The sequence below is a fragment of the Physcomitrium patens genome, chromosome 11 (assembly GCF_059467195.1).
Source record: "Physcomitrium patens ecotype Gransden chromosome 11, ASM5946719v1, whole genome shotgun sequence".
NCBI lineage: Eukaryota > Viridiplantae > Streptophyta > Bryopsida > Funariales > Funariaceae > Physcomitrium > Physcomitrium patens.
The window spans coordinates 7,904,302-7,965,249 of NC_143420.1; the positions used below are offsets into that span (position 1 = coordinate 7,904,302).

At 37.9% G+C, this 60,948-nt stretch overlaps 5 protein-coding genes across 8 annotated transcripts; 2 read left to right on the top strand and 3 right to left on the bottom strand.

Annotated features, from left to right (window-relative positions):
* The first annotated feature begins 331 nt into the window (after positions 1 to 331).
* On the top strand, positions 332 to 9,468 carry LOC149988139 (uncharacterized). The gene is made up of 13 exons (XM_090254231.1): positions 332 to 791; positions 1,374 to 1,447; positions 1,537 to 2,716; positions 3,061 to 4,157; positions 4,570 to 4,688; positions 4,822 to 5,147; positions 5,486 to 5,594; positions 5,890 to 5,993; positions 6,338 to 6,528; positions 6,947 to 7,514; positions 7,651 to 8,014; positions 8,347 to 8,580; positions 8,870 to 9,468. The coding sequence occupies exons 1-13, from the start codon at positions 645 to 647 to the stop codon at positions 8,935 to 8,937; spliced, it is 4,581 nt and encodes a 1,526-aa protein (XP_090110357.1). The 5' UTR covers positions 332 to 644; the 3' UTR covers positions 8,938 to 9,468.
* An 18,418-nt stretch (positions 9,469 to 27,886) lies between these two features.
* LOC112288450 (uncharacterized) lies at positions 27,887 to 37,022 on the bottom strand. The gene is made up of 13 exons (XM_024532617.3): positions 36,564 to 37,022; positions 35,908 to 35,981; positions 34,639 to 35,818; positions 33,198 to 34,294; positions 32,667 to 32,785; positions 32,208 to 32,533; positions 31,761 to 31,869; positions 31,362 to 31,465; positions 30,827 to 31,017; positions 29,841 to 30,408; positions 29,341 to 29,704; positions 28,775 to 29,008; positions 27,887 to 28,485 (listed from the first exon to the last, which is right to left on the bottom strand). The coding sequence occupies exons 1-13, from the start codon at positions 36,708 to 36,710 to the stop codon at positions 28,418 to 28,420; spliced, it is 4,581 nt and encodes a 1,526-aa protein (XP_024388385.1). The 5' UTR covers positions 36,711 to 37,022; the 3' UTR covers positions 27,887 to 28,417.
* A 9,458-nt stretch (positions 37,023 to 46,480) lies between these two features.
* Positions 46,481 to 48,823, top strand: LOC112288630 (membrin-11). The gene is made up of 3 exons (XM_024533029.3): positions 46,481 to 46,656; positions 46,900 to 47,806; positions 48,181 to 48,823. The coding sequence occupies exons 2-3, from the start codon at positions 47,345 to 47,347 to the stop codon at positions 48,463 to 48,465; spliced, it is 747 nt and encodes a 248-aa protein (XP_024388797.1). The 5' UTR covers positions 46,481 to 46,656; positions 46,900 to 47,344; the 3' UTR covers positions 48,466 to 48,823.
* Positions 48,824 to 49,089: 266 nt separating this feature from the next.
* Positions 49,090 to 54,738, bottom strand: LOC112288628 (chaperone protein dnaJ 15). Of its 4 annotated transcripts, none has more exons than XM_024533026.3 (12): positions 54,598 to 54,738; positions 54,203 to 54,381; positions 53,254 to 53,377; positions 52,875 to 52,957; positions 52,414 to 52,525; positions 52,030 to 52,134; positions 51,721 to 51,771; positions 50,837 to 50,926; positions 50,489 to 50,597; positions 50,197 to 50,345; positions 49,934 to 49,987; positions 49,090 to 49,825 (listed from the first exon to the last, which is right to left on the bottom strand). In XM_024533026.3, the coding sequence occupies exons 2-12, from the start codon at positions 54,343 to 54,345 to the stop codon at positions 49,583 to 49,585; spliced, it is 1,263 nt and encodes a 420-aa protein (XP_024388794.1). In that variant the 5' UTR covers positions 54,346 to 54,381; positions 54,598 to 54,738; the 3' UTR covers positions 49,090 to 49,582. The 4 variants fall into 4 exon arrangements, with proteins under 4 accessions (XP_024388794.1, XP_024388795.1, XP_024388796.1 ...); XM_024533027.3 differs by having other exon boundaries at positions 54,595 to 54,736; XM_024533028.3 differs by having other exon boundaries at positions 49,090 to 49,736; positions 54,555 to 54,696.
* Positions 54,739 to 58,825: 4,087 nt separating this feature from the next.
* On the bottom strand, positions 58,826 to 60,738 carry LOC112288396 (expansin-A14). Its single transcript, XM_024532519.3, has 2 exons — positions 60,584 to 60,738; positions 58,826 to 60,186 (listed from the first exon to the last, which is right to left on the bottom strand). Exon 2 carries the CDS (start codon positions 60,174 to 60,176, stop codon positions 59,388 to 59,390), a length of 789 nt encoding a protein of 262 aa, XP_024388287.1. The 5' UTR covers positions 60,177 to 60,186; positions 60,584 to 60,738; the 3' UTR covers positions 58,826 to 59,387.
* Between the last annotated feature and the right edge of the window lie 210 nt (positions 60,739 to 60,948).

A 60,948-nucleotide genomic window follows, 5' to 3' on the forward strand; every position in this document is an offset into this window, starting at 1 on the left:
TCCCGCCTTCATTGCGTTCCCAATTTCGTTGCATTTGGTCATCGTTTGCTTCTGTTGCGCGAAGAGCTTAAGACCGCGTGTTGGGAAAAAAAAGGTCTTGACGTTGGTGTTTCGCGGGTCAGGAGGAGGTCTCGGGTGCGCGCAAGGAGAATTTGGGCCATTTGAGCGAGGCGCAGGAACGTGAGTGATTGAGGTTGGAATTATCGTGTTCTGTTTCGGAGCCGGGCTGGTATGTAGGAAATGGCGGGGTGTGGTCCCTTGCGGTTCGAGTTTTTCCAGCAGGGATATTGGGAGGAGGAGGGCGGGGCGAGGTTCGGTGCGGGAGGTGGTTCGGAGTGGCTGCACGTTCGGGCGATTCGAAAGTTTTTTCTTCCACCTCGCAGTTCCGAGGAGCGCAGATAGGTGTAGGGCGAGAGATTGTGAGGGGCGGGGCGTGAGTTCCGATGCAATGCTTGGCTCGGTATCCGCGAGGGCGAATCGACTGTGCATCTGGATGAGCAAGCACGATGCGGTGTTGATTCCTGGTGACGATTAGGGACAAAGGTTTGAAATCACGGTTAGGGTTTTGTGGTGCAACTATTGAGGGAAGGTCGCGAGGGCGTACCTCGGAGAGAGGAGCAGGCTTGCAGATGTGACCCCGGGTTATGGCGAAGAAGAAAGGAGGAGCCGGGAGGGCTGCCAAAGCAGGAGGAGCTGCTGCCGGGGGTTCTGCGGAGGTTCCGCCTCGGGAGTTCAACGAGGGAGACCTCGTGCTGGCTAAAGTCAAGGGTTGGCCAGCATGGCCCGCGCAGGTACGCCATCACGAATCCGTGAGAGCATTGCCAGAGTCTCGTGCAGAGGTTTGAGTGATGTGCGAGCGGCGAAGCTAGTTTCGAAAGGAGGAAGAAAGGCTGTCCCAGAAATTGGCCAGGAAGCCCGATAAAATATCGGCTCTTTCCAACTCTCGCTTCTTGTTTCGATCGGTGGGAGCACTATCATTGTCGTCCTAGCCATTAGCGCTAGGCTTTACGGTCGCGTTCGAGGATCGTAGCTGGCGGGTGGAGTCATGTATTTCATGGAAAATTGGGCTTGCCGCTGGATTGGCGTATTCTGGGAAGTTGGAATTTTCGGTGCTGCAAAACTGAGCGACGCGGGCTTGTGTGTGTGTGTGTGTGCCTGTGCCCAATGGGTAGTCTTTTCTCGTAGTTCGGCTAGTGATGGGATTCTGCTCTGCAGGCAGAGGTCTCATGTTTCCCGCAGGAGGTTTGTGTGGGGCGAGGCATTCAGCCCTTTTCTCACATGGATTCCCTGTTTGGGTTTGGTAGTTTTCTTACCTCGTTTGCTGGAGCAGTAGCTTGTGATTTTGACCTCGTTTTTTAATTGCACGTTGACAGATTGGAAAATTGGAGACGCAAGGGAAACATGCTGGAAAGTATTATGTGACCTACTTTGGGCCAGGGCAGCAAATGTGAGTGTTTCGTCCGTGCCCTGATCGCATGTTAATTCTTACATTCCTTGCGGCTGTAGATATACTAAGTAGTGGTCGTTCCGTGGCAGTGGTTGGTGCCTACCGGTTGAGCTGTCAGAGTTTGATGCGGATCAGAGAGAAGCCTCTATTCAGAAGTCACTGAAGAAAACTGCAGACAAGAAGTTTATTTCCGCCGTGAAGGAAATATGTGCTCTGCAAGATGAGCGGGTAGGGGACACGCCCAAGGACTCCGCAGAAGAGAATGGAGAGTTGGTCGAGGACGACAGTACTCGGGATAGTGGCCTGGATGGTCGAGAAGAGGGCACGGTGGAAAAGGAGGTTAAGCAGGAAGTTTTTTCCATGCCCGTCGTGACATTGAATCAGCAAGACGAGTCCGTGTATTTCAATGAGGGGAATCCTGAAGAGGATGCCGACGATGGCGATGGCGAAAAGAATTGGAGCGAAAGACCAGAATACAATGGTAGCGGTCTACAGATGGGAAAAGACTCGGACGGAGGAGGACAGGAGCAAGAAGCGAGTCACGATGGTGCAGTAGGGGAAGGGTTGAAGTCGTTCGCAGAAGTTGAAAAGCCCGATTCGGAGGCAAATGGAGGGAGAAGGCGCGCTTTCGGAAATGCGTTGATGAGAATCAATCAGACTTCCGACAAAGATGTAGAGGAAAAGGTTGAGATTCCAGAAAACGACACGCAGGTGCTCACTTATCAGTACGGGAGGAAGAAGAATCGGAACAAGACTAACATGGATGAATCCCCTGGTGTTGTGAATGGCGCGGCGTCAAATCCTGGGCAAGAGATCGTGGAGGACTCCGCTGCTGTGCATGCTGTAACCAGCGAGTTTTCGAAGAAGATCAAACCTAAAGTGGGCAGACCCTCCAAAGCCAGTCAACAATCTAAAATGGGACAAGACAGCAAGTCGACTACTCAAGCGGTTAGAAAGCTAAGCGCTGCTGAGAAGAGGTCAGAGTTGGGAAAAGGTAGTGGGGGAGGTGGACGTGACGGAGGCGGGAAACCTGGCAAGGATGATGACAGTGCTTTAAAAAGGGTGTCATCTGACAATGGGCACAATAGGAAGGAATCTGATTCCAAGAAGAAAGATGTGTACAGCTCTAGTGTAAAGGGAGAAGTTTTGGGTGGGGAGAAACGTGAACGCAAGTTGGAGGGGAAGAAGGATGTGAAGGGGCTGGCGTCGGAGGTGGATAGATTGAAGAAAGGGCCAAAGAAATCGCAAATTTTGACGAAGAGTTCGGAGGTGGGTCTTAAGTTGATGTGCCTTGTAGTTTTCATTTCGTGTCTTCATTTCTTGTTTGGACTTTAGAGTGATGGTATATTATGGACCTAGGTTTGTGTTAGTGGCTTTGAATAAGCAGTGCTCAATCATCTAAGTAGAACTTGAAATATGATGATGCCTCAGCGCTGGTACTATCCAATTGTCCTTGAGTAATGCCCCTTGGTGCCCCCGCCATGTGATCGTCATAGAAGCATAATGCGTAGTTCGAGAGGTGCTGTATTCTACAACATTGGAGTAAATAGATGGAGTGGGTGTTGCACATGGGAATGCCGAATTTGAGTAAATGAGTGTTTGTGGTTTTCCAGGAAAGCAAGAAGCATTCAGGCACACCGAAGCAGCGGGGCGAGCACGTGAAAGGCAGTGTCGATGATTTGGAGAAGAAAGTTCCAACCTCCTCCCCAGGTTCTTTTGGAGGATCAAAGGTTAAAAGTGAAGTTGTAGGTGAAGCATCTCTAAAACGTAGAAGGCTGTCTGATGGAGAGGTCGAAGGGGAGGAAGGAAGTGCGGGAGGGGAGAAGGGTGATGACGGAGTTAGTCCCAAAGTGGATGCGGTTGAGAAAAGCCTTCCCTTGTTGAAGAGGCCCAAGATGCTCGCATCAGAAGGCAAGTCGTGGGAAGGAAAGCAGAAACATGTGTCCGTTGGGCGTTCAGGTGTGGACGGAAACAACGCCGAGAACGATTCGCCCAGGGATGGCAAGTCCAGAGAAAGGGGGACCAGCCTACCCCCGAAAGCAGACAAGGATCGGATGAGAAAAGCAGCTCTGGATGGCGAGGCTGCTCTCCCTCCTTCAAAAAGAAGGCATCGAGCTTATGCAGCGATGAGTGCTTGTGAAGCGGAAGCCGCTACAGCAAGCGCGGCGGAATCTAGGGAGCAAATAGGAAATGGAGTGTCTTCTAACCAAGATGGTAACGATGTGACTGCAGCTGCGTCCTTGGAGACTCTGAGCAAAGAGGGCATACCTGTGTGTGGGCCGCCGATTGGCAGCGTGGCTAGCCCCTTTAAGAATGCCACAGTGACGCCAGACATTTTTGAGTCTACAGATGGAGGGCATAAACAACAGAAAGTAGGAAGCGGGCATGATAACGCTGGTGCTCAAGACAGGATAGAGAGCAAGAAACACATGCTCTTGAAAGACGCACAGGCAACAGATTCACCAAGAAAGCACAGCAGTAGTGAAGACCCTAGCAAGGTGCAAACAGCGAAGTCGGAAGGTAGAGCAAAGAGTTCGAAATCAAAAAGTCCTGGTCCCACGAGATCAAGCTTGGAAGTTGCGACGGAGAAACGCAAGGGACATTTGAGCGGCTCCGAGAGCGGTAAATTGAGTACAAGTATGTTAGGAGGGGCAGAGGCGTTCGGATCTCTTGCAAAACCAAGTTTCGAGGATTCAAGTATAAGAAACGCGTGAGTACCTGAACGTCACTCGCTACGTTGGTGCCGCTGTGGTGATGTGTGCAGTCGGATGTGGGGGGTTACGAGTCTTGCTAAGGGTTTTGAGCATGTGCTTTGTCGTGATCATTTTAGAGAGTGGTGGCTGTTCAACGTGCGTGCTGCACCACAGCCATCATTCGTGAACGTGCCTTAAGCATTGTATGTATGGCCTTACGATTTAAAATTCGTGGAACGAGCAATTTTGTCCTCTAGACCTCTGTTTCCATTTGGTTTTTATGTTACGTCATGAAAGGTCCGTCGGGTCTTCCTCCTAGCATGCGTGCGTGACATGTTGAGTTTGAATCAACGTTACTGATGATGGGAAGCTGAATGGAAATCGTGGATTATGTGCGCGCTTACGGGAGGCATTTGTTGCTGAAATTAGGGTTGCACTTGCTAATGAGAAGAGAAATGCGCTGAAGAGGGAGGGGGATGCATCTGCCTCAATGAAGGTTCTGATTGCGGTGGCTCAAGCTAAGCAGCGAGCTAGGCAGAATTCCACAGGTGGCGTTTTCTGGTTTTTGTGCTTGTTCTGTTCATGTCCTTGCTCCGAAGGTTATGTACTGGAACTGCACCCTGAAGGATGCGTTGTGGTCCTGACGGTTTCACTTACAGAGATGTTTGTGGACTTGTATAGGTGGGTCTGGGTCGTTCGCATTTGCAGAGCTTGACAAGTTCACAAATAGCATGGTGTGCAGTCCCTCTCCTTCACAAAGAAGGGGAAGCTCAGGGCTGACTTCACCAGTTCAACATGGGCAGGGTGGTGTCTTAACTCCTCATGACGGACACAAAAGGCAAGATCTGGACTATATTCGACACGGAGAAACAGCAGTGGATACGGAAGCCACTATAGCACGGGATACTTTTGTGGGTATGTTGGAGACAGTTTCCCGCACAAAGGACAGCATAGGACGCACAACCCGGCAGGCTATGGATTGTGCAAAGCACGGCATTGCTGACCAGGTTAGTTATATGATGGCGGTGTTGCGACGCAGCGTGTGTGATTATTTTGGTTTTGGTTTTGGTTTTTTTGGTTTTTTTGGTTTTTTTTTGGTTTTTTGTATTTTTTGTATTTTTTAATTTTTTTGGTAAGTAGATGGTAAAGTTGGGAATTAGAGGTGAATGGAATGTTGTACCAACATCTTAGCGTGAGGTAGAGCTGAACATAGTGGCTAATGCTGGCGCATTGTCACATAAGATACGTGGATAATCAGCACTATTAGCTGGTTGTATGTTTGGTGGTGTAGATGGAATGAGGTGGCGTTCGGACTTACTTGGGGCAGTGCATGATTTTTTTGTAGATCGTTGAGGTGATAGTACGGAAATTGGAGAATGAGCCCAGCTTTCATCGGCGGGTAGACTACTGGTTTCTTCTAGATTCTGTCACTCAAGTCGCCCATACACAGAAGGGTAAGCTTTCCTTGTTATTTGTCGTTGTATTCCTTGTTGTCGAAAGCAAGGTGTAGTTTTATTATTGAAGGTTTGGGTAAGAATTGTCGGATATGTCCTCGATTTATGCATTCTTTGGGATGTATCTTGTTTGTGGAATCCCCAGGTGGGTGATTTTAGATTGTCGCACCGCATGTTGTAGTTGAGATCATGCGTGGCATATTTGCGATGGAGTAATTTGCATGGATTACATCACTGCAAATGTTAGCTTGTGTTGGTGCTGATGAAATGGGTTTGTGTCTTTTGGACCCATCAGTGGCGGCATACCTTCCGATTGTGCAATCATTCCTTCCTCGAATACTGAATGCAGCTGCTCCACCAGGGGGTGCCGCACGTGAGAATAGAAAACAGTGTTTGAAGGTAAGTGGGGTTTACGGCGACTGTTGGGGCATTCTATTTTCATGGGCGTTTTCTATTGTTGGTGCACGCATACACTCATTTATTTATTTTATTTTATTGGTACGGCAGGGGTCTGTGGGTGGGTGTTACACTGGGAGAGTACTGGGTTTTTCGATTGATAGATTGTTGAGCGGCAGGAGATGAAGCATCACCGGTTCCATATGGACAGTTCAACTTTGGAGTCGTCGTCGTCGTCGTCGTCATTGCTGTCCGTCTCGACACTGTTTTCACAGTAGTGAGTCGACAACCATCTTGTTGGCTGGTATGCTTTTCTCCAAGTAATCGATAGTCGTGGTGTGCTGCAGGTGTTGAACTTGTGGTTGGAAAGGAAGGTGATGCCGGAATCTGTTCTGCGTCATTTTATGACTGAAATAGAGTCGCACAGTGAGGACAAGGGATTGCCTGGAAATGGTCCTCGCCGACTTTCTCGATCTGAGCGTGCAGTGGACGATCCTGTAAGGGACATGGATGGCATGTTGGTGGATGAGTATGGAAGGTATTGCTTCTGTTTCCATTTCATACTGTGCAAACATCTGATAAGGATTTGCATCATTTTGGTGAGCTGATGACTTCAGCACTCTGAACCAAAATGCTGGAGCTGGACGTTGCTGAGATTTTTCACTGCTTTGTGAACCGTGCGATCACTGAGGCATACGAGCTGTTTGTACGCGGAATCGCACTCGAATTTCTGATATACAGTCAGTGCCTGGGGTACTACAGAGGGCATAAGCTTGCGCGGCTTGGTATCACAATCAAGCTTGACTAACCTTGGAATTGTTGTAAATTGTTTGCGCAACGCTTGTACGAGCCAGTTAGGCGTGAGTCGCAACACGTGAATCCAATGTGTAGCTTTTGCGTTGTTGCGAAGTCTTGCAAGTTGAGTGGTTTTTTGATTGGTTGTGTTTGCTGTTCAGCAATGCGTCGTTGAATTTACCGGACGGGTTTTCCATCATTCCTCAGTTGTACGAGGAGGAAGAGGAAGACAGTGAAGATGGCGATAAGAAATTGGAGACGGAGTTTTTGAGCGCCATCAACACAACACGTTCAACCGAAGGAGAGGCACTTGTCGAGAGGCATCCAACTGTGCTGGAAGATGTGGATGGTGAGCTGGAAATGGAGGATGTTTCTCCGACGGCCGACTCAGAAGTTCCAGCTATGAAGTCGCGGGAACAACTCCTAGCAGATCGTTTTGCGGGGGACGCAAGAACAAACTCTGGGCAGCCTCCTCTGCCGTTGGATCCCCCTCCTTCCGTTCCGTCGCCACCTCCTCTGCCGGCTGATCCTCCTCCTTCACCCCCTCCACCCCCCAGATCCCCGCCTCCGCCGCTAATCAGCTCGCAGGCAGCATATCCAAGTAATGGGCAGAGTTCCGCACATTCACAGGATTTAAGTACTCATCAAGCGAGCGATTCACCATCTACACCAACTACACACTCAGGCTTAGCTGGTCATCAAGGTCAAGGGAACTCTGGGTTTTCTCAAGTAAGTGAAATTAGCAGCGGCTTTGTACGCGTTCTCGTAACAGAAGTAGATCCAGTTGAACACGAGTTAATCACCAAGTCTATGTGGCTTTGGAAATTCGCTTTGACATTGCAGATCTGGCGGTGTTTGTTTGCAGGTGGGGTCTAGGACAAATTCTTATCCAAGTGGTCCAGGAAGTCAATCAGGCGCATCGCTGGATTCTCCGATTCCTCCTTTACCTCCTCAGCATTGCAGTTCAGGGTTTGCCCTTGGAACGCGTCTTCCACCCCCTCCGCCTCTTCCTCCGTCGTGTCGTCCTCAGCGGGTGTGGCCAGAATCTTTTGCTTCCCCAGCCGGTGGTTCTGACGTCTCTCCCCGATTAGGCAGGCCCGGGGAGGAACAAGTACGACAGGGAAACCAAGAGGTCTCTGTCAGTGAAAGAGCTGGGGACTTGTCTGGTGGGCAACAAGATGCTGGGCCCTCACAAAGTGGAGGTTGTACAAGCTCTGGACCTTCCGAAGGTGCAGTTGACGCTTCTTTAGAACTGTTTTACCGCTGCGCTGCCGTTTCTGGCGCATGCATCCTAATTTTTCTAATGGTTAATATTGGAGCAGTTGTAGTGCACCTGCAGAAGTTGACTGTGATGATGACAGCTGTTTTCATGTTATTGGAGTTCGATCATTTTGCAGATGCTGTCAGTCGTCGGAAATAGTCACTTGTGTACGCTGTGGGCTGGATTTGGTATCCACGATCAGGGCAGTATGGCGTTGCTTTATATTGCATCTATGCCAGGTGAAGGTAGTCTATTTGGGTGGGCTGAAGTGTGGTCCCACGGTGTTGGATACGTGTGCAGGGGTTCAAGCAGGAGATCAAGCATCTGGAGGCAGCATGTCTGGTTATTCTTCGAATGCTCCGCTTTATTTAAGCCAGGATAATTTATACAGGTCGAATGCGGGTGGTCGACCTGGGCCAGGTGCACAGTTCCCGTACGGTCCTCCTGGAATTCAATCTGCTATGCGTGGTCGATCAGTGGGAGGACATTTCAGTCCATATGCACAGTACCAAACACCTCCCATGAATCCTCCAGGTACGCTTTGAGCGGCTGGCCGGACTCTCTTTTCTGAAGTATCTATGTGCGACAAATCCATATGAAGCAATGAATTACTTTGAATCGGATAGTCGCAGGTGCCTGTACTAGGGCTCTCGTTAGGGCTGGGGCCCTGGTTTTGAACATTCTGAGTTTAACGTAAGATGAATGCAGATGTCGTGAGAAGGGTTTGGGAAATTGTATTTATGTGTACAAATGAGCAGGTTAAGCTTGCTTAAGAGGCTTTTCTCTGGTTGCATGGTCTGATGGGTGCTGCTAGTGTTTACAGGTGGTCAGGGGCCGATGCATGGTTTCAGACCCGGAGGTCCTTCCGTCAGTTCGTGGAGATCAAATTAATTTATTCGCTGGTGAGCAACAGGTAGAGTTTGCCGCATACAAGGTTGGCGTAGGTGTGCCTTTCCACGGTAGAGGAGCCATGACTACCCCAGTTGTTGGCTCCTGTGAAGCAGGTGTGGAAGAAGTGGTTACTGAAGCGCTCTTGTCCGTAGTGGATGCCAAAGCTGACTATACATTTAATGTATAATATCTGGGAGGTTCATGTTTGGTGGTTTGGTGCAACTACTGAATGCCCGAGCATGAACGATGAACCCAGAGTGAAGTGAGAACTTGGCTACTAGTTCATGAATCTCGGAGGAGTTGTAGAAGCTTTGGAGTTCTGACGATGAGGTGGTCCCCTCGTTGGAGGAAAGTGTTTCAGGTGGAGTAGTGTATCAAGGTACTCATTGGATGTTTAGGGAGAAAGCAGCCGTAAAGTAGGACGTTTTTTGTACATTCTCTACTTCCCAATTAGAGCCTGCTGATTGCAGAGATTAGCACTGTGTAGATTTTGTATCTGTATCGAAGAGCCCCGTTCGACTTTGCTTACTATCTTTCTGGGTCGCATTGTATTTCTTTGTTGATCTCTCTTGTTAGGACCGTGGCCGGTTTTTATTAGATATCAATTTGCATGGAGTCCGTCGGTCTCATCCTAGCTGATTTGAGTGTAGAGTTTTCTCTCGATAACCAGCTCTGTGTTGCACTTAAAGCTTGGGCATGCTTGTAGTTTATGTTGCTCGTTTCTTTGGTTGTGATTTTAATTTTACATAGGGGTAAGGTCAAATCGTTTGCGTGCTTGTTGTATTTAGAGTACCGCACCTCTAAAATTGGTTGATGGAAAATATTGATTGCATGTTCTTTTTTGTAACTCAGTTTGCAATAAGTAACAGCAAGAACATGCCATTATTTCAGAAAGACAACCAAGGTGTTGATTTTACATTATTATTGTTGACAATGAGTATTGATCAAGCATGCAATAAATGGATTATTGATGTTTTGGAAAATAATCCATTTATTGCAAATGTTTTGGAAAAAAGAACAAGAATATCAAATAGAAATAGAAGATTTAAAGCACTTCTAACATCAAGATTTTGGATTTTTCAATTCTAAGTCCAAATACTATATAATTGGAGATTGACAAGGACCATGATAAGGATCATAACAAGGACCATGTACATGTAAGGTTGTACAATTGGATTATTAAACATATATTAGCTCTTTTGGTCATTGAACAAAATGACATTGTTATGTAGTTTTTGTTTTTATTTTAAGCTATTGTATTTAATTATAACTCGCAACATAGTCTACAACAATATTATGAATGATTATCATTGTAATTTTGACTTGTTTAATAAACCTTACTTTGACAAAATCAATTTTTAAGACTTGCCTATGATTTATATTTTTTATAATTGGTCTTGTGTTGTGTCATTCTAAAGGTAGAGAATCTTGAATCATCCTATTCTTCATTATGAAGAGAAAAAATTATAGAAACAACAATTATGCATCTTTGTATGTCTATGATATATTCTATTTTGGAGCAATAAAAAGAACAAGATGTTAATATTGTTGTCTTCTTTGGTAGTAGTGAAGTAGTTGAACAATAATTTGATTGCTTATTGTAAGCATTATTGGTAATTTTTAATATAAGGTATGTGAGGAACTTTTGTGCAAAGATGGTAGTGGTTCAAATTGGTTTAGTTTAAATCAATTCATTTATTGTGGCATACTTTTCAAAACTATTTGTAAAGGTTTTGATATTTATCATATTACAAGCATTGCATTGTACAATTGTATATTGTAATAGTTTAAATAATGGTCATTTCCATTGCAAAATTTTGTGCCATGCATTTCTTTAGCTATCAAAAATCCTTCTTGTTAAATTTGAAAAAATCTCATCTTTTTCTATGGATTTGAATACATCAAACTCTCTAGATTGATGATAATGATTATAATAAATAATTGTACAATGCAATGCTCATAACATGATAAGTGCCAAAACCATTACAAATAATTTTGAAAAATATGCTATAATGGTTGAATTGGTTTAAATCAAATCAATTCAAACCATTGTCACCTTTTGTTAAAGACATGAATTACAAAGAATCAAAGGATCAATACACTATTGCATCACTAGAAAAGAATAGATAATCACTCAAAGATGATATGGTATTAAGATTAGAATGGGTATTGTTAAAGACAAAAAGACTAGAGACTTTTTTTGGTCACATTTGGTGAAAGTGATTGATAAAAGGTAGTAGAGGCTAATTTCCTATCTTTATAACAGAGATCATGTTTTGTTACCATATATGTTGGTGAATTCCAAAACCTTGCTTGCAATGTGGATTGGAATAACAAGGTTTTACTTTACATTGTTTAAAGAAGTAATGTAATTACAAAATGAGGACCATAGTTGCCAAAGAAGACAATGTTTTGAAAAACAAGCTTTTTCAATTACAATTGGGATAATGCAACTCAAATCTTATGCAATACATAGTAAAGGTCATATTTTCTTTAGATTCCTCACCTTATTTTATAATAGATATTTTTTAGGACCAAAAAATTGTATAGTCCTTACTTTGTTAGATTTGGAAGTCTTTGCTTGTTTTTTATACTAAAAGAAGTTTGATGTGTCTAAATCTATAAAAATTACCTTAAAAAAATTGATATAATACAAAGTTGGTGCAAAATAAAAGTTGTCTTCAAATCTTGAAATGTTGCTTTATTTTGTTTATTTTGTTTTTATTTTTGTTTTATTTTTTTTTAATTCCATTTTAGTTTGTCTTTACAAGTCAAATTTATACATGGAGCTACAACTTGAAAAAAGTTTTTAATTAAGATTCAATAATAATTGACAAATTTTAAAAAATATTACATATTCTTTTATTACTTTTAGAATATTTTAATCTATGATAGTTTGAATTTTCTTAGGATCCATCATTAGGCCATCATTTGAAATGATATATATTAAGAAGTCAACTTGGGTTGTGTGAAATACTTCTCTATTTTGGCATATAAACTTGCATCTCTAAGTTTTTGAAATATACAACAAACATGAAGCTCATACTCTTTTGTGTTTTTAGAGTAGATCAAAATGTTGTTTAGAAAATAGATGATAAAATCATCTAAAAACTCTTGAAATACGTCATTTATAAGATATTGAAAAGCATTTGATATATTTGTGAGTTCAAAAGACATAACATTATATTAAAAATATCCATACCTCGTTCAAAATGTAATCTTTCATTTATCTTCTTCTTTGATGCGTATTAGGTTGTATGCTCTTTATAAATCTATTTTAATATAGATCTTTATTGATTCAATTGATCAAAAAGTTTTAGAATTAAAGATAAAAGATATCTATTTTTCATGGTAATTTTATTGAATCATCAATAATTTATGTACATCCATAATGAATTGTCTTTTTTTTCATATACAAGATAAGATTTCTTGTTAGAGATTTAGAATGGTGTATGAAATTTTTAGCTATGTTCTTATCAATATATTTCTTAAATACAGCCAATTCATTTTGTGATAAGGTATAGATTGATCTAAATAGCAGGTGAGTTTTTTCTTGAAGTTCAATTGAGCAATCATAAAAAAAATGTTCTAGAAAAATGTCTGCATTCTTCTTCTCAAAAACATCTTGATAATCTTGATATTGGCTTAAATTGCAATTTCAAGGTAATACTCGATAAATGTTTTTTTGGACCAAAAAATTGCATAGGCCTTGATTTGTTAGATTTGGGAATCTTTGCTTGGTTTTTAGATCAAGGCTTTTTAAGAAAATATGAAATACATTTAGTCAAGAAATCTAAGCCTTCAAATGTAGAACTTATAGATGATCATATATTATCTATTAAGAATGTTATTTATTAAATTATTATTTTAAATATAATAAGTAATAGATATAAAAGATTATTAATAATTAATGTCCTTAGAACTCCTTCTTATCCAATTATTTTAGGATTATTGTGGTTAGAGAAGTATATCCTTCAAATAGACTAGATTTCTTATAACCTTGATTTTTTCTATAGTTTAAGTCAAAATTTTGTTATTTAAGTAAAAAGTCTTAAATTCAATGCAATCAAATCCATATTAATAGGTTCAAGTGCTTTTATGTGTGTTGCAAGATAGATATCACATACATATGTATTTATTTACATAAGAAGTATTAGATAAATGACAAATGTAGGTAAATTTGATAATATCTTGTAGTGAAGCTTCTTAAAAGCTTTATAGATGTAGATTTGATTTTAGATGTATTTGTAGTTGATTGGTAGGTTGAAAACTTTGTCAAAAAATTAGCCATGTGGCACATATTTAGGAAGCTTGTCTTGCAAGTTAGATACATGTCTTGTAGGTTGGACACATGTTAAAGGTCTTATAGAACATTGCCACATAACTCTTATTTAGATAATATATATAGGAATAAGAATGAAGTCTTTTTCACTCTAATCAATGTTTTTTTTCTTTTTAGTCTTGTTTCAAGAGTCTTTAGTCTTTTCATCTTTGACAATAGCCAATCTATTTTTAATATTATACTATTTTTAAAGAAAAAAAAAATATTTTTTAATAATACAAGAATATATCAAAGACTTTATTTTTTGTGATCCATGTCTTTGATTTATCAATGTCAATTATAGAAATATTATTTCTATACATATAAAAGAAGTTATCAATGAAGTTCAAAATCTATGTCAAAATATTGTAGAGTTGAGAGAAGCAAATAGATCATACTCAGAATTGAATCTGAGAAGTTTTGCTATTACAAGTATGGGAGAGGCAAAGATTAGTATGCAATGAGTAGAGAGCTTGATCTATCTTCATTGACCTTCAATCTTATGATATTTAAAAGAACTTACTTTATAAAATATTAGCAAATAATTATAATAACTTTATCAAATCATATAATAAATCAAAATAAAATCATATGACTAATCAAAGTATTAAATATCATAAAATAAAAAATTGATCTAACTATGATTTATGAAATAATAAATTTATATAAAATCATATGACAAATCAAAGTATTAAATATTATGAAATAATAAATTTACATAAAATCATATGACAAATCAAAGTATTAAATACTATGAAATAATAAATAGTAGCAATTAATAATTCTATAATATTTTTGATAATCTTAACTTCTTTAAATTGTCTAATATAGCATAAAATTTGAATAAATCTTATAATTTATTGTTATCTTTTTAAAGATCTCCACCATCTTTATAGTGAAATTGATCAATTTTTATATCCATATTCAACATATTTAATTGTTTTCTTATTATATTTGAATATCAACCAATCTCAAAAAATAGCTAGTTTGCTTCTTGTATTATTTTGCATAAAATTTATCTTAGATAAATAAAGACAAATCAAAGGAACATCTATATAAATATTTTCTATTCACTTTCTTAAGATCTTCTCTTTATCCTAAAACTAGAAAAAATTCTAGATATAAGTACCATTTTCTATAGTTTCTTCTTTAAAATATTTGTCAAAATTTCCTTTAACAATGAGGCTCTTTGTAGCATCATTGAGTATATAGATTTGCCTTTTAGCAACTACATTTCATTGCAATTTCATGTGACATATAATTTGCTTCATAATTCTAATTGTATAATATAAATCTTAAAATTTTTAACTCATATAATCTCCTCTACCATCTTTGCACAATTCTATTATCTTATAATTTATTAAATTTTAAGCATAAGCTTTAAAAACTATAAATGCATCAAATGCTTGATTCTTCTTGCAAAAAAAAAAAAGACTAAGAATATTTGGCTAAAGTTGTCAATCAATGTTATGAAGTACAATAAACCTTTGTATCTTGAAATCTCCATATTTATGGATGTCATGACACCTAATTAATTATGAAACATTGTTAGAAGTGGTTCCTATTTCTAATAATATCATCAAATATTGAAAGTCTCTTTTAAAGTTGTAATATCAAATATTTTGTATTTCATGATTTATTTAAATAAGAACATATTATTTTTGAAGGTTTTTATTTCTATTATATTATCTTAAATATTGTGACAATTATAATATCTTATTTTTTTATTTAACAAAAAATAGCTCTTAAGGTGAATCTATTGATTGATGAATCTTTATTTCTTTAGCACCATAAATACATAGAAACTACAAATAAAGATAGAAGGTAGAATGCAATCTTTTTTTAATCTTCTTTCTTTTATAGAAAAGAATTGTTATTCTTCATCTTAATTTTGATAGATTTTATTGATGGAAAGCATCAATATTTTTTGTTATATTTACAAGATTCTTGGTTGGCTTTCATATGCATTCACTAATATCATAATTGTGTCAATATATAAGATATTCTAATCTACTTTGGCAACCTATTTTAGCCATCTTTATAATAAGGATTATATTCTGTTAATATATATATGTTGTTGAATTCTATAATCTTGCTTGCAATATGGATTTGAATGACAAAGCTCTTATCAATCCATTTTAATTTGGATTAAACAATAATATCAAAGATTTATTGTTGACAATATCAAATACAAATTTATTAAAATAATTTTTTACCTAAGCCATTATATGTGATAATTGAGTCTTTGAAAGATGCTTAGGATAAAAATTTAGTTAAATAGATACAAGTCAAGTCATGGTAAAAATCCCTTAGTTTTTTTAAACTTATTCATCAAGGCTAGAATCAATGTAAATTGAAACTATAAATTTCAAACTTATTACTAAGAAATAAAAGACTTGATGCCATCAAAAAGTATTGAGTTTATATTTTAAAAAATCTAAGTATATTATTCAATATTATTCAAAAAAGTAATGCAATCAAAAAAGAAGAAGCATGGTTGCCAAAGAAGGCAATATGTCAAAAAATAAGTTTTTTCACTTACTATAGAGACTTATTAAAGATATGAATCTTAAAAATATAAATCTTCAATACATTCTTATGTCACTTGAAAAGATTAGGAAATCACTCAAAGATAGTAATATATTGAATTAGAATGATAATTGTCTAAGATAAGAAGACTAAAAAGTCTTGAATCAAGACAAAAGATTAAAATATTTCTTATTTGTTGATAAAATCTTTATTTATTTAACAAACTAAGGATCTTGAATCTAATAAAGCAAAGACTTTGTTATTTTTTGATCGTTAAAATATATCTATTATAAAGCAAGGTGATGAATTTGAAGAAAAAATATGATCTTTATTAGGTATTGCATAAGATAAAAATTGCATAGTTTTGTCACAGACCTAAATTTCTATTTTAATTATTACCTATATGATTAAATAAAAGTAGGTAAAAATAGATTAATTTCATAATATCTTTAAGAAAAGCTTCTTACAAGCTTATATATATGCTATTTTGACTTTGTAATTTTTTGATAAACTTTCATCTCTTAGTTTTTATAACACATGAAGAACATAAAGTTTATGTTCTTTTGTGTTCTTAAAATAGCTTAAGATATCTTTTAAATAGAAAACAAAAAAATCATCAAGAAACTCACAAAAGACATCATTCATTAGATGTTGAAAAACAACTAGTACATTTGTGAGTCGAAAAGACATGACATTATATTCAAAATGCCCATACTTGATTAGAAACATAGTTTTTGATTTTTTTTTTGAATGTGTACCAAATTGTATGATTTTTGTAGATCTATTTTGTATAGATCTTTGCTTGATTCAATTGATTAAAAATTCCAAAATCAAAGGTAAAAGATACCTATTATTGATGGTGATCTTGTTAAGTCTTTAATAGTCTATGTACATTTGTAGAGATCTATCTTTTTTCTTCATAAATAAGATAGGAGTCTTGAGTAAAAATTTAAAATAGAATATGAAATTCTTAGCCAAATTTTCATCAATATATTTCTAAAGTACAGCTAATTTTTTTTTGTCATAGGCTATAAATTGGTCCAAATGATAGTTGAGTTTTTTTCTTAAAGATTGATAGAACAATCATAGAAACAATGCTTTGAAAAAAAAAATATATATATATATATATATATATATATATATTTTTTCAAAAATATCTTAATAATCTTAGTATTGACTTAGAGTACTACTTCAAAGCTTTTCTCCATTAATAATAGATGTCGTATATAAAGTAAAATTTGATCTTTTTTTTGCAGCATACATGAAAGTTCTTGCACATATCAATAATGGTTTGGATCTATTAGTCTTATGGATTTTTACTTACCTAGCAAAATCTTAGCTTAAAATATAGAAGAAATCAATGTTATAAGAAATCTAATCTATTTAAGGATTATATTTTTTCTAACCACAATAATCCTAAAATAATTGAGTTAGAAGAAAACTTAGTCACATTAAATATTATTAAATTATTATGAGTTCTAATTGCTACTTCTAAAAGAAACATTTCATATATAATATCTCTAGAAGACAATGAACGACCACATATTATTTCTAAATGCACAAGTTTGATTTTCTTAACTAAAAATATATTTTATTTTTTGACAAAATCTTTCTTTGTAAAATAGGCTGAGGCTGTTGAATCTAATAAGGCTAAGACTTTGTGATTTTTCGGTCCTAAACAAACTTCTATTGTAAAACAAGGTAAGGGATTTGAAGAGAGAATATGACCTTTATTCAGAATTATATAAGATTCCAACCACACAATTCATATTATACTTAAAGAAACTTGTTTTCTGACACATTCTCTTCTTTAGTAACCATACTGTTTATTTTTTAAATGTGTTGCTTCTTTAGACAATATTGAGCAGTGTGCTTGGATTCTCTACAACAAAGTCACAAACCTTTTTCATGACAATAAGTCTTTTCTTATTGAGGAAGAAATTTAAAACATATTATATCAATTTGTATAGACTCCAAGCCAGACAAGTGAGCTTTTGAAAATTTAGAAGGCATTCCTATAGCTTGTCTTGTATTTCTCCAACCAAATCTTTGTTTATGGCATCTTTTAATGTAAATACTTCAAAGAATGAATTCAAATTATAGAATAGTCATGAATTTTTTTCCATCAAAGGTGCAAACTATGAGAAAACACTTCTTAATAGAAGTGTATTTATGTATCCAACTTGAGTAAATCTACTTAAGTATTTGTAAGTATAAAACCTTAAATATAGCTTAACTTGTTGCACTAATCTATAAAATTTTGATTTAATTCTATCAAACTTCTGTGGCATATTAATCCTTACTTTTCTTATAATTATATAAGTGAGATATTATGGATTTGGTTATGAGATTAATTTACTTGCTTTGTTCAACTATACAATTTCTTAGCATAGACTGAGGACTTTTTCTATATATATAGAAATAATACCTCTATGATTCATATTATAAATATATAAGATTTCTATTTTTAGAATATTAATAAGCTTATAAAGATCTATAGTAGTTATAAATCTATTTTCACCTTTGCTAAGAATAGTATTTATAAACTTTTCTTCCATAAATAACTCAAATAAATTCAAAATTTTAAATTAAAAAACAAAAAAAAATTACAACCTCTAATATCAAATAAAAATTTCTACAAAGAAAGATAATATATACTAAATATCAACATATATATACTAAATATATAAATTGATATGTTGCCAAATTATATATACTAAATATATAAATTGATATGTTTCCAAAGCATTGACTGTATGGTTGTACCAATGAAGGCCTATTAATGGACCTTAAGAAAGTTTAAGCTCTAATAGAGTGGATAACTCTATATACAATACAAGATATATAATTTTTTTTTTTAGATTTATTAAACTTTCTTTCGATCCATTAATAGGCCTTACTGGTACAACCATACGGTCAATGCTTTGGCATGTATCAATACTTTTTTTTTGAAGAAATCTTGTCCTTGACAATTTGACAAGAGTACTAACTTATTATTCTTGTCTTGTTTTAGAAGTTAATGAATTATCTAACTTCTATTGTTGCATTTTGAAGGTTGCAAACTATCCATCTTCAAACAATCAAATTAATTTTTTAATAGTGATTTTTTTTCTTAAAAAGATTAAATTATCTTTCTTTGTAGAAATTTTTATTTGATATTAGAGGTTGTAATTTTTTTTTGTTTTTTAATTTAAAATTTTGAATTTATTTGAGTTATTTATGGAAGAAAAGTTTATAAATACTATTCTTAGCAAAGGTGAAAATAGATTTATAACTACTATAGATCTTTATAAGCTTATTAATATTCTAAAAATAGAAATCTTATATATTTATAATATGAATCATAGAGGTATTATTTCTATATATATAGAAAAAGTCCTCAGTCTATGCTAAGAAATTGTATAGTTGAACAAAGCAAGTAAATTAATCTCATAACCAAATCCATAATATCTCACTTATATAATTATAAGAAAAGTAAGGATTAATATGCCACAGAAGTTTGATAGAATTAAATCAAAATTTTATAGATTAGTGCAACAAGTTAAGCTATATTTAAGGTTTTATACTTACAAATACTTAAGTAGATTTACTCAAGTTGGATACATAAATACACTTCTATTAAGAAGTGTTTTCTCATAGTTTGCACCTTTGATGGAAAAAAATTCATGACTATTCTATAATTTGAATTCATTCTTTGAAGTATTTACATTAAAAGATGCCATAAACAAAGATTTGGTTGGAGAAATACAAGACAAGCTATAGGAATGCCTTCTAAATTTTCAAAAGCTCACTTGTCTGGCTTGGAGTCTATACAAATTGATATAATATGTTTTAAATTTCTTCCTCAATAAGAAAAGACTTATTGTCATGAAAAAGGTTTGTGACTTTGTTGTAGAGAATCCAAGCACACTGCTCAATATTGTCTAAAGAAGCAACACATTTAAAAAATAAACAGTATGGTTACTAAAGAAGAGAATGTGTCAGAAAACAAGTTTCTTTAAGTATAATATGAATTGTGTGGTTGGAATCTTATATAATTCTGAATAAAGGTCATATTCTCTCTTCAAATCCCTTACCTTGTTTTACAATAGAAGTTTGTTTAGGACCGAAAAATCACAAAGTCTTAGCCTTATTAGATTCAACAGCCTCAGCCTATTTTACAAAGAAAGATTTTGTCAAAAAATAAAATATATTTTTAGTTAAGAAAATCAAACTTGTGCATTTAGAAATAATATGTGGTCGTTCATTGTCTTCTAGAGATATTATATATGAAATGTTTCTTTTAGAAGTAGCAATTAGAACTCATAATAATTTAATAATATTTAATGTGACTAAGTTTTCTTCTAACTCAATTATTTTAGGATTATTGTGGTTAGAAAAAATATAATCCTTAAATAGATTAGATTTCTTATAACATTGATTTCTTCTATATTTTAAGCTAAGATTTTGCTAGGTAAGTAAAAATCCATAAGACTAATAGATCCAAACCATTATTGATATGTGCAAGAACTTTCATGTATGCTGCAAAAAAAAGATCAAATTTTACTTTATATACGACATCTATTATTAATGGAGAAAAGCTTTGAAGTAGTACTCTAAGTCAATACTAAGATTATTAAGATATTTTTGAAAAAAAATATATATATATATATATATATATATATATATATTTTTTTTCAAAGCATTGTTTCTATGATTGTTCTATCAATCTTTAAGAAAAAAACTCAACTATCATTTGGACCAATTTATAGCCTATGACAAAAAAAAATTAGCTGTACTTTAGAAATATATTGATGAAAATTTGGCTAAGAATTTCATATTCTATTTTAAATTTTTACTCAAGACTCCTATCTTATTTATGAAGAAAAAAGATAGATCTCTACAAATGTACATAGACTATTAAAGACTTAACAAGATCACCATCAATAATAGGTATCTTTTACCTTTGATTTTGGAATTTTTAATCAATTGAATCAAGCAAAGATCTATACAAAATAGATCTACAAAAATCATACAATTTGGTACACATTCAAAAAAAAAATCAAAAACTATGTTTCTAATCAAGTATGGGCATTTTGAATATAATGTCATGTCTTTTCGACTCACAAATGTACTAGTTGTTTTTCAACATCTAATGAATGATGTCTTTTGTGAGTTTCTTGATGATTTTTTTGTTTTCTATTTAAAAGATATCTTAAGCTATTTTAAGAACACAAAAGAACATAAACTTTATGTTCTTCATGTGTTATAAAAACTAAGAGATGAAAGTTTATCAAAAAATTACAAAGTCAAAATAGCATATATATAAGCTTGTAAGAAGCTTTTCTTAAAGATATTATGAAATTAATCTATTTTTACCTACTTTTATTTAATCATATAGGTAATAATTAAAATAGAAATTTAGGTCTGTGACAAAACTATGCAATTTTTATCTTATGCAATACCTAATAAAGATCATATTTTTTCTTCAAATTCATCACCTTGCTTTATAATAGATATATTTTAACGATCAAAAAATAACAAAGTCTTTGCTTTATTAGATTCAAGATCCTTAGTTTGTTAAATAAATAAAGATTTTATCAACAAATAAGAAATATTTTAATCTTTTGTCTTGATTCAAGACTTTTTAGTCTTCTTATCTTAGACAATTATCATTCTAATTCAATATATTACTATCTTTGAGTGATTTCCTAATCTTTTCAAGTGACATAAGAATGTATTGAAGATTTATATTTTTAAGATTCATATCTTTAATAAGTCTCTATAGTAAGTGAAAAAACTTATTTTTTGACATATTGCCTTCTTTGGCAACCATGCTTCTTCTTTTTTGATTGCATTACTTTTTTGAATAATATTGAATAATATACTTAGATTTTTTAAAATATAAACTCAATACTTTTTGATGGCATCAAGTCTTTTATTTCTTAGTAATAAGTTTGAAATTTATAGTTTCAATTTACATTGATTCTAGCCTTGATGAATAAGTTTAAAAAAACTAAGGGATTTTTACCATGACTTGACTTGTATCTATTTAACTAAATTTTTATCCTAAGCATCTTTCAAAGACTCAATTATCACATATAATGGCTTAGGTAAAAAATTATTTTAATAAATTTGTATTTGATATTGTCAACAATAAATCTTTGATATTATTGTTTAATCCAAATTAAAATGGATTGATAAGAGCTTTGTCATTCAAATCCATATTGCAAGCAAGATTATAGAATTCAACAACATATATATATTAACAGAATATAATCCTTATTATAAAGATGGCTAAAATAGGTTGCCAAAGTAGATTAGAATATCTTATATATTGACACAATTATGATATTAGTGAATGCATATGAAAGCCAACCAAGAATCTTGTAAATATAACAAAAAATATTGATGCTTTCCATCAATAAAATCTATCAAAATTAAGATGAAGAATAACAATTCTTTTCTATAAAAGAAAGAAGATTAAAAAAAGATTGCATTCTACCTTCTATCTTTATTTGTAGTTTCTATGTATTTATGGTGCTAAAGAAATAAAGATTCATCAATCAATAGATTCACCTTAAGAGCTATTTTTTGTTAAATAAAAAAATAAGATATTATAATTGTCACAATATTTAAGATAATATAATAGAAATAAAAACCTTCAAAAATAATATGTTCTTATTTAAATAAATCATGAAATACAAAATATTTGATATTACAACTTTAAAAGAGACTTTCAATATTTGATGATATTATTAGAAATAGGAACCACTTCTAACAATGTTTCATAATTAATTAGGTGTCATGACATCCATAAATATGGAGATTTCAAGATACAAAGGTTTATTGTACTTCATAACATTGATTGACAACTTTAGCCAAATATTCTTAGTCTTTTTTTTTTTTGCAAGAAGAATCAAGCATTTGATGCATTTATAGTTTTTAAAGCTTATGCTTAAAATTTAATAAATTATAAGATAATAGAATTGTGCAAAGATGGTAGAGGAGATTATATGAGTTAAAAATTTTAAGATTTATATTATACAATTAGAATTATGAAGCAAATTATATGTCACATGAAATTGCAATGAAATGTAGTTGCTAAAAGGCAAATCTATATACTCAATGATGCTACAAAGAGCCTCATTGTTAAAGGAAATTTTGACAAATATTTTAAAGAAGAAACTATAGAAAATGGTACTTATATCTAGAATTTTTTCTAGTTTTAGGATAAAGAGAAGATCTTAAGAAAGTGAATAGAAAATATTTATATAGATGTTCCTTTGATTTGTCTTTATTTATCTAAGATAAATTTTATGCAAAATAATACAAGAAGCAAACTAGCTATTTTTTGAGATTGGTTGATATTCAAATATAATAAGAAAACAATTAAATATGTTGAATATGGATATAAAAATTGATCAATTTCACTATAAAGATGGTGGAGATCTTTAAAAAGATAACAATAAATTATAAGATTTATTCAAATTTTATGCTATATTAGACAATTTAAAGAAGTTAAGATTATCAAAAATATTATAGAATTATTAATTGCTACTATTTATTATTTCATAGTATTTAATACTTTGATTTGTCATATGATTTTATGTAAATTTATTATTTCATAATATTTAATACTTTGATTTGTCATATGATTTTATATAAATTTATTATTTCATAAATCATAGTTAGATCAATTTTTTATTTTATGATATTTAATACTTTGATTAGTCATATGATTTTATTTTGATTTATTATATGATTTGATAAAGTTATTATAATTATTTGCTAATATTTTATAAAGTAAGTTCTTTTAAATATCATAAGATTGAAGGTCAATGAAGATAGATCAAGCTCTCTACTCATTGCATACTAATCTTTGCCTCTCCCATACTTGTAATAGCAAAACTTCTCAGATTCAATTCTGAGTATGATCTATTTGCTTCTCTCAACTCTACAATATTTTGACATAGATTTTGAACTTCATTGATAACTTCTTTTATATGTATAGAAATAATATTTCTATAATTGACATTGATAAATCAAAGACATGGATCACAAAAAATAAAGTCTTTGATATATTCTTGTATTATTAAAAAATATTTTTTTTTTCTTTAAAAATAGTATAATATTAAAAATAGATTGGCTATTGTCAAAGATGAAAAGACTAAAGACTCTTGAAACAAGACTAAAAAGAAAAAAAACATTGATTAGAGTGAAAAAGACTTCATTCTTATTCCTATATATATTATCTAAATAAGAGTTATGTGGCAATGTTCTATAAGACCTTTAACATGTGTCCAACCTACAAGACATGTATCTAACTTGCAAGACAAGCTTCCTAAATATGTGCCACATGGCTAATTTTTTGACAAAGTTTTCAACCTACCAATCAACTACAAATACATCTAAAATCAAATCTACATCTATAAAGCTTTTAAGAAGCTTCACTACAAGATATTATCAAATTTACCTACATTTGTCATTTATCTAATACTTCTTATGTAAATAAATACATATGTATGTGATATCTATCTTGCAACACACATAAAAGCACTTGAACCTATTAATATGGATTTGATTGCATTGAATTTAAGACTTTTTACTTAAATAACAAAATTTTGACTTAAACTATAGAAAAAATCAAGGTTATAAGAAATCTAGTCTATTTGAAGGATATACTTCTCTAACCACAATAATCCTAAAATAATTGGATAAGAAGGAGTTCTAAGGACATTAATTATTAATAATCTTTTATATCTATTACTTATTATATTTAAAATAATAATTTAATAAATAACATTCTTAATAGATAATATATGATCATCTATAAGTTCTACATTTGAAGGCTTAGATTTCTTGACTAAATGTATTTCATATTTTCTTAAAAAGCCTTGATCTAAAAACCAAGCAAAGATTCCCAAATCTAACAAATCAAGGCCTATGCAATTTTTTGGTCCAAAAAAACATTTATCGAGTATTACCTTGAAATTGCAATTTAAGCCAATATCAAGATTATCAAGATGTTTTTGAGAAGAAGAATGCAGACATTTTTCTAGAACATTTTTTTTATGATTGCTCAATTGAACTTCAAGAAAAAACTCACCTGCTATTTAGATCAATCTATACCTTATCACAAAATGAATTGGCTGTATTTAAGAAATATATTGATAAGAACATAGCTAAAAATTTCATACACCATTCTAAATCTCTAACAAGAAATCTTATCTTGTATATGAAAAAAAAGACAATTCATTATGGATGTACATAAATTATTGATGATTCAATAAAATTACCATGAAAAATAGATATCTTTTATCTTTAATTCTAAAACTTTTTGATCAATTGAATCAATAAAGATCTATATTAAAATAGATTTATAAAGAGCATACAACCTAATACGCATCAAAGAAGAAGATAAATGAAAGATTACATTTTGAACGAGGTATGGATATTTTTAATATAATGTTATGTCTTTTGAACTCACAAATATATCAAATGCTTTTCAATATCTTATAAATGACGTATTTCAAGAGTTTTTAGATGATTTTATCATCTATTTTCTAAACAACATTTTGATCTACTCTAAAAACACAAAAGAGTATGAGCTTCATGTTTGTTGTATATTTCAAAAACTTAGAGATGCAAGTTTATATGCCAAAATAGAGAAGTATTTCACACAACCCAAGTTGACTTCTTAATATATATCATTTCAAATGATGGCCTAATGATGGATCCTAAGAAAATTCAAACTATCATAGATTAAAATATTCTAAAAGTAATAAAAGAATATGTAATATTTTTTAAAATTTGTCAATTATTATTGAATCTTAATTAAAAACTTTTTTCAAGTTGTAGCTCCATGTATAAATTTGACTTGTAAAGACAAACTAAAATGGAATTAAAAAAAAATAAAACAAAAATAAAAACAAAATAAACAAAATAAAGCAACATTTCAAGATTTGAAGACAACTTTTATTTTGCACCAACTTTGTATTATATCAATTTTTTTAAGGTAATTTTTATAGATTTAGACACATCAAACTTCTTTTAGTATAAAAAACAAGCAAAGACTTCCAAATCTAACAAAGTAAGGACTATACAATTTTTTGGTCCTAAAAAATATCTATTATAAAATAAGGTGAGGAATCTAAAGAAAATATGACCTTTACTATGTATTGCATAAGATTTGAGTTGCATTATCCCAATTGTAATTGAAAAAGCTTGTTTTTCAAAACATTGTCTTCTTTGGCAACTATGGTCCTCATTTTGTAATTACATTACTTCTTTAAACAATGTAAAGTAAAACCTTGTTATTCCAATCCACATTGCAAGCAAGGTTTTGGAATTCACCAACATATATGGTAACAAAACATGATCTCTGTTATAAAGATAGGAAATTAGCCTCTACTACCTTTTATCAATCACTTTCACCAAATGTGACCAAAAAAAGTCTCTAGTCTTTTTGTCTTTAACAATACCCATTCTAATCTTAATACCATATCATCTTTGAGTGATTATCTATTCTTTTCTAGTGATGCAATAGTGTATTGATCCTTTGATTCTTTGTAATTCATGTCTTTAACAAAAGGTGACAATGGTTTGAATTGATTTGATTTAAACCAATTCAACCATTATAGCATATTTTTCAAAATTATTTGTAATGGTTTTGGCACTTATCATGTTATGAGCATTGCATTGTACAATTATTTATTATAATCATTATCATCAATCTAGAGAGTTTGATGTATTCAAATCCATAGAAAAAGATGAGATTTTTTCAAATTTAACAAGAAGGATTTTTGATAGCTAAAGAAATGCATGGCACAAAATTTTGCAATGGAAATGACCATTATTTAAACTATTACAATATACAATTGTACAATGCAATGCTTGTAATATGATAAATATCAAAACCTTTACAAATAGTTTTGAAAAGTATGCCACAATAAATGAATTGATTTAAACTAAACCAATTTGAACCACTACCATCTTTGCACAAAAGTTCCTCACATACCTTATATTAAAAATTACCAATAATGCTTACAATAAGCAATCAAATTATTGTTCAACTACTTCACTACTACCAAAGAAGACAACAATATTAACATCTTGTTCTTTTTATTGCTCCAAAATAGAATATATCATAGACATACAAAGATGCATAATTGTTGTTTCTATAATTTTTTCTCTTCATAATGAAGAATAGGATGATTCAAGATTCTCTACCTTTAGAATGACACAACACAAGACCAATTATAAAAAATATAAATCATAGGCAAGTCTTAAAAATTGATTTTGTCAAAGTAAGGTTTATTAAACAAGTCAACATTACAATGATAATCATTCATAATATTGTTGTAGACTATGTTGCGAGTTATAATTAAATACAATAGCTTAAAATAAAAACAAAAACTACATAACAATGTCATTTTGTTCAATGACCAAAAGAGCTAATATATGTTTAATAATCCAATTGTACAACCTTACATGTACATGGTCCTTGTTATGATCCTTATCATGGTCCTTGTCAATCTCCAATTATATAGTATTTGGACTTAGAATTGAAAAATCCAAAATCTTGATGTTAGAAGTGCTTTAAATCTTCTATTTCTATTTGATATTCTTGTTCTTTTTTCCAAAACATTTGCAATAAATGGATTATTTTCCAAAACATCAATAATCCATTTATTGCATGCTTGATCAATACTCATTGTCAACAATAATAATGTAAAATCAACACCTTGGTTGTCTTTCTGAAATAATGGCATGTTCTTGCTGTTACTTATTGCAAACTGAGTTACAAAAAAGAACATGCAATCAATATTTTCCATCAACCAATTTTAGAGGTGCGGTACTCTAAATACAACAAGCACGCAAACGATTTGACCTTACCCCTATGTAAAATTAAAAATCACAACCAAAGAAACGAGCAACATAAACTACAAGCATGCCCAAGCTTTAAGTGCAACACAGAGCTGGTTATCGAGAGAAAACTCTACACTCAAATCAGCTAGGATGAGACCGACGGACTCCATGCAAATTGATATCTAATAAAAACCGGCCACGGTCCTAACAAGAGAGATCAACAAAGAAATACAATGCGACCCAGAAAGATAGTAAGCAAAGTCGAACGGGGCTCTTCGATACAGATACAAAATCTACACAGTGCTAATCTCTGCAATCAGCAGGCTCTAATTGGGAAGTAGAGAATGTACAAAAAACGTCCTACTTTACGGCTGCTTTCTCCCTAAACATCCAATGAGTACCTTGATACACTACTCCACCTGAAACACTTTCCTCCAACGAGGGGACCACCTCATCGTCAGAACTCCAAAGCTTCTACAACTCCTCCGAGATTCATGAACTAGTAGCCAAGTTCTCACTTCACTCTGGGTTCATCGTTCATGCTCGGGCATTCAGTAGTTGCACCAAACCACCAAACATGAACCTCCCAGATATTATACATTAAATGTATAGTCAGCTTTGGCATCCACTACGGACAAGAGCGCTTCAGTAACCACTTCTTCCACACCTGCTTCACAGGAGCCAACAACTGGGGTAGTCATGGCTCCTCTACCGTGGAAAGGCACACCTACGCCAACCTTGTATGCGGCAAACTCTACCTGTTGCTCACCAGCGAATAAATTAATTTGATCTCCACGAACTGACGGAAGGACCTCCGGGTCTGAAACCATGCATCGGCCCCTGACCACCTGTAAACACTAGCAGCACCCATCAGACCATGCAACCAGAGAAAAGCCTCTTAAGCAAGCTTAACCTGCTCATTTGTACACATAAATACAATTTCCCAAACCCTTCTCACGACATCTGCATTCATCTTACGTTAAACTCAGAATGTTCAAAACCAGGGCCCCAGCCCTAACGAGAGCCCTAGTACAGGCACCTGCGACTATCCGATTCAAAGTAATTCATTGCTTCATATGGATTTGTCGCACATAGATACTTCAGAAAAGAGAGTCCGGCCAGCCGCTCAAAGCGTACCTGGAGGATTCATGGGAGGTGTTTGGTACTGTGCATATGGACTGAAATGTCCTCCCACTGATCGACCACGCATAGCAGATTGAATTCCAGGAGGACCGTACGGGAACTGTGCACCTGGCCCAGGTCGACCACCCGCATTCGACCTGTATAAATTATCCTGGCTTAAATAAAGCGGAGCATTCGAAGAATAACCAGACATGCTGCCTCCAGATGCTTGATCTCCTGCTTGAACCCCTGCACACGTATCCAACACCGTGGGACCACACTTCAGCCCACCCAAATAGACTACCTTCACCTGGCATAGATGCAATATAAAGCAACGCCATACTGCCCTGATCGTGGATACCAAATCCAGCCCACAGCGTACACAAGTGACTATTTCCGACGACTGACAGCATCTGCAAAATGATCGAACTCCAATAACATGAAAACAGCTGTCATCATCACAGTCAACTTCTGCAGGTGCACTACAACTGCTCCAATATTAACCATTAGAAAAATTAGGATGCATGCGCCAGAAACGGCAGCGCAGCGGTAAAACAGTTCTAAAGAAGCGTCAACTGCACCTTCGGAAGGTCCAGAGCTTGTACAACCTCCACTTTGTGAGGGCCCAGCATCTTGTTGCCCACCAGACAAGTCCCCAGCTCTTTCACTGACAGAGACCTCTTGGTTTCCCTGTCGTACTTGTTCCTCCCCGGGCCTGCCTAATCGGGGAGAGACGTCAGAACCACCGGCTGGGGAAGCAAAAGATTCTGGCCACACCCGCTGAGGACGACACGACGGAGGAAGAGGCGGAGGGGGTGGAAGACGCGTTCCAAGGGCAAACCCTGAACTGCAATGCTGAGGAGGTAAAGGAGGAATCGGAGAATCCAGCGATGCGCCTGATTGACTTCCTGGACCACTTGGATAAGAATTTGTCCTAGACCCCACCTGCAAACAAACACCGCCAGATCTGCAATGTCAAAGCGAATTTCCAAAGCCACATAGACTTGGTGATTAACTCGTGTTCAACTGGATCTACTTCTGTTACGAGAACGCGTACAAAGCCGCTGCTAATTTCACTTACTTGAGAAAACCCAGAGTTCCCTTGACCTTGATGACCAGCTAAGCCTGAGTGTGTAGTTGGTGTAGATGGTGAATCGCTCGCTTGATGAGTACTTAAATCCTGTGAATGTGCGGAACTCTGCCCATTACTTGGATATGCTGCCTGCGAGCTGATTAGCGGCGGAGGCGGGGATCTGGGGGGTGGAGGGGGTGAAGGAGGAGGATCAGCCGGCAGAGGAGGTGGCGACGGAACGGAAGGAGGGGGATCCAACGGCAGAGGAGGCTGCCCAGAGTTTGTTCTTGCGTCCCCCGCAAAACGATCTGCTAGGAGTTGTTCCCGCGACTTCATAGCTGGAACTTCTGAGTCGGCCGTCGGAGAAACATCCTCCATTTCCAGCTCACCATCCACATCTTCCAGCACAGTTGGATGCCTCTCGACAAGTGCCTCTCCTTCGGTTGAACGTGTTGTGTTGATGGCGCTCAAAAACTCCGTCTCCAATTTCTTATCGCCATCTTCACTGTCTTCCTCTTCCTCCTCGTACAACTGAGGAATGATGGAAAACCCGTCCGGTAAATTCAACGACGCATTGCTGAACAGCAAACACAACCAATCAAAAAACCACTCAACTTGCAAGACTTCGCAACAACGCAAAAGCTACACATTGGATTCACGTGTTGCGACTCACGCCTAACTGGCTCGTACAAGCGTTGCGCAAACAATTTACAACAATTCCAAGGTTAGTCAAGCTTGATTGTGATACCAAGCCGCGCAAGCTTATGCCCTCTGTAGTACCCCAGGCACTGACTGTATATCAGAAATTCGAGTGCGATTCCGCGTACAAACAGCTCGTATGCCTCAGTGATCGCACGGTTCACAAAGCAGTGAAAAATCTCAGCAACGTCCAGCTCCAGCATTTTGGTTCAGAGTGCTGAAGTCATCAGCTCACCAAAATGATGCAAATCCTTATCAGATGTTTGCACAGTATGAAATGGAAACAGAAGCAATACCTTCCATACTCATCCACCAACATGCCATCCATGTCCCTTACAGGATCGTCCACTGCACGCTCAGATCGAGAAAGTCGGCGAGGACCATTTCCAGGCAATCCCTTGTCCTCACTGTGCGACTCTATTTCAGTCATAAAATGACGCAGAACAGATTCCGGCATCACCTTCCTTTCCAACCACAAGTTCAACACCTGCAGCACACCACGACTATCGATTACTTGGAGAAAAGCATACCAGCCAACAAGATGGTTGTCGACTCACTACTGTGAAAACAGTGTCGAGACGGACAGCAATGACGACGACGACGACGACGACTCCAAAGTTGAACTGTCCATATGGAACCGGTGATGCTTCATCTCCTGCCGCTCAACAATCTATCAATCGAAAAACCCAGTACTCTCCCAGTGTAACACCCACCCACAGACCCCTGCCGTACCAATAAAATAAAATAAATAAATGAGTGTATGCGTGCACCAACAATAGAAAACGCCCATGAAAATAGAATGCCCCAACAGTCGCCGTAAACCCCACTTACCTTCAAACACTGTTTTCTATTCTCACGTGCGGCACCCCCTGGTGGAGCAGCTGCATTCAGTATTCGAGGAAGGAATGATTGCACAATCGGAAGGTATGCCGCCACTGATGGGTCCAAAAGACACAAACCCATTTCATCAGCACCAACACAAGCTAACATTTGCAGTGATGTAATCCATGCAAATTACTCCATCGCAAATATGCCACGCATGATCTCAACTACAACATGCGGTGCGACAATCTAAAATCACCCACCTGGGGATTCCACAAACAAGATACATCCCAAAGAATGCATAAATCGAGGACATATCCGACAATTCTTACCCAAACCTTCAATAATAAAACTACACCTTGCTTTCGACAACAAGGAATACAACGACAAATAACAAGGAAAGCTTACCCTTCTGTGTATGGGCGACTTGAGTGACAGAATCTAGAAGAAACCAGTAGTCTACCCGCCGATGAAAGCTGGGCTCATTCTCCAATTTCCGTACTATCACCTCAACGATCTACAAAAAAATCATGCACTGCCCCAAGTAAGTCCGAACGCCACCTCATTCCATCTACACCACCAAACATACAACCAGCTAATAGTGCTGATTATCCACGTATCTTATGTGACAATGCGCCAGCATTAGCCACTATGTTCAGCTCTACCTCACGCTAAGATGTTGGTACAACATTCCATTCACCTCTAATTCCCAACTTTACCATCTACTTACCAAAAAAATTAAAAAATACAAAAAATACAAAAAACCAAAAAAAAACCAAAAAAACCAAAAAAACCAAAACCAAAACCAAAATAATCACACACGCTGCGTCGCAACACCGCCATCATATAACTAACCTGGTCAGCAATGCCGTGCTTTGCACAATCCATAGCCTGCCGGGTTGTGCGTCCTATGCTGTCCTTTGTGCGGGAAACTGTCTCCAACATACCCACAAAAGTATCCCGTGCTATAGTGGCTTCCGTATCCACTGCTGTTTCTCCGTGTCGAATATAGTCCAGATCTTGCCTTTTGTGTCCGTCATGAGGAGTTAAGACACCACCCTGCCCATGTTGAACTGGTGAAGTCAGCCCTGAGCTTCCCCTTCTTTGTGAAGGAGAGGGACTGCACACCATGCTATTTGTGAACTTGTCAAGCTCTGCAAATGCGAACGACCCAGACCCACCTATACAAGTCCACAAACATCTCTGTAAGTGAAACCGTCAGGACCACAACGCATCCTTCAGGGTGCAGTTCCAGTACATAACCTTCGGAGCAAGGACATGAACAGAACAAGCACAAAAACCAGAAAACGCCACCTGTGGAATTCTGCCTAGCTCGCTGCTTAGCTTGAGCCACCGCAATCAGAACCTTCATTGAGGCAGATGCATCCCCCTCCCTCTTCAGCGCATTTCTCTTCTCATTAGCAAGTGCAACCCTAATTTCAGCAACAAATGCCTCCCGTAAGCGCGCACATAATCCACGATTTCCATTCAGCTTCCCATCATCAGTAACGTTGATTCAAACTCAACATGTCACGCACGCATGCTAGGAGGAAGACCCGACGGACCTTTCATGACGTAACATAAAAACCAAATGGAAACAGAGGTCTAGAGGACAAAATTGCTCGTTCCACGAATTTTAAATCGTAAGGCCATACATACAATGCTTAAGGCACGTTCACGAATGATGGCTGTGGTGCAGCACGCACGTTGAACAGCCACCACTCTCTAAAATGATCACGACAAAGCACATGCTCAAAACCCTTAGCAAGACTCGTAACCCCCCACATCCGACTGCACACATCACCACAGCGGCACCAACGTAGCGAGTGACGTTCAGGTACTCACGCGTTTCTTATACTTGAATCCTCGAAACTTGGTTTTGCAAGAGATCCGAACGCCTCTGCCCCTCCTAACATACTTGTACTCAATTTACCGCTCTCGGAGCCGCTCAAATGTCCCTTGCGTTTCTCCGTCGCAACTTCCAAGCTTGATCTCGTGGGACCAGGACTTTTTGATTTCGAACTCTTTGCTCTACCTTCCGACTTCGCTGTTTGCACCTTGCTAGGGTCTTCACTACTGCTGTGCTTTCTTGGTGAATCTGTTGCCTGTGCGTCTTTCAAGAGCATGTGTTTCTTGCTCTCTATCCTGTCTTGAGCACCAGCGTTATCATGCCCGCTTCCTACTTTCTGTTGTTTATGCCCTCCATCTGTAGACTCAAAAATGTCTGGCGTCACTGTGGCATTCTTAAAGGGGCTAGCCACGCTGCCAATCGGCGGCCCACACACAGGTATGCCCTCTTTGCTCAGAGTCTCCAAGGACGCAGCTGCAGTCACATCGTTACCATCTTGGTTAGAAGACACTCCATTTCCTATTTGCTCCCTAGATTCCGCCGCGCTTGCTGTAGCGGCTTCCGCTTCACAAGCACTCATCGCTGCATAAGCTCGATGCCTTCTTTTTGAAGGAGGGAGAGCAGCCTCGCCATCCAGAGCTGCTTTTCTCATCCGATCCTTGTCTGCTTTCGGGGGTAGGCTGGTCCCCCTTTCTCTGGACTTGCCATCCCTGGGCGAATCGTTCTCGGCGTTGTTTCCGTCCACACCTGAACGCCCAACGGACACATGTTTCTGCTTTCCTTCCCACGACTTGCCTTCTGATGCGAGCATCTTGGGCCTCTTCAACAAGGGAAGGCTTTTCTCAACCGCATCCACTTTGGGACTAACTCCGTCATCACCCTTCTCCCCTCCCGCACTTCCTTCCTCCCCTTCGACCTCTCCATCAGACAGCCTTCTACGTTTTAGAGATGCTTCACCTACAACTTCACTTTTAACCTTTGATCCTCCAAAAGAACCTGGGGAGGAGGTTGGAACTTTCTTCTCCAAATCATCGACACTGCCTTTCACGTGCTCGCCCCGCTGCTTCGGTGTGCCTGAATGCTTCTTGCTTTCCTGGAAAACCACAAACACTCATTTACTCAAATTCGGCATTCCCATGTGCAACACCCACTCCATCTATTTACTCCAATGTTGTAGAATACAGCACCTCTCGAACTACGCATTATGCTTCTATGACGATCACATGGCGGGGGCACCAAGGGGCATTACTCAAGGACAATTGGATAGTACCAGCGCTGAGGCATCATCATATTTCAAGTTCTACTTAGATGATTGAGCACTGCTTATTCAAAGCCACTAACACAAACCTAGGTCCATAATATACCATCACTCTAAAGTCCAAACAAGAAATGAAGACACGAAATGAAAACTACAAGGCACATCAACTTAAGACCCACCTCCGAACTCTTCGTCAAAATTTGCGATTTCTTTGGCCCTTTCTTCAATCTATCCACCTCCGACGCCAGCCCCTTCACATCCTTCTTCCCCTCCAACTTGCGTTCACGTTTCTCCCCACCCAAAACTTCTCCCTTTACACTAGAGCTGTACACATCTTTCTTCTTGGAATCAGATTCCTTCCTATTGTGCCCATTGTCAGATGACACCCTTTTTAAAGCACTGTCATCATCCTTGCCAGGTTTCCCGCCTCCGTCACGTCCACCTCCCCCACTACCTTTTCCCAACTCTGACCTCTTCTCAGCAGCGCTTAGCTTTCTAACCGCTTGAGTAGTCGACTTGCTGTCTTGTCCCATTTTAGATTGTTGACTGGCTTTGGAGGGTCTGCCCACTTTAGGTTTGATCTTCTTCGAAAACTCGCTGGTTACAGCATGCACAGCAGCGGAGTCCTCCACGATCTCTTGCCCAGGATTTGACGCCGCGCCATTCACAACACCAGGGGATTCATCCATGTTAGTCTTGTTCCGATTCTTCTTCCTCCCGTACTGATAAGTGAGCACCTGCGTGTCGTTTTCTGGAATCTCAACCTTTTCCTCTACATCTTTGTCGGAAGTCTGATTGATTCTCATCAACGCATTTCCGAAAGCGCGCCTTCTCCCTCCATTTGCCTCCGAATCGGGCTTTTCAACTTCTGCGAACGACTTCAACCCTTCCCCTACTGCACCATCGTGACTCGCTTCTTGCTCCTGTCCTCCTCCGTCCGAGTCTTTTCCCATCTGTAGACCGCTACCATTGTATTCTGGTCTTTCGCTCCAATTCTTTTCGCCATCGCCATCGTCGGCATCCTCTTCAGGATTCCCCTCATTGAAATACACGGACTCGTCTTGCTGATTCAATGTCACGACGGGCATGGAAAAAACTTCCTGCTTAACCTCCTTTTCCACCGTGCCCTCTTCTCGACCATCCAGGCCACTATCCCGAGTACTGTCGTCCTCGACCAACTCTCCATTCTCTTCTGCGGAGTCCTTGGGCGTGTCCCCTACCCGCTCATCTTGCAGAGCACATATTTCCTTCACGGCGGAAATAAACTTCTTGTCTGCAGTTTTCTTCAGTGACTTCTGAATAGAGGCTTCTCTCTGATCCGCATCAAACTCTGACAGCTCAACCGGTAGGCACCAACCACTGCCACGGAACGACCACTACTTAGTATATCTACAGCCGCAAGGAATGTAAGAATTAACATGCGATCAGGGCACGGACGAAACACTCACATTTGCTGCCCTGGCCCAAAGTAGGTCACATAATACTTTCCAGCATGTTTCCCTTGCGTCTCCAATTTTCCAATCTGTCAACGTGCAATTAAAAAACGAGGTCAAAATCACAAGCTACTGCTCCAGCAAACGAGGTAAGAAAACTACCAAACCCAAACAGGGAATCCATGTGAGAAAAGGGCTGAATGCCTCGCCCCACACAAACCTCCTGCGGGAAACATGAGACCTCTGCCTGCAGAGCAGAATCCCATCACTAGCCGAACTACGAGAAAAGACTACCCATTGGGCACAGGCACACACACACACACACAAGCCCGCGTCGCTCAGTTTTGCAGCACCGAAAATTCCAACTTCCCAGAATACGCCAATCCAGCGGCAAGCCCAATTTTCCATGAAATACATGACTCCACCCGCCAGCTACGATCCTCGAACGCGACCGTAAAGCCTAGCGCTAATGGCTAGGACGACAATGATAGTGCTCCCACCGATCGAAACAAGAAGCGAGAGTTGGAAAGAGCCGATATTTTATCGGGCTTCCTGGCCAATTTCTGGGACAGCCTTTCTTCCTCCTTTCGAAACTAGCTTCGCCGCTCGCACATCACTCAAACCTCTGCACGAGACTCTGGCAATGCTCTCACGGATTCGTGATGGCGTACCTGCGCGGGCCATGCTGGCCAACCCTTGACTTTAGCCAGCACGAGGTCTCCCTCGTTGAACTCCCGAGGCGGAACCTCCGCAGAACCCCCGGCAGCAGCTCCTCCTGCTTTGGCAGCCCTCCCGGCTCCTCCTTTCTTCTTCGCCATAACCCGGGGTCACATCTGCAAGCCTGCTCCTCTCTCCGAGGTACGCCCTCGCGACCTTCCCTCAATAGTTGCACCACAAAACCCTAACCGTGATTTCAAACCTTTGTCCCTAATCGTCACCAGGAATCAACACCGCATCGTGCTTGCTCATCCAGATGCACAGTCGATTCGCCCTCGCGGATACCGAGCCAAGCATTGCATCGGAACTCACGCCCCGCCCCTCACAATCTCTCGCCCTACACCTATCTGCGCTCCTCGGAACTGCGAGGTGGAAGAAAAAACTTTCGAATCGCCCGAACGTGCAGCCACTCCGAACCACCTCCCGCACCGAACCTCGCCCCGCCCTCCTCCTCCCAATATCCCTGCTGGAAAAACTCGAACCGCAAGGGACCACACCCCGCCATTTCCTACATACCAGCCCGGCTCCGAAACAGAACACGATAATTCCAACCTCAATCACTCACGTTCCTGCGCCTCGCTCAAATGGCCCAAATTCTCCTTGCGCGCACCCGAGACCTCCTCCTGACCCGCGAAACACCAACGTCAAGACCTTTTTTTTCCCAACACGCGGTCTTAAGCTCTTCGCGCAACAGAAGCAAACGATGACCAAATGCAACGAAATTGGGAACGCAATGAAGGCGGGAAAAATCGAGTGAGCAATGCAGCGCATGCGACAGCACAGATGAAGCGACGATCAGCGATGAGAGAGAGAGTTGCTACCGAGGAATCAATTGGAGCGTAGGCAGTGGAGGACGAAACCCTAACCACCATCAGGAAGGCAAACACCACCTCGCAACTCGTCGTCTCAAGCTCGCCTTCCCTCTCCCTCCATGGCGCCCTTCCCTCCCGCATGTCCCATGGGTCCACATCCCTTCCCCCCCTCCCCCTTGCGCTCCCTCCCATCCGCACCCATCCGCATTAATTCATCCATCCGTGTGGGCTTCATTCGGGCACTCTCGTTCGTTCGTTCGTCCGTTTGTCCGGCTATCGTCGTGGTCTTCCTCCAGTGGTAGGAAGTGGTGAGTGCAGCAGAGTTGCAGTGGGGTGTAAGGGTCTATAGGATCTGACTCTTACACTTGTTGAGTCAAAAGGTATTAGGAGCCCCGGCGATCCCTAAGCCCATGGGAAAGCCGCGGCGAGGTGGCGATGGAGTGGATGGGCGGGCCACCTCCCTCACACCGAGGGACCACACGATGCGGGGGCAGCGTGCGGTGTGAGGGGAAGTATTTTGGAGTTCCTGTGGAGTCCCGGGTGATCCAGAGGAGTCAGGAGGACTCCAACGGACCACCGGGGTTTAGCTTACTGGCGGCTTGAGTCTGGAGTTACAAAGACCGGGCTGTGGTGACAGTATCCGGGAGTAGGGTCCAGTTCACAGGGCCAATATTAACGGAGTTTCTGGTTGGTGGTGTTTCAGGGTGAAATCGAGTGACCAGCAAGAGGAGGGCAGTTACATGTGGTATCAGAGCAAATAGTTTTAGATCAGTATTGAGAAGTAGATTGGAGGGAAATTTCTGAAACTAATCTTTGAGCTGAGGCAAGAGAAGCATTAGCACAAGATGGGGAAGAAAACTACCAAAACTGCCTTTCAACTATTGGACAAGGATGAGATCCTTGAGACCAAAGTGCAAGTAGGTCAAGAAGTAGCCAAATCCAAGAGGAGGTTGGTGAAAAAGAAACCCTTGCTTGAGGAGGACCTTTCTCTTGTCCAGGTGATGGATAGTGAAGAGGAAGTTGAAGGAGAGCAAGAGAAGTTTCAAGAAAACTTGCAAGAAATTCAAGAACCTCATAGTGATGAGGAGGTGATGGATAGTGAAGAGGAAGTTGAAGGAGAGTAAGAAAAGTTTCAAGAAAACTTGCAAGAAATTCAAGAACCTCATAGTGATGAGGAAGAAACTGATAAAGAAGGAAGGAATCCTAGATCACAAAGACCTACTTCTTCCAAGACCTCCAAGGACTCAATAGAAGAATCAAGAGTAGAGAAACAAAGTGTTGTTTCCCTTGATGAAGTTGAGAAAATGGTCATGAAGTTAATGGAGGAGAGGAACAAGGAGTTTGAGAAGAAGATGGAAATGAACCAACTTCTAATAGACTCCTTGATGAGAGAAAATGTGAGAAGGAAGGCCTTACTTGAAGGTCAAAAAGGCAAGCTAAGTTCTCACAAAGCCAAGACTGATCAACCCAAAAAGTGGAAGGGCACAAAACACAAAAGAATTGTAATGAGATTTCTTAAGGAAATTGAACATTGGCATTTGGCCAATGATATTGAAAGTGATGTGGATAAAATAAGGACTTTTTTTGCATTACTAGAGGGAAGTGCTTTAGATTGGTTTCATAGAGAAATCAAAACCAATCCTAACTATGCCAAGGAAACCACTTGGGCTAGAGTCTGTAAAGGACTGATAGCTAGATTTGAGAGTAAGTAGCAAAACTTCATTGAAGGATTGCAACTTCTCAAATTAAGACAAGAAGGAGAAAAAGCCTCACTTCTGAAGTATGTTGGTGAGTTCCAAAACCAACTAGCCTACACTCATCTGGACTATGAAAAGTGTTTATTGATTTTCTTTTATAATGGATTGAATGTTGCTACAAGAAAGAAATATTGGAAAAGGGAAACCATACCTACCAATATTAATGATGCCTTTGCCTTGGCTTCTCAACTTGAATTGGAGGAATAAGGGGTGGGTCATAGTGAACAAAGCACTATGACTAAAACATAGGAAGGAAAGACTAGTTTCCAAGGGAGAACTAGGCCCTTCCATGGAAGTAAGAAACCACCTTTTTCCAAGAGGAAATTTGAATAAAGTGTTTCTCAAGTTGGAAAATTTAAGATTAAAGAAAGTCAAGGGAGTAGTATTAAGAAAGCAAAAGCAAGTTCTTCTAATGTAATTTGTTTTAAGTGTCAGCAAAAGGAACACTATGCAAATAACTGTAAGAATGAAGAAGTGCCTAGAAAGGTAAGTGAACTTCCTAATGCTTCTTTGTTAAATGAGACTCTTGAAGTAAATTGTCTTCAAGTTATGAGTCTTAGTAAAAAGGTTCTGGTTAAAGAAGGAGGTTTTCAAAGAAAACTCACTGCCATTAGTTTGCATAAAAAACTCATCTATCTTGATACTAAAGTTGGAAATTGTAAAACCTCCATGTTGATTGACACAGAGGCACCAACTCGTTTATGAATCCAACTTGTATCCAAAGACTCAATTTGATTCAGGGGAAAACCAAGAGGGTGCAAATTTCTTTTGCACAAGGCAAGGAAGTGACCAACTTAGTTGTAAAGGATATGAAGTTTAAGTGTGGAAACCATAGATTTCAAGAAAACTTCACAGTTTGTAAGCTTGAGGGAATAGATGTAGTTTTAGGAAATACTTTTTTGGAATTCTATGGAATTGAACTTCGATGGAAACCTAGAACCAGAGTAGCCATGGTTGGAGAAATTAAAAAAGTAGTAAACTTACCATTTACAAACTTCCCCATGTTATATCAATCTAGGATTTCCATAGTATCTCAAAGTGAGTTAGAAGGGGAACAGTTTCTCTTCCACTTGAAAAGTTGTGATATGGATTCCATAGATGATGTAAAAAATATTTCTTTTCTTAATAAAAATGAGTTGATGAAAACAACTTCTCATCGTGCAAACTAAATTGCTGATCTTCTAAATGAGTATGAAGATGATTTGACAAAAGAACTTCCAAAACAACTTCCACCAAGTAGAGTAGTGGATCATAAGATAGATTTGGTACCGGATTCACAACCTCCAAGTAGAGCACCTTATTGGTTAAACCAAAGAGAGTTGGATGAACTCAGAGTACAGTTTAATGAGTTGCTTGAAAAAGGGTATATAAAACCAAACAAATCCCTATTTGGAGCTCCAATTCTTTTTGTGAGCAAAAAAGATGGAAAAATGAGGATGTGCATTGATTATAGAGCCTTAAATAAGATCACCATAAAAAAAAACTACCCACTCCAAGAGTTGATGACTTATTGGATAGGTTAGGTGGTAGTAGATATTTTAGTAAGATTGATCTTAAAAGTGGGTATTACTAGATAAGGATAGCTCAAGAAGACATTGAAAAAACTGCTTGTAGAACCAAGTATGGTTCTTATGAGTTTGTAGTAATGCCTTTTGGGTTGTGTAATGTGCCTGCTACCTTCACTACTCTCATGACCTCAATCTTTCATAAGGAAAATGATGAGTTTGTAGTGGTGTACATTGATGATATTCTGGTTTTTTCTAAAAGTGAGGAAGACCATAAGCTTTACTTGAGGATCGTCTTACAAAAACTAAGAGATAATCAATTGTATACTAACTTAGAAAAAATCATGTTCTTTTTAAAAGAATTAGAATTTCTTGGACATATCATCAATGAAGATGGAATAAAACCAGATCCAAAGAAGATTGAAGCAATAAAAAATTGAGAAGTGCCAAAAACTCAAAAAGGAGTGAAATCTTTTTTAGGACTAACAAATTATTATATGAAGTTTATAAGGAACTTTTCTAAAATTTCTAGCCCGCTCACTAGCCTATTGAAAAAGAAAAACAACATCATTAAATGGAATGATGATTGTAGTGCATCTTTCAAAAAAATCAAGGATGTCTTAATATCAAGTCATGTCTTGTTCTATCCTAAATTCGATATGGAATTTGAAGTCCATATTGATGTAAGTGATTTTGCTATAGGAGGAGTCTTGATGCAAGAGAGGAGACTGGTAGCATTTGAGAGTAAGAAATTAAGTGGGAGCCAATTGAGATGGCCAACCCATGAAAAAGAATTATTTGTTGTGGTACATTGCTTGAAAGTTTGGAGACACTACTTGGGAAGTAGAAGAACCAAAGTATACACTGACAACATTTCTTTAAAGTATTTTACTTCCAAAGCTCAAGCCTCACCTAAAAAACTGAGGTGGTATGATGTAATAGTGTCAATGGATATTGAACTAATTCATAAACTGGGCAAGGACAACTTGGTGCCTGATACACTAAGTAGAAGAAAAGAGTTTGTGGAAGAGAAACTCCATGACTCTATGACACTAAAGACTATAATGTATCATGATGACTCTCTCTTGATAAGGGGCATTAAGAAAGATTATGAACAAGATAAGGATGCACTTGAGATTGAAGAAGCCTTTGTTCAAACCAAAACTACAAGAGAACAGAGGAGACGTATGGGAGTCTCTTCTATAAGAAATGGATTGATTTGGTTTAAGCAAAGCAAACTCTATGTACCAAAAGGTAAATGGAAAAGGAAATTAATGTATGAAATACATGATTCTTCATGTAATGGACATAGAAGTAGAAAGGACACTTTTAAAGAAGTGACAAGATTCTACTATTGGCCTTCTGTAAAGGAAGATATGGACCAATATGTGAAGAGTTGTTTAATTTGTCAAAGAAATAAACACTCTATTCAAGCAAAGAGTGGACTCTTGGAACCATTGCCTATTCCATCTCTACCTTATAGAGATATTTCAATGGACTTCATAACTAGCTTACCAAAGTGTGGTGAAGCTAACTCCATATTGGTAGTTGTTGATAGATTCAGCAAGACTGCTAGATTTGTATCAATAACTATGTTTCCAAAAGATTCAAAGGAGGCAATAGAAACTGCCCCAAAATTAACAACAAGTGTATTCTTTGATAATTGGATCTCTTTATATGGAGTGCCAACCTCAATTTTGAGTGATAGAGATGTGAAATTCATAACTCAGTTTTGGCAACATGTTATGAGGAAACTAGGTTCTAAAGTCATATTGACCATTGCTTTGCATCCACAAAGAGATGGCCAAACTGGGAGACTCAATGGAATTCTCTCAATGTATCTAAGGCACTGTGTGGCAAGTGATCATAAGGATTGGATCAAATGGCTGCTCATAGCTGAGTTTAGTTATAATACAACTCAAAATGTGTCCTTAGGAAATACACCATTTCAAGTAGCTCATGGCTTCAATGCTTTGCGACCTATAGATTTGGTAGAAATCAAACAGAGTGATGAAACAACTTCGGAGTTTTATTCAGTTAAAGGGACAAGGTGGGTGACAAAACGGGAAGCCATATTACAAACTGCTAAAGCTAGACTAAAATTGGCCCAAAGAAGATACAAGAAATAAGCAGATAGGCATTGAAAGAATGTGCAATTTGAAAAGGGGAACAACGTTTGGTTGAATACAAGCAACCTCACTTGTCCAGTACATCTTACTCCCAAATGGACCCAGAAATAGGCAGGTCTTTATAAAATTGAAAGAGTGCTACACAAGAATGTCTATGTATTAGACATACCTAAAAGATTGAAGTGGCATCCGGTTTTCCATGTAAGCTTTCTCAAGAAATTTGTGGAGGATGAAAAAGACTTTCACAAAGAGAAGGCAAGAATTCCACCTGAAGAAGAAATATGGGATCAAACCATAGGTCAAATAGAAGCGATACTTGAAAAGAAACAGACGGATGTTAGAGGGGTTCAATATTTGTGTACTTTCAAAGGGTATCCTCCACATGAATTCCAATGGATAAATGAGAGGAACTTACGACATGTGTAAGGGTTAGTCACAGCCTTCAATAAAGAAGTTGGTGACTATAGAAGACCCAAGACCACAAGGAAGCAAATCAAACCCCACTAAAGGATAGATAGGTTAGTTGATTAGTTTGATAATTTGGAAAAGATCAATGAAAAGGATGACCAAGAAGATGAGGACATCTTCACTCCAAAGTGGATGAGGGCCACAAGCCTATATGACTTGTAAGAAAAGAAAATCCATAAGCTATAGTGTAAAGGAGAAATATAAAAGAAAACTTGGAAAAGAAGATGATGAAAGTTTTCAAGAGACAGAAGATTTTGAAAGGATTCCAACCCGCGGGGACTTCGTAGAGGGAAACCTTAAGAAGCTTGTATGAGGCGGATACGAGACTCTGAGCAACCAGGCCTAAACGGTTGGTCTTTCTTAAATGGGTTTCACATTGAGTGATAGCAAGTCACTTCCATATGGTATGGAAGGATACTAGGATGAGACAGATCCTAGTTAAGGGGTTCCACGGCCGAGGCTAAGTCTAAGTGGGGAATAATATTTCTATCATTCACATTGGGAGATGTGAACTTTCAAAATCCACAAAATTGAGAAAGTTTAAGTAAGTTGAAGGCAAAAAGAAATTGCACAAGAAACGTGAGAAGGGAGTAGCATCCCTTCTCAACAAAGAAGTCATAAATCCTCCTTTACCCCTACCATCTTCGGAAAGACTAGAAGTGTGAATGGAGGCTAGGTAGACAAAAGAGCCTTCAAGCTACCTAGGAAAGAAAGAAGGATATAAGTACAAAACGTCCATTATAAACATTCTGTGAGAATGGAAAAATATATGTATATACGAATATACCTTATATATCAATGAGGACATTGACTCTCCAAAGTGGAGGAGGATGTAAGGGTCTAAAGGATCTGACTCTTACACTTATTGAGTCAAAAGGTATTAGGAGCCCCGGCGTTTCCTAAGCCCATGGGAAAGCCGCGGCGAGGTGGCGATGGAGTGGATGGGCGGGCCACCTCCCTCACACCGAGGGACTACACGATGCGGGGGCAGCGTGCGGTGTGAGGGGAAGTATTTTGGAGTTCCTGTGGAGTCCCGGGTGATCCAGAGGAGTCAGGAGGACTCCAACGGACCACCGGGGTTTAGCTTACTGGCGGCTTGAGTCTGGAGTTACAAAGACCAGGCTGTGGTGACAGTATCCGGGAGTAGGGTCCAGTTCATAGGGCCAGTATTAACGGAGTTTCTGGTTGGTGGTGTTTCAGGGTGAAATCGAGTGACCAGCAAGAGGAGGGCCGTTACATGGAGGTGTGTGTATGTGGAGGAGTCCCATGGTCTCAACGTATCATCAGCTCACTACACTGGGACATTTTACCACAACACTACTGTTGCTCCTCCTCTTCCTTACCATCATCATCTTGGCTAATGAAATGTGCCAGTGCTGCACATTCCAGGGAATTGACTTTCTTTCTGGTTCAATGTTGGTGCTTTCTCTCCATACTCACACACACACACACACACACACACACATACTGCAGCTTCACCATAGCACTATTTGATGTTCTTTCAATTTAGTGTGTGTATGTATCTGAATTGATACCACACCATTCTCAAAACACAACCCCACAATTTTCATAGTGCAGGGCTTGTAAGATTCATTACAACCAAGTCTCTCAACCTCCCTCATTCATGTATCTATGTTTGTTGTTTATACATGCATTGTTAAATTCTATACTATCCCTAGCCATTGCAAGTTGCACATTCCATGTGTCACAGACATGGATCATGCAATATCTCCTGTTAGTGCCTCTTTTTTTAATTCCTCAGTTAGAGTCTACGGCTGACCTGCTCACCTGGTTTTGTAACTGTGATGTTTCTCAATGCTGAAATTGACTCACTAGACTGCTTTTTCTACAATACTTTTAATTTTTGTTTTTTTTTGTTTTGATGTGAAGTCAGCTGGAAAGTATACATGAGAGGTGATATCATAGTCTTAGCTATTTTTGGATTAGTCAATTCAAAAATTTGCATTGGTTTTTGTGTTTTCCAATATTGTTTTATATATTTGGAACTTGAGTTTTTATTATGTTGTAAACTATTAACTTGATTGTAGTGAATTTTTAAATATATATTTTTTTATTTTGTGAGGCTCTTATAGATTTTTACATTGATCTGTGTTGTAAATAATACATGTTGTTGTCAACATTGTGACAAAGTGTTTTGAACAACATGAAAGCCTTGACTTTCATAAGGTTGAATGCTTATGTTTTAATTGTTTAGAAGACTATTGTTCTTTTAGTAGTTTTTTATTATTTAGTCGTGGAGTTTTTTGTATATTAATCTTGATTATAATTTTGTTTTTGTCTTTAGCCATTCTTTTATTGTTAACTTAATTGATTTTTAGTTTTTTTACCTCTTCTAATATATACTACTTGTAGTATTCAAGGACAATAGCCTATTTCTTGCATTACAATAATTGCAATTTGATTGTTCATATACAAGATTTGTAATGTTTCTAAATTTAGACAACATGCTCAGCAAGTTTTTTATGTCATGAGAATCTAATAATGAAGCTTTGTTGCTGAAATATTTTGAAACAATTTCATCAGTATTTGTATTGTTAATACATCAAGTTTGCATTGGTGCAGTCTTGTTTTGTTATATTACAAAACCTGAATTGTTAATGGATAAAATGTAGTTTTAATAGAAATTGAATACAAAAGACATCATTTAACTTCTTTAACATAGAGAAAAATTTGCAAGCAGTGACATAACATTTAGTAATTAACAAGATGTGTGGTACATTTTATATAACTGACCATTGACATTGAACAGAATTAGATGTCAATTAGTCTATTATTTGTAGCATAAAACAGAAAATTGAATAATTTATGTTAAAATCTTTAAAATTGTCACATGTCAATGATTTTTTGTTTTGTTTTGTTTTGTGTAACAACTTCTTTCTTGAATATCTTTTAAATTATCATACGAATTAATTTTAAATTTCAAATCCATTCTAACTACAGGAAACTTTTAAAACTTGTACTTCAGCATCAAACACAAGGAAATTGATGGAAACTCATTTGAAACATTGACAAAAATGAAAGATGAACATGCACCAACAAAAACAAACATTGGGAATTGCATCGTGAGAAACTTGAATACAAAATCAATCATCGTGTACAGAACAACAGAGTACATATCTAACCATAGTAACACCTCAAAGTGAAAAATCTACAACACATGTCCACTCGCGGCACTGAGAAGATCGATTCAGGTTTTGCTTTCGGCGATCAGTGTTCAATCCACCATAGCCAGCACTGCCGCTGCTTCTGCCGCTTTGGTTGTGTCGCCTCTGGTGTACCTTTGTGCCTGTGCAGCATATTTGTCCCTGTTGTGTCTTCGACTTGGAGACTTAGGGCTTCGGAGACACCTTCATCGGTACGTGTTCGGAGACGCGGTGGATGTTTGCTAGAGAGTTCTGTCGTGTTTGGAGTGTTGGGTTTGGTGGAGGCCTGTTTCGGGAGGGGATGATTCTTGGTGATGAGGCTTTTGTGATGTGTGTGGAGAGTGTTTTGGAGGCAGGCTTGTTTTATGTGACTAGTGGTTGTTGTTGTTGTTTTTTTGTCGGTGTGTGTGTGTGTGTGTGCGATTTGAAGTTGAGGTCGGGGGTATCGTGCTCAGGATTTTGCGATCCGTGGCGATCTCCTACGAGCAGGCTGTTTCCTGGTTAGTGAAGCTCGATCGCTGAAGGCGGGAAGGCTTTGTTTGGGCGCTGCGCTGGGGTAGATAGCGACAGGGTTTCGGATGGGAAGGTGGATCTACGAGGCTGTGGTGTGGGGCGAGGGACGTTTCTTGCGAAGAAGCTGCAGCAACTTGTCAGCCTAGGCGCCGTTGCGAAGGAATTCGAGGGTGGGACACAGGAGTTTGGAGGACGTGTTGCATTGGATTGGGAGACAGGTGGTGAGGCGACATTGTAGGGACGGGCTGAATTGTATGTGAGGTATTTGTAAAGATGAAGTGAGCACGAACAGTGGGGCAGGTAGAGTCCGAAGGAGGGCCTTGTATTCGATCTGAGCATAACCGCGACGTCATAATCACAGTTCATGGTATATAGGAATTAGAGTCGATGGAGGATCACGGCGGAGCAGTTGGAGGGTTGTCTTTGGAGAAAGTGCACAGTCGGGCGCGAAGAGCGTTGTTGATGGTCCGGGATGGCTTGGAGAGGTTGGAGCGATTAGAGTTGGCGGCGCAGCAGCCTAGCAGCAGCAGCAGTCCTAGCTACAGAGGTATAGGTGGCTTACAGGACGCGCAACCAACGGCGCCAGATATCGTGGAGAACCTGAAGAAGGAGATTGGTGAGCTGCAGGTGGCTAGTGCTGACATGGATAGGATGTGGCGTAACCAGGTGTTGGCGAAAGGGCAGCGGGACCTATGGAAGCGACGTATTGAGCAAGTTGCTGAGGAGGTTGAGTCGCTGAAGGCTGGTATTGATCGGTATCTACTGCGGCAGCATCGACGGCAAGTTGAAGCTCAAGAGCGTGCCGAGCTTTTTCGTCGGACTAGAGGAGACGGTGCTCACATACTACAGGTAAATTGCTGTCAGATTGTTAATGCGACCTTTTTGGATATTACGCAATGTGTTTTTGTATTTCCGAAAGTTCAACATTGTGAAGGGTATGATTACTTTTGGTGGTTTCACCGTTTATTTGGTATTGTCCAGTGTTTTAACTGTCACTGTTGCTAATCTTTACGCATGATTGTGTGTGCTAAGTGAACAGGTTTCGTTCTTATAACCAGTAGATTTCTGTGGGACCTGTACACTTAATGCCGTGATGTTTCTATAATCTGTAGCTTTGCCAAATCACGATGTGCTCATGTTTGTCTTTTGCGTGTTTGAGCTACGGAAAATGACGAATTCTCTACTTAGCAATTATTAATGGTGTTTCACGTTTTGTTTTGCAGGTACATGATATTGAAATGCAGGCTCTGCAATCCGCGAAGAACTCGTCACGAATGTTGGACGATGCTTATGCGACGGGAGTGGCTGTTTTGGGGCAGTATGCAGTGCAACGGGACCGTCTGAAATCTGCGCAGCGAAAAGCATACGATGTGTTGAATTCTGTGGGATTGGGCAACAAAATGATGCGAATGATAGAGAGACGGCACAAAGTAGACCGATGTATCGCTTATGGGGGCATGGTTTTTACAATAATTATCGTTCTTTTTGTGATCAGGTGGGTGCGGTGAAACGATACAATTTTTTAGGATTTTTTCCAGAATAGCAATCCAGTGGGGCACATGATCCAAGCATCTGCTGTCTTGCAGCAGGCTATACTTTGTGGCAAATTTATGTTCGCTGATGATTTATGTTCAGATCTTTTCAAAACGTTTTCGAGCTTTTCGTGCGGTGGACCTGCGGAAGTATTGTAAGTAGGATGGTCTCATACAGCTGGGGTCTGTTTATTCACAGGTAGTCTGCTCTGGTACTGTAACATTATACAAGACATGTTTAGCGAGTTTTTTTAGGCCGTTTGCACAAGAACAATCTGCTTTGTTGAGAGTGGTTTTTAGTAACTCACCGCTGTATTCATTTCTTTTCCCCTCACGTCTACTTGTAACTTAGAAAAGAGGTTTGCATGCGGTCGAGTCTACCTGACGTATGGGCAGACTTTTTCGCTCCATACATTTCCGAGGAGCACTGTACATATATAGACTTAGGAAGTATTTATAAGATCACAGCTGAGGTTCCTATCATGGTTTTATCTGACTATCACAAGTAGTCCTAAAAGTAGCTGAACCTTCCGGGATTCAAGTGCGTGATCAGTTACAAATACGTAGATAAGAAGCAAAGAAATAATGCGTACAAATGCATGCAAGACAAAAAGTAGAATCAGTTTTATGAACCTAGCAGGTATTCATGTTTGAAAAAGCCCATCTATTGGTTTAACACTTCTAAACTGGCGTTTCCAGTAAACCAATGACGGCTAATAAGACTTCTGAACAAGTCGGTGCTAACCGTAACACCCTCTAGATGAAATCTGGGATCCAATACGCCTATCAAATTGGCAAAATCCTAATTGGCTGCGACCTCCATAGTAAGGCTACGTGTACTCAGCGAACTCGCGACTGCTGACGTACCCAATTCAGATATTGAGGAAAACTGATGTGACTATAATGGTGTTATTGCAAGATGGTAACCGACCTGTAAACTATTGCAGACGACCAGGTGAGGAAGCACAAATAAACTATCACCACACGAATTTGAAGTAGAACTTTTCCTTGCAAAAACGCTCCACCAGAGTTCACTAGCAATACAAGACTAAGAACGAATACCTAGACAACTACTGGACCTTTAAAACACCAATTATTTACCAGTCGCACCAATACCGCTTTTGAAGTTCAAATTAAACCACTTCTTTGACTTATTGGCTTTATCAACATTTGGGTCTTCAGTGGGAGGAGATTCGTTCTCATCTGCGCTCGTGGCGCTATCCCCCCCAATTACCTTGGCGCTGCTACTGCTGCCACCAGACATCTTTTTAGGGGTTGTGGGAACAGAAGTGAAGGATTCTTGGATCTTTTCACGTGATTTTAGCAACTCATCCACCTGTAACCCAATGACAATTATTACTGCTGCTCCACTGACGGGGATTACACTAAGCATATAACTTTCAGAGTAACTAAAACCTGGATTGCATGAGTCAGATATTTTTACCGCTTGTTTCTCTTGTGCATACTTATTTGTAACAGCTTGGAAACGAGCCAAGACCTGCACAAAAAGTATGCCCACACATCGACTATGAGGTAAAATGCGTTCATTCTTGCAAGAAAATAACAGAGGAATCTCACTAAAATTGCTTTAACAGTAAGAGAAGCATGAACACATGACAAAAAATAAATGCATAAGGGGCCATCATAACACACTGTTATGTTGAAAAGCAATGGGTATGCTTTCAAACATAAAATTTCACAACATACCTCTCGATACTCGACCTCGAACTGTTTCAGTTCATTTCGTTTTGAGAGTAACTGAGTTTCAATATCTTTTAACTTGACTGCTGTCTCCAAATATGACTCAGCACAAATAGCCTCGATTGTGTAGCTGGCGCTCTTAAAGAAGTTATCACCTTCAAATAAGTAATGGCATTCATAAGACGCAATACTGGCTAGAAGAGTGTAGTCGTATCAAATAAATGTTGAAAACTTCGAAAGAAATTGCAATTTTGAGCATAACAAACTCTCAACAGCATGAGACCGAAGCAGCACTCACCATACACGGCAAAAATGTGTGTGCCTGCCGTTAATTTCGACATTTCACAGGGTTGCAGGCCTTCCAACCTCTTGAAAAATGCCGCGTCTGGATCTTTTGCTATTGCGAGCTGCATTTGTGGAGGGCACAATGGTTTAGTAAATTACTAAAAATTAAGCCCGGAAAACTCAAACTAATTTGATTAAACCAAAAAGCTATTCATTACATGAACGTCCAATATCTCTTGTTTTTCGGAAGATCACTTTGATATAAAATGAAAACCCTGAGCAAAGTGGAAAACAAAGTTATCTTTTGATAAACGTTCCACCCAAATGACTATTTACTGTAGGAAGGAATAAGGCATCTCACCGCATTGATTGTCGGGTCCAATCGATACACTTGAAAATGTAAGAAGTACATGCCAGCAGATGTGACCTTTCCTGTCTTTACACTGTCTTCCTGTGCATGTCGAATAAGAAGAATAGTTACGGTAATGCAGCTTTATATTTTCAACAATTCTTCGTCATCCATAATGTCAAAATCGTGTAGTTTGTGTAACTAGCAAGAATACATTGAAACTGAACAGGAATTATAGCAGTCTAATATGCTCTTCCAAGTTGGGGGATCAACTGAACACAATCAAGTATTATCCTAAAATCCGCTTTCAATTTTTATCGTTTGAATTCATAAAAAAAGTGCCCGTCACGAAATGCTCTTTTAATAGCATTATCCATCAAGTCCTCTAGAACAAAGAATGCCAGAAATAAATTCTTACTTCTGACCTCAGTAGCAAGTTTTGGATCAAATTTGGTGCTTCATGAATCGTTTGAATGACAGTCAAATCAATTACAATGAGAACTTCAAGCATCCAAAAAATATATTTGTATGCACCAAGAAAATAATGGATAAATACCCAAATTCTTTTTTGCTACAAAATTACTAGTAGTGGTATGATATTGTTTTAAAAGTAGAAATATTTCTTTTGTAAATTTTCTTCAAAAACATGTTTTCCAAATCTGAACCATATTGTACACTCAAACAATATTCTACACCAAACACATATCGTCATGAAACTTGCTATAAATCTTAGTCAATTAGTAATGATAGAAACGTTTAAATGGACCGCAGTGATGAGTTCTCTAAAATTCATTTTACAACTTCACATCAAACTATGTCGCAACATAATTTTTTTGACATGAGAAATAGGCAGCAATCACCGAAGGCAATAGGGCTGGCAGGTTGTCTTCAATTACCTGCAACGCCAAACCTAATCCACCATTTTCTTCTTGCTCAAAGTACAATAACTGTAAAAGCATATAAACAGAATCAGAGTATTAGAGGGAGCGCCTAAAGTTCAATGGTAATGTGTTCATTATTTGACTCTAGGACGAGGTACACACCAGTCACGGTTCTAAAATTCGGAGATAGTCATTTCTGCTTTAAAACCCACATAAATTGTTGATGCTTGTTGTCATTCCTATGATGATTTGGAGTTCAAATGAATCACCAACTCTACATAGGAAGAGCGATCAAAAGCTTGATGAGCTATGTTAAGGACATACTTTGAACTTGCTCTGTACAGATGAGACCACCCGCACCACAACACCCGCTTCTGCTTGTGCTTCAGAAATTGTGATGCCAAAAAAGTGAGCCCCCTGCTTCTCAACCTGCAGAACAAGGATAATGTGACTACCCAGAGGAATATCGAAAGAAGAGACAATTCTTGCCAAAGAATATCTATGCGTGTAAGCATCACTTCAGAAACTACACTAATCGATGGAAGGCAATAAAGAGCTCCTCTAAAAATCTAACTGAATCGATAATCCAGAAAAACCACCACGACACAGTAATTGAAATGGACAGGAGTCAAAATCAGGTGCTCCATCCAGGATAAACTTGAATTCGCAATGAACAGAATCTGGATTTGGGTACAAGATCTAGCTCACTTTGTCATTCACGGGTCGCCCCAAGGGAAGTGGTCTAATCGTCACGGTACCATTAAGTGCCTCTTCTAAAACAGTAGCTGAGATAGTTGTTTTGATTGGAACACCCAACTTGCTGGAACACATGAGCAATAGACACCACATCTATCAACGCACGATGTAATCAGCCCAAGAAAAACGCTCAATATGAAAAAATGAGCGCACAGAGCAGTTTAAGAATAAGTAACAGAATGGCCCCAGAAACACTCGTGCAAATCGTTCGAGCCGTACAAACAAATAACACCCATTTGAATTATGTGCAGCATAAAGAAGGTAGATAAATGCTGTGGTTCAAAACAAAAAGCATCCGATTGGTATATGATATGCAAAAGCGCTCCAATTCTGTTGTACACTCATGCTGTACAATGAGGTGCAAGGTGTGGCCAGAGGTAGGTAATAAGAGAAGTAAATGAGGAATGACATACCTGAACAGTGCAGCAAACATGGTATTCACAGTTCCAAGATTTGAAAGGTCCAGCTCCATGTCTAGTCCCTCTAAATCAAAAGCCTAAAACCATGCAACACCATCCATGTTAATGAAAGTCAAGAAATTCAGAATCAATAAACTGGTTTCAATATGCTTCAGACTGGAAAACGCACACAATTACCAATAAAATATTACTGTAATGGAGACACAATCATTATGTGTACAATAAAGGGAAACTCATAGTTGAAAATAGAAAAAGAATTAAAACAAAAAACCAGAAAGAAAGAAACAAAGAGTAAGTGTATTACGTCAGTGCACAGAAAAAAAAAATTAAAAAAAAATGAAGAAGCCCTTTAAACTCAGAAGAGATAACATACGTCAAATCCACCAGCATCATACTGCCTACGCTTCTCTGGATCTGAGAGAATGCCATAGGAATAAGCGACTTCCTTAAATTTGTCAGCGGCCTCAGGATTGCCTGTGTTCTTATCTGGATGATACCTATTATCAGGAACTATCACCGTCAGAAAAATGCAGGAAGCAACTAATGGTGCAGATTACTAAGAACTCCACGTTTAAATAATTGAGTCAACCCACGCATAATTGTGAATGAAAACATAAGCCCTAAAGCAAGAAACCTCTCAGTACTTAGATAGTTCAAAACCATATGTCAAAAATCTAGCTCATAAACGTCCAGCCCTGATGCATTTTTATTTGAAATCTTCACGATTGCATTAGACGCGGACACATGTGACTACAGATCACATGACACCGTCTAAGGCCCGAAGGAAGTTATAGATCAATTTTAATAAAAATTAATTGCAGCTCCTGAAAAAGATGAAATACATAATTTCTTCACAAAGGTTTAAACAACTGTTTAACCTCGACAGCACAGTTAATCAAGATTTCAGCCATACTCTAAATACCCGGAAAAGTACTTGGAGACACATCCAGCTTACACGTAAACCTTTGCAGGAATAAAAGAAACAAAGAAAATAACAAGGAGGAACATTCCCCCAACAATAACAAGGAGTTCATGTTTAAGAAATGAGCTACGCAGAACTACGTGAACCTCGTGCAGCAAATAGCAGAAAGTCCCATGAAACTGGGAAAGTGAAAATATATTACTGATATCAAACTTGGACCATGTAAGTAAAAGCTAAGTGTACAAAAAGCATGAAATACTTGCAAAGAATTCATAACTCAACTTCTGTATAGGGTATAGATTCTAAATCCTCAACCACACGATCGTCGCTATTCTAGGCTAGAAGACATCAAGCGCGAACACATCAAGCGCAAGCCGACTACGCATACATGAACACTTACTTCAAAGCCAACTTCCTGTAAGTGCTCTTGATTTGTTGATCCGTGGCATCACGCGGCAAACCAAGCACCTCGTAAGGATCTCGACGCCCGGCATTAAGGCGAGAAGCTGCTGTGCTCCCATCCTGACCCCCAGTATCAGCCATGCCGTCAAACTTGGAAGCTCCTGTCTTGAGCGAGCTCTGCTAATTCAATCCAAATCCAAAGTATGAAATTTATCCGTCTAAGTGAGAGCCGGCTACTGTATACCATGAACTATGATTATGACGTTCCGGTTACACTCAGATCGAATACAAGACCCTCCTTCGGACTCTACCTGCCCCACTATTCGTGCTCACTTCATCTTTACAAATACCTCACATACAATTCAGCCCGTCCCTACAATGTCGCCTCACCACCTGTCTCCCAATCCAATGCAACACGTCCTCCAAACTCCTGTGTCCCACCCTCGCATTCCTTCGCAACGGCGCCTAGGCTGACAAGTTGCTGCAGCTTCTTCGCAAGAAACGTCCCTCGCCCCACACCACAGCCTCGTAGATCCACCTTCCCATCCGAAACCCTATCGCTATCTACCCCAGCGCAGCGCCCAAACAAAGCCTTCCGGTCTTCAGCGATCGAGCTTCACTAACCAGGAAACAGCCTGCTCGTAGGAGATCGCCACGGATCGCAAAATCCTGAGCACGATACCCCCGATCTCAACTTCAAATCGCGCGCACGCGCACACACACACATACACCGATCAAAAAAAACAACTACAAGCAATAGTCACATAAAATAAGCCTGCCTCCGAAACACGCTCCACAAACATCACAAAAGCCTCATCACCAAGAATCATCCCCTCCGAAACAGGTCTCCACCAAATCCAACACTCCAAACACCACACAATTCTCTCACAAAAACACCGACGCGTCATCGAACACGTACAGATGAAGGTGCCTCCTAAGCCCTAAACCTCGATCCCAGAGATGCCCCGCCCGGAACGAGCTCGGAAACAACAGGGACTCTTATGCAACACTGATAAGAAGTAGGTGCACCGGTGATTGTCTCACCCGGCAGAGCCGACACAATCAAAGCAACCGCAGCAGCAAAATGAATCCTGCAGTGGAGTAGAGTAGCAGACAGGCGATCGAATTTCCTATGGTAATTGATTGATTGAAGTGGAGGAGGTCCAGAGCAGCAGCCGCAGCGGCACCCGCGACGCAGGGAGCAGTAGTAGTGGTTGATTAGCGAAGTCACCATCTCCCCCATCGTCGTTCCAGGTTTGGCCATCGTGGGCCCGAGTCAGTTCTGGCTGGAACATCCACCCAGGCTCTCACCTCGCAAAGCAGCTGAGTACATGCACACGACGGTTCCGCATACGATCGGCGTCTTCTCATACCTCTCCACCTTATTCACTCGCAAAACAGCGTGCGCTCGGGCCATCTGACCTGGCATCTGACGTGGGTTGGCAGGTGTGGGTTTGTGTTTTTGGGAATATTGCACTGGTTGGAGTGTGTCCAGAGGTCCCTTCCCAACTGCACTATTAAAGCGCGTTGGAAATTGCTTGTGGGTGTGACGATGGTTTCCACAAATGCAACAAAGCAAATAAGTTAAAAGGAGAATTGTTAACATTACATCCCTGATTTGATATTGTTACACCCCACATGACCTCTACACTCGACTTAAATTGACTAAAAAGTGCACATTTCTACTTTAACGTGCATTTGGCAGCCCAAAATTTAACCCCATTGTTGAATTTAAAATAGAATGTACCAAAAGATAAGTTTTGTGTTATTGGCAGCCGAAAATAAAGCAAATTAGATTAGATAAATTTGTTTTTAAGGAAAATACACTATTTAAAAAAAGCTACAACCTATTTTTTAATAAATTAACCAATATCTCCCTCTCAACCACCACCATTTTTTAAAGAAAAGAAAGGAAAAAAATGCATGAAAGAAAGAGAATCATTATTAACTAGTTGTCTACGATGAGGTTACATGGGATGTAACATTATCAATTAAGGATGTAGAGTTAACAATTCTCTATGATATGTTTTTAATGTTCAGGACAAAGAAGAAACATTTTTACCTTCAATAAATTTATTTTCTTTATTTATTGTTAGTTATAGCTTGTAAGTGTGTATATAATACAAATAATTATGGATTTTATAATATACCAAAGAATAAACAAAAGATGTGAAAAATCTCTTTTATTTTGACTAGAAATTTGCATTTATTACACAAGACACTTGTATAGAAGTTATGTAAAGGTTGCATAATTTTAAAGTGGTGTCCAAACTGAAAAATATTTAGCATAGAAAAATTGAGTTTTGAAGAAGAAAATAGAATTTTCAGGCAATTGAGCATGTTTTGAATGGTAATTATCCATATTATGGATATTTAATGACATTTACTATTATCATGGACATTTAACAACATTATCTATAACTAAAAAAAATCATTTATATTCAAGTTTTAAAAAAAATCTATATTAAGGTATTAAAAGATGATATTATTGTTTATTTTATTTTATTTTATTTTTAAAATTTTAAACCAATAAACAAATTTAACATATAAATGAAGTATTGTAGTAGTATTTGCAATATATCATCAATTATTATTAATACACAGGGATATCTTTTATTTATTTTTATTTAGCAAACACCATCTTATGTTTATTATAATAGATATCCATAATTTGGTAATTTTTATGTTTTAAAAGTTAATAATTTGGTGGCAAATGACTTTGTAAATCTATTTTAAAGACTTCATACAACATATGAGTCTAATTTATAAAAAGCTTAAGAATAAAAAAATATTAATATAATATTATAGAATAAATAAACTATATTTTACATTAGTTTTTAAATATAACTAATTTATTGTATTATATAAAATAACAAATTTAAAACATGTTGAAATATTAAATATCAAGACAAATTTTAACTTAAAAGCATATTAACTAATTGTATATTAGTTTTAATTTCTAAAGATTTATTCTTCTCTCTATTTTTTTTTTTTTTTTTTTTTTTTTTTTAAATCTTATAGAACAATTACCATATAGAGAACAAAACAACTACTAATACATTCTATTGCAAAAAGAAAGTGAAGTAGAAGAGATCTTTGATTTTGAGGTGGTGGTAAAATATATAGAAATATTATTTATATTAAATCAATTACTAATCTTGCAAAAAGTGTTAAGATTTTTCATTAGCAACATTTATTTGAATAAGGTTCTATATATTGAAGCCAAAAAAAGATGACATTATAATTATAATAAATAATAAAAGTGATTCAGAAAAATATTTTGAAATTCTCTTTGTTTGTTTTAAAGATTCTAATAGGTTTTTTTAAAAAAAATATTTTATTGATTTATTTTGCAGACAATAAATTCATCTTATGTACCATAAATTGCTAAGTTACCAAAAAAACTACTTAAGTTGTGATATCTTTTTTAAAATTAAAATGACAATATTTAAGGATTCTATTTTTTCTTAATTAGATAGCAAAATAAAATGTTTTTGGTACCACTACTCCAAAAGAATGTTTTGATACTTAATGATATAATTAGAGAAATAAATCATATTTATTAATATTCTTAATGTTTATTTGAAGATACTTACAAAGGCTCTATTTATGCTTCAATAATTATATGGTCTTCTTGTTTGAATGTTATATTGTCAAATTTTTAATTAATTATCAATAATTTTTTATATAATAAAAACCAGATTATGACAAGTATCATTTCATAAGAAGAAAGAAAGAAAAGTTAATTACATAGTATATACATAGGTTAGTCACATAAATAAATATATATAGAAAAATCTTAATTAATTAAGAATATTAAATGAGAATATCAAAATTTCATAGAAATCTATATTTAAAGTGATAATATTAAAATAATAATCATAATAATAATCATGAAAAAATCATAAAATTTACTTGATATTGTATTAATGGTTAATTTTTGTGGTAATAAGTTCAAATATATTTAAGTTTTGGAAAATGATTTTGATTTATCAAAAATTAAATCCTTTCAAAGACATGAAATCTTTGTTGATGCATGATAAATTTTAAAATTTTGACATAAAACATAAAATACATGTATATATTAGGATGTAAAATAATTATAATACTTACATCACAATGATCTCTTGATCTTGATTATATTAATGTAAAGTAAAAAATTAATAAAAATTTGTAGTAATTGAGACAAACATAATATATTTTAAAAAATATATTATAATGTGTATCATTGAATCAAATTGGTGCAATTATTGTGATACATGAGAGCACATGTATATAGTTTACTACATTGAACTTTGAGTTAAGACAATTCAGTTTAATCAGTCAATGTCTGTATTTCTTAACTTCAATTTAATAAACTTTTCCTTCGTCTGCACAGAATGGTATTGAATGATAACTAACATTGGAATTTCAATAGAACTTCTCCACCAAAACCAAATGTATATATATTCACACACATATACACAACACACATATATTCTGGAGTGTTGTCAAAATGTAAGAAAGTTCTGCTGTCAAGAAGACAGACAGTAACAACAACTTGACATTAATGTCACATACAAAACAGGTGGAAGAAGCAGAGTCTCTAAGTATTAAACAACCAACAAGTCGACAATGCACGTAAGAATGGGAGTTTCGTAATATATTATAGGGTGTTGAAAACTGTGCGATACAGCACAAAAACTAGCCAGCTAAAGAACATAAAACTAGACACTAGATCAAGGCGGCAGACATCAATCAGCACTGCTCAAGCCACATGCAGGTAGGTACCATACACACAATTACTCCCCTTGCTAAGTAAAAATAGCGTCTGCAGAACATGGACTCCTTTCAGGCTACAAGGACAAACTAATTCCATGACCAGCTCCGAAAGACTGGCAAGAAGAGACCCTCGACTCTGTGCCGAGAGGATAATATTCGACGTTCCGTGCCTTTCGATCTCTAGCGCGGCCTACCGACTGATGCAAGCTCAGCGCGGATCATCACTGGGAGGAGAAAACACGAACTATTACCGATCTGAAGATCTAGGTTGATTCCAGAAAGTCCTACGCACTGCGTGTACCACCTGCTCCGCCTAGACTTCGGCTCGTAAACAAAAATAAGCAGATAAATAATTCTAAAAAAATCGTGTAGGGGATCATCCGTCCGTCGAATTCTCTCTGCGACCTGGAAGTACGCGTCGATCACCTGTATTGGGCGCCCTCCCAGGTCTGCCCGAACTTCCAACCGTTGCCCACCGCATTGTAGGTGGTCACCGTGCGCCCGTCGCTCGTTGTGATCGCGAAGGAAAGTGGCCCATTCATCTTCTTCTGCACAGTCCATAATGCACCCCAGTTCCGGTACATGTCATACCATCCGGAGGTGGGGCACTTAACCTTGACAGCTACCACATCACCTGCCCCGCCAACGTTGTGAATAAGGATCATCAAGAACCAAGGATTGCCTCCCACAGTGAATCGAATTCCACCCTTCCTCGCACAATTCACCTTCCGGTAGTAGACTGGAACAACACCCCCTTCACGCCTAGCGAGGGCCAAGAAGGCAGGCATTGGCAAGTCGAAATGGTGCTGCGGAGGGTTACACCATCCTCCTGAAGAGCCTGGAGGACAGAGGTTGGTAGCGGTGACGAGAATGCTTCTACCCACCTGCCAGCACCAGTTCCTCTTGAGTAACCCACTCGGGGTTTCGCTGACTGGGGCACACTGCAGCTGGTAGCACGCACCACAGGCCGCTCCACCTTTAAACAGAGTGGTACTCAGTGCTGCTGTCATAAAGCCATATCCCAACGATACAGTGTTCTGATACCCGCAAGCACCGCCCTGCGTCCCTCCGCCATTTGGCGAACCATAGTACGTGATGCGCCCATTTATCCATCCTCCAGGCGGGGCACCGAACACAGGAGACGCGCAGAGCGCCAGGTGAACGAGCAGAACCACCGCGAGCTTCATACCGGATCGAGCGTCCATCTTCATGATGTCAAGGCTGCAATTCAGTACCGTTGATTAACAAATCAGAAACAAATAATCCAGATTCATGCCGAACCATCTGTTTGATCTACACACGTTTCGCTCGGTCGACCACACACCATGGCTTTTCACGAAATTAACATCCTTTTCATACTGGTTGATATTCTTCAAACACTCGACAGTTCTTCAAAAGTAGCAGTGGTTCAAATTGCCGTTTCAAAATTCTCTGTAATCTTGTCACCGCAACTAGAATCTCTTTTATCAAGGACAAACTTGGATACTTCTACTTAGTACCCCAATGCTTTGAATATTGTATACTCTAGAAGCGAATGAATTCATCGTGGAAACCAACACAACCCAGTTTGATTCCCAAGACACAAAACTGCACCTGTGGATCAGTCCAGACAACTTACAAGAGCCAAGTGAGCGACTGAAGATCTGGCCAGGGCCAATACTCAACACAACCCCTCAAGATACCACCCTCATGACATGAATCCGGACCCCGATGCAAACTCTCTCCCCCAGTTGACAAGATGGCGCTGCTGCATTGATGCGTTGAAGACGTCCCCCCAACTGGCTTATATCCAAACCCAACGCTGCAGCCCCAACTCCATTCCCGGCAACCATTACTTCGAATTCGGAGCAGTACTTTCCTCTTTTTCGCCCGCGTTGCAATGTGGGTGGTTAGTCAACGAGCCTGCCGATGGGCCGAAACTTAAGTTGCATATTTAGACATGTGCTTTTTGGAAGCTGGTCAGTGCCTTCGGTCGCTTTGTAT

What these genes read in the sequence shown, in the direction of transcription:
- LOC112288396 (XM_024532519.3), bottom strand. Translation starts at nt 60,176, where the DNA reads ATGAAGATGGACGCTCGATCCGGTATGAAGCTCGCGGTGGTTCTGCTC.
- LOC112288628 (XM_024533026.3), bottom strand. Translation starts at nt 54,345, where the DNA reads ATGGCTGATACTGGGGGTCAGGATGGGAGCACAGCAGCTTCTCGCCTT. An exon ending in TACAGGAAGTTGGCTTTGAA is followed by an intron (nt 53,378 to 54,202) that starts GTAAGTGTTCAT and finishes TCCTGATAATAG; the next exon opens with GTATCATCCAGATAAGAACA. An exon ending in ACACATTTTTGCCGTGTATG is followed by an intron (nt 50,346 to 50,488) that starts GTGAGTGCTGCT and finishes ACTTATTTGAAG; the next exon opens with GTGATAACTTCTTTAAGAGC.
- LOC112288450 (XM_024532617.3), bottom strand. Translation starts at nt 36,710, where the DNA reads ATGGCGAAGAAGAAAGGAGGAGCCGGGAGGGCTGCCAAAGCAGGAGGA. An exon ending in GGCCAGCATGGCCCGCGCAG is followed by an intron (nt 35,982 to 36,563) that starts GTACGCCATCAC and finishes GCACGTTGACAG; the next exon opens with ATTGGAAAATTGGAGACGCA. An exon ending in AGCTAGGCAGAATTCCACAG is followed by an intron (nt 32,534 to 32,666) that starts GTGGCGTTTTCT and finishes GGACTTGTATAG; the next exon opens with GTGGGTCTGGGTCGTTCGCA.
- LOC112288630 (XM_024533029.3), top strand. Translation starts at nt 47,345, where the DNA reads ATGGAGGATCACGGCGGAGCAGTTGGAGGGTTGTCTTTGGAGAAAGTG. An exon ending in ACGGTGCTCACATACTACAG is followed by an intron (nt 47,807 to 48,180) that starts GTAAATTGCTGT and finishes TTTGTTTTGCAG; the next exon opens with GTACATGATATTGAAATGCA.
- LOC149988139 (XM_090254231.1), top strand. Translation starts at nt 645, where the DNA reads ATGGCGAAGAAGAAAGGAGGAGCCGGGAGGGCTGCCAAAGCAGGAGGA. An exon ending in GATTCAAGTATAAGAAACGC is followed by an intron (nt 4,158 to 4,569) that starts GTGAGTACCTGA and finishes TGCTGAAATTAG; the next exon opens with GGTTGCACTTGCTAATGAGA. An exon ending in AGCTAGGCAGAATTCCACAG is followed by an intron (nt 4,689 to 4,821) that starts GTGGCGTTTTCT and finishes GGACTTGTATAG; the next exon opens with GTGGGTCTGGGTCGTTCGCA.